At 47.4% G+C, this 72,089-nt stretch overlaps 2 protein-coding genes, 1 long non-coding RNA gene and 2 pseudogenes across 3 annotated transcripts; 2 read left to right on the top strand and 3 right to left on the bottom strand.

The window, feature by feature from the left end:
* The first annotated feature begins 21,035 nt into the window (after positions 1-21,035).
* LOC136479059 (L-galactono-1,4-lactone dehydrogenase 2, mitochondrial-like) lies at positions 21,036-21,811 on the top strand (annotated as a pseudogene).
* Positions 21,812-23,893: 2,082 nt separating this feature from the next.
* On the bottom strand, positions 23,894-26,959 carry LOC136483284 (uncharacterized). The gene has a single exon (XM_066480293.1). The coding sequence runs from the start codon at positions 26,639-26,641 to the stop codon at positions 23,894-23,896; it is 2,748 nt and encodes a 915-aa protein (XP_066336390.1). The 5' UTR covers positions 26,642-26,959.
* Positions 26,960-27,707: 748 nt separating this feature from the next.
* On the top strand, positions 27,708-30,762 carry LOC136483285 (uncharacterized). The gene is made up of 3 exons (XR_010765397.1): positions 27,708-28,268; positions 28,562-28,739; positions 30,395-30,762. It is a non-coding gene; the product is annotated as an uncharacterized lncRNA (long non-coding RNA).
* A 2,373-nt stretch (positions 30,763-33,135) lies between these two features.
* On the bottom strand, positions 33,136-34,933 carry LOC136479060 (uncharacterized; annotated as a pseudogene).
* Positions 34,934-53,344: 18,411 nt separating this feature from the next.
* On the bottom strand, positions 53,345-54,778 carry LOC136479061 (disease resistance protein RPM1-like). The gene is made up of 2 exons (XM_066477046.1): positions 54,221-54,778; positions 53,345-54,064 (listed from the first exon to the last, which is right to left on the bottom strand). Exons 1-2 carry the CDS (start codon positions 54,776-54,778, stop codon positions 53,345-53,347), a joined length of 1,278 nt encoding a protein of 425 aa, XP_066333143.1.
* Between the last annotated feature and the right edge of the window lie 17,311 nt (positions 54,779-72,089).

Consider the following 72,089-nt stretch of genomic DNA (forward strand, 5'->3'; position numbering starts at 1 on the left):
AATTCCCCTTTCCATGTTAGGTAACTAGATGTTATTACTTTTTGATTGGTACATCTTGAAATTAGATTTTCCTACAATTGATATCTTTAAGCATCTAGTTACTCTTCATGCCTAGGTTTGCATTTGCTTGCTTATATCTTTTATCATGCATACACTAGGTATATCTTATGGTAGGCTTGCTCGGTCTCATTTTTAACCCTTGGAGCAAACCTACATGGTTTAAATTTGCTTAGAAGCATGACACATAGCTTGTCTTACTATTGTTCATCTAATATGTGCCAAAGTCCAAATTGTAGATAATCTCTCCCGAATATCTATTTTGAAAATGATTCTCACATTCATGAGATGTCATCTTTCAAGTGGTATTTTTTATTCTAAAATCAATGTGCATGATTTCTACAAAGTATTCTACATTTGTGTGCACATATTTAGGGGGAGTAATTCTACGACTTGGATGCTTTGAGACTAACACTTTTTCAAATGGTATCAATTTTTCAAACCTATCACATGTGTAGTAGTCTCATTGTAAGGAAATTGGAGTCCCCGAAGTTAAGCATCATTCTTCAATTGGCATTATCATGTTGATTTCATTTCATATTTATATGCTTTCTCCATGAATTATATAGATTAAACTCTCTTGTGCAATAAATTGCTAATTATGCATATGCTTTGCTTTCTACCATATGTATGCATACATTTAGGGAGAGCTTAGTCTATATAATGTGAGAGTCAAATTTTGTGATCCATTTCACTCTATACACAAAGGATCACGGAATTTGACCCTCCCTTGTGCTACTAATGTCTTCCTTTTCGGTGTTTGATGCCAAAGGGGGAGAATTTGAAGGACCAAAGGCAAGCATCAAGTTGATGTCTACAAGTGGTAATGGTCTGAGAAAGGGATAAAAGTGGATTATGGATTAGTCTAAGTAATGGTAAAATTTGTAGGAATCCATAATGCCACATGGGGATTTCTGCAAGGGCAAGATAACCTTTCTTTTAGTTTTAATTGGTATCTTACAATTGATTTCAATTGGTATCCCTTAATATCATATATGATTTCAATTGGTATCTTTAAGTATCAAATAAACTTGCCCTTTGCATTGCATCCTAGCAAGTAGGTAGTTTTTAACTTCCAAATTCTTATTATTTGCTTGCTTTGGTCGTGTTGGCATCAATCACCAAAAAGGGGGGAGATTGTAAGGAAAATGGATCCTTGGCCCATTTACTTTGGATTTTGGTGTTTGATGACTAACACAACCAAATTGGACTAATGAATTTGCAAGTGTTTGTTTTGTAGTTCAATAGGGTGCAAAACGTAACTTGGACGAAGGCGACGTGATGATCCGATGATCAACACCTCAAGCAAGACCTTAGGAGCACAAGAGAAGACCCAAGAGATCAAGCAAAGTCCAAGCATGAAGATTGGAACCAAGCCGTACGCAAGATCGTGAAGAAACGAGCTCGCAGAGGCGACCGAACGCTGGACCGGACGCTGGTGGCTCGGCAGTCGAGACGACTGGACGCTGGACCGGTGCCTCGGCAATCGGGACAATCGGACGCTGGACCAGTGGCTTTGTAGTCAGGACGATCGGACACGGGCGGCGAAACCGACCGGACGCAGGGAAGCAGCGTCCGATCGAGTACAAAGAGGTTCCAGAGTGGCAAATCTGCGACTGGACGCATCCGGTGGCAGGCGACCGAACGCTGGCCTATGTCCGCTCAGTATATTGCTGGCTCAACGGTTAGGACGACCGGACACGTCCGATCAGGACGATTCAACGTCCAGTCAGTAGCAGTTTCGTGGGAATTCGACCCCAACGGCTACTTTCTCACTGGGGCTTATAAATACAACCCCCAACCGGCCATTTGATATGTGTGGAGCTGAGGAAACATACAAAGGGTGTTGATACACCATTTTAGTGATCTCCACTTGCATAGAGCTTAGTGATTCATTAGGTGATTAGCGTAGGTGCTTTGCGAAGTGCTTAGGTTGATTAGACCATCGCTCATGCGCTTGCTCTAGGTTTAGGCCTAGTGTTTAGTGAGGTTTGCATACCTCTTACCACTCGGTGCTTGCGAGCACCATTGTTGTACACCGGAGGGGCTTGAAGTCTTGCGAGATCACACCAACCGCATTTGTGGTGTGGCCCCCACCGTGTACCAGAGGGAACAAGGCCGCGGCGTTTCGGCCGGAAGCTTGATAGTGAAGACGGCGGGGAGCATCCGGGAGAGGCTTCCTGGAAGGCACGTCGGAGACCCACTTGCGCGTGGGGAAGGCCCGAGGCTATCCACGGAGTTACCCGACTGGGAGCTTGGCCCTTGTGTAGGATTCCTTGCGAGGGGCTCCAACGAGGACTAGGGGGAAGCTTGCGTGCTTCTCGATACCTCGGTAAAAATACCGGAGTCATCGACAGGAGTTTGCATATCTCTACCTTGCTCTTTAGCTTCTGCATTTACATTGTTTACATTACTTGTTTTGCGGTAGAGATAGCAACTCACTAGCAAAACCGTAGTTGCACATTTAGATAGTTCATCTATTGCATAGGTTTTGCTAGAGTTAGAAAAAGAGGCCATAGTTTTAGGAGTTAGAATTTTAAGTTGCCTAATTCACCCCCCCCCTCTTAGGCGTCACGGTCCCTTCAATTGGTAGCAGAGCCGGTTGGCTCATTTTGGACCTTTGGCTTAACCGCCGTTGAGCCGACACTATTTAGAGTGGTTGGGATGGATACCGCTAGGCCTCCGCACTTTGACGGCACTAACTTCTCATACTATAAAGCTAGAATGGCTTGCCACCTTGAGGCAGTTGATTTGGGTGTATGGAGAGTCACTCGTGACGGGATGAAACCCATCAAGAATCCCTAAAAACCCACAAAGAGTGATGAAAAAGAAATGCACTTCAATGCTAGAGCAAAAAATTGCTTGTTTGAATCACTTAGTATGGATGCTTTTAACCAAGTATTCACTTTAAATATGGCACATGAAATTTGGTTAAAACTCCAAGAGCTCCATGACGGCACAAGCAATGTCCATGAGCAAAAACATTGTCTAGCAAAGCAAAACTATGATTCCTTTACTATGAATGATGATGAGCTTGTTCATGATATGTATTCTTGTTTGAATCTAATTATCAATGAGCTCCATTCTATAGGATTATTAAAGCTAGATGATGCGGACATCGTGAGGAAGATCATCTCCGTGCTACCACAAAAGAAATGTGCAAGCATCATCACCATCCTTCACAACATGGAGGACTTGAGCAACATGACCCCAGGCATAGCCATTGGCAAGTTAGTGGCATTTGAAATGTCATGTAAGATGGGTCAAGAAGAAGCTTCTTCATCAAGCAAAGGCAAAGCTCTCACTTGTAGCGAGAAAAAGAAGATGAAGGGCAAGCAAGTTGAGACAAGCTCATGGTCAAGTTCCTCAAGTGAAGATGAGGACGATGATGATGATGATGAAGACTCAAGTGATGATCAATTTTCCTCCTCCACCTCTGATCTTGATGAAGAATCAATCAAAATAATCAACAAGGTGGAGAAGATGATCCAAAGGCTCAATGTCAAGGGTGTGCCCATCCAAATTCAAGATTTCATTTTCACAAATCAAAGAAATGAGCAAAGAAAGAGAGGATGCTATGGATGCGGCGAGTTGGGGCATTTTGTGGAAGTTTGTCCAAACAAGCCCACACCCAAGACAAAGAAGAAGGCATGCAAGAACCAAGCCCTCACATCAATAAGATCATGGGATGATTCTTCAAGTGAAGAAGAACCCCATCACAAGAGGCGAGGCCGCAAGCACTCATCATCAAGCTCTTCTCGTGTGTGCCTTATGGCATGAGGTAATGAAAGCTCTTCCTCTAGTGAGAGTGATAGTGATGATGATATGCCTTCTTATCATAAACTTGTGCAAGAAAATCTTAATTATGCTAAAGCTTGCACTAGTCAACAAAAGAAGCTCAAAAGTTTAAAAGAAAAGCTAGATAGTTCATAAAAAGCATACAAAACCTTGCTTGAACAATATGAGAACTTTGCTAATCTCAATGTTGAACTATCTACTAAAATTGATAAACTTGAGACTAGTGCAACAACAAATGCATGCACAATCAATGATGAGCAACTATTAAAGAAAAATGAAAAATTAAAAGAAAAGTTAGCTAGCTCACAAGAGCATCTAGGAGAGGCTTGCCAGAAGGCACGTCGGAGACCCACTTGTGCGTGGGGAAGGCCCGAGGCTATCCACGGAGTTACCCGACCGGGAGCTTGGCCCTTGTGAGGGATTCCTTGCGAGGGGCTCCAACGAGGACTAGGGGGAAGCTTGCGCGCTTCTCGATACCTCGGTAAAAATACTGGAGTCGTCGATGGGAGTTTGCATATCTCTACCTTGCTCTTTAGCTTCCACATTTACATTGTTTACATTACTTGTTTTGCGGTAGAGATAGCAACTCACTAGCAAAACCGTAGTTGCACATTTAGATAGTTCATCTATTGCATAGGTTTTGCTAGAGTTAGAAAAAGAGGCCATAGTTTTAGGAGTTAGAATTTTAAGTTGCCTAATTCACCCCCCTCTTAGGCGTCACGGTCCCTTCAGCCGCCAAGCCTTCTTCTTCGTCACCTCATCTTCTCCACCAGATCGATCCAATCTAGTAGCGCCGCCGCCCCTAGGCGACCACCCTAGCATCACCTCGTCATGCGCGCATGCTGTCACCGGCCCCACGCGCATGCGCGCTTCTTCTTCAGCCAGCCAGCGCACACCTCATGTCGTCCTCGTCCCCGACCCACCTCGCCCCCAAGTGGTTCAAGGTTCTTCGAGGTGTCTATCTCCTCCAATTCATCCCCTTCTTCATCCTCCTCTCCGTGCTATGTTTGAACTTTGAAGCCCTCGTTCTTGTGTTAGATCCGCGAGACGCAATCTTCTCCAAGATCCGCAGGAGGCCACAACATCTCTATTACGGCACGTCTTCTCTAGGTTTGGCCCGGTCTCCCTCTTCCTCTACACTCTCTTACTGCTGTATGGCCAACTCATTCAGTGCCATTGATCATTGAATGTATCGCTTCGATTTGGTGCTAGCTAGTATCCTTTGCAATTGGTGCATACTTCTGTTTATATGTTAGGCTCCTTGGTGCTAGAATGTGGTCGGGCGACTGAGGCCACGAATTCATACTGATATTTATGCTTGTGTCTGGCCCTATGTAATATGTATTTGCATGTGCGTGTCAATGATCAAATTAAATGGCAAAGATGTGTACCACTGTTATTACCAGTCAATCACCGGTCAAATTAAATGGCAAATTAAACAGATTATTACTATTTTTTAGTAAAGTCTAAGTCTCTAACATATTTTTTTGGCTACAGGAGCTGAACCTCGTGTTTGACACCTTAGATGTGAGCCACCGCCGCCACCATATATAATCCGTTTATGATGGATTAATTGCTCCAACCTTTTATAATCAGATGGATGCGTGTGCCGAGCCCTCGTGCCGGCAATCTTGTAATGCGATTTTGTGCTGAGCCATCGAGCTCAGTAGAGCACGGGCGTGGCCCGGTGTCTCGTCGTTTCCTCCTTTTTGCGCGGTAGCTTATGACGACATCGGCCCCCAGATCCGAGACGTTCGATGGCGTCCGTGACGTTGTAGTAGCAGGGCACGTAGTTCTCGTACTCGGGCGGGCATACCTCCGCCTCCTTGGCGCGGACTAGTTAGAAAATTGTAGAAAATCCGTACTAGTTGAACTTGTGGACCGTGTTCATCTCAGCTAGCATGTTCTCTACCAAGCGGTAACGAACATCAAGGAGGAGCTTTGATTCTATGAGGGAGAGCGGCAACGGTCATGGAAGACCGTGTTCCTTTCCTCGTAGAATCGGAGCTCTTCCGTGGCCAAGTACGGTGCCGTCCGGTGGAGAAATGCCTGCCGAGATGATCACGTAAGCAAGGTCAACTAGTACGGAAGCTTACGTGATCTTAGAAGATGTGTGAGGTCATGAGAGCGTGTGTTTTTTCTCAATTTTGTCGAGCAAGTCACTTAGAATTAATTTTTCCATGAAACGCCCGCGAGCTTGCCGATGTCGAGCAGGTCACTTAGAATTAATTTTTCCATGAAATGAAATACTTAGAAATCATGCCTTTTATTTTTTAGAATTAATTTTTCCATGAAATGAAAAACTTAGAAAATAGTTAGAAAATTGTAGAAAATCCGTACTAGTTGAACTTGCGGACCGTGTTTATCTCGGCTAGCATGTTCTCTGCCGAGCAGTAACGGACGTCAAGGAGGAGCTTTGATTCTATGAGGGAGAGCGGCAACGGTCGTGGAAGACCATGTTCCCTTCCTTGTAGAATTAGAGCTCTTCTGTGGCTAAGTATGATGCCATCCGGTGGAGAAATGCCCGCTGAGATGATTACGTAAGCAAGTTCAACTAGTATGGAAGCTTACGTGATCTTAGAAGACGTGTGAGGTCATGAGAGCGTGTGTTTTTTTCTCAATTATGTCGAGTAGGTCACTTAGAATTAATTTTTCCATGAAACGCCCGCGAGCTCGCCGATGTCGAGCAGGTCACTTAGAATTAATTTTTCCATGAAATGAAATACTTAGAAATCATGCCTTTTATTTTTTAGAATTAATTTTTCCATGAAATGAAAAACTTAGAAAATAGTTAGAAAATTATAGAAAATTCGTACTAGTTGAACTTGCAGACCGTGTTCATCTCGGCTAGCATGTTCTCTACCGAGCGGTAACGGACGTCAAGGAGGAGCTTTGGTTCTATGAGGGAGAGCGGCAACGGTCGTGGAAGACCGTGTTCCCTTCCTCGTAGAATCGGAGCTCTTCCGTGGCCAAGTACGGTACCGTCCGGTGGAGAAATGCTCGTTGAGATGATCACGTAAGCAAGGTCAACTAGTACGAATGGTTATTTATTTAAACATGTTTTTGAGCTAGAATTTGATGGATATTTGATAGATATAGTTTTTATTTTTTATAGATATATCTAGTGGTGTAAAAGCTAGATGGCTGCCCCGAGAGACAACATGGATGAAGAAATGATGGATATTATCAACACCGGCACTCAATTTGCCGATGGTGACCAGCAGAATGTAGATGACATGAGTCAATACCTGGCTCTTGAAGATAACCAAGAAAATATTGTGCAAGAAAATACTGGCGAGGTATATATATATTTGAATATTATATATATATATATATATATTTGAATATCTATCATCTATTATGTGTACACATGATATTTATTTATTCTTTTTTATACATAGCCCTCTGGATCGATGACCACAACGGCGAAAAACAAAAATATTCGAGGCCCGAAAAAACCATTGAAGGGGCGCTACATAATATCGGAATTCAATATCGAGATAGGCGAACCACTTGGTCCACATGCAAGGAAATTCATGCAACACTGTGGGTGCCTTGTAAGGGACATACTTCCGATCAGTGTCCATGAATGGAAGCAAAAGATCAACGAGCCTCATGTTAGTTTTGTCTCTGATCTTGATAAGAATTTAATTTGGAATGATATCCTTCAACATTTCACGTTGCAAGCGGATGATTATGATGCTATTAACGATGATGAATTGAAGGAACTAGTTCGAAAGTGGGCTATGAAGAAGATGGCCACACAATTTTAGACTTGGAAGAAATCCCTATACACGAAATACGTCAAGAAGAACCTAACGCCCAATTTCAATACTAGCGGCCCGCTCGCGAAGTTGAGGCCCTACTAGAATGATTTTGTACAGTACAAGACATCGGAAGAGGGTGAGGAACAGATGAGAAGGAACCAAGAGAATGCCCGACAAAGTGGGAATCTCAAAAGACCCGGCCAAAATCGAACTATGACCGCTCTCTCACCAAGTCATTTGAGGCGGTGCAGAAAAAGACTAGAGTAGGGAAAGGTGTTGCACAACTCGGACAACAATCGCAACAATCAGTCCCCCCTCTTGTCATTCGTAATGAATATGGTTCAAACTTAGACTTACCGGACATCGATTTTGAGGAACTGGTTTGGTTTTACGAGGATACTGGTTTGGACGTTGCCCAAGTGCTCGCTGAAGGACCATCTGCTCCGAAAGTGGATCCTTGAAAGAAATTTAAACATGGAAAGAGTCTATACAACCCTGAGGCCTTAGGTGAACTGGGTACGCAAATGTACCTGCTAAACAAGTGGTACATGGTGGCGTGTGAACGGAGAGAGAACTTTGTTTCTGTCAGAGTTAGAAACCAACATTACTTTCGTGGCGATGACATTATATATGTCGAGTTTTTAGAATTACACCAACTATGCCACCTGGACTCTCTCGACAAAAGTCTCATTAGCTGCTATTATCTGTAAGTGTGATTATTTTCTACTATTAAAGTGTATATATATAAAGCTACATGTATATATATAAATTATATATCCTCACACTATATTTTTATATATGCAGATATGAGATGACATAACTCAGAAAGAGAAATGATAATGATGTTGGTTTTGTTGATCCAAATGTCGTATTCAAACACCCTGATCCCCCGCCTCAATGGGAAGCTGAACTCGAGAAAAATCTCATGAGGTTCTTAGTGAACCAACAAAACAAGGACATACTCTTTCCCTACAACTTCAAGTGAGTGTTAAATAATTAATGTCGATCATATGGACATTTGTTCAATTAATTGCTTACTAGCTAAACTATCTCCCATATATATGTTGACTCTAGTTAATGTCGATCATATTTGTGTATAAAAATATATACAATAATCACTGGATATTGATGGTCATCGATATGGCCAATAGTTGGTTGAGCATCTTAGACTCGTTAAGAAAAGAGCAAACAGAGTACCAAGACATGATATATATTATCCAAGGGTAATTTGGTCTCTCTAGCAACTATATATACCCCAATCTCTTAACTGCAACAATTATTAAAGGCCAAATTAATTTTTTATTTTATTGGGCATAGTGTTTGGAAAAGTTTCATTGAGGAACACCACATGAAACATTGCAAAGCGCCACTAGATATAATCGCACACAAAGTAAGTACTAGCTACATTTATATATATATAATTCAATTAACACCGTGCATGCTTTCAATTCACCGGATCTTTTTTCTCGTAAAAGTGGGTTCTGAGGCAAGAACAGGGGAACAACTACTGCGGATACTATGTTTGCGAGTTCATCATGGCATACTAAAAAAGAACTCCTGAAGAGAACCTCAAAGTATGTTATATAAATATATTCATATATTCACAATTTCTTTTATTGCTCATATATATAAGTAATCACGTAACCAACATATATATATATATATATATTAATACTTTTCCTTTAATTTTTATTGAAGACTCTATGGTTGAAGGAAAAAGTCATACGACGTGACCAACTGAAAGCGATTCAATAGACCATAGTAGGATTTCTTAATGACTAGGTCCTAAACCCCGCCAGCGAGTTCTACAATGACGTGAACGAAACATGGAAACCAAACCAGATGGAGTGAATTTGTTATCCCAAGGATATGATAGAATATACAATGCAAACTTTATTTGTAATATATATATATATATATATTATATGTATATAAAATAACGTATAATATATGTATATGCATGTAATATATACGTTAGTTTCATACTTTAGTTTGTACAAAATGTTCGAACATTATAAACGTGTAGAATACGTACATTATTAGCAGCGTAGAATACGTATTCGAAAACCTATTTGAAAACCAAAACGAATCATCAATTGAAAATAGAAACAAAAAAAGAAAAAAAATAAAACCTTTAGTCCCGGGACTAAAGGGCCGGCCCACGTGGCTAGGCTGGGAGGCCTGGTGGACCTTTAGTCCCGGGCACGAAACTGGGAGTAAAGGAGGGGCCCTTTAGTCCCGGATTCGTGCTCCCGGTTTCAAAACCGGGACTGAAGGGGGTTGAGAACCGGGAGTACAGCTCATTTCTCTACTAGTGTGATCAATACGGAGTCCGATTAATCTAAAAAAATAGGGAGTCCGATTTCATGACGTATTCGGTCGCGTCCTTCGTACCTCTCATATGTGACCCGAACTCATATGACTCATGCCCATACGAGTTAGAATAACTTTCGTCTAACGACAATACAGAGTGTGATTCCTATGCATAGGTCTCGTTGCAACGCATGGGCACGTTTGCTAGTATATAATCAATTGCTAAAATAATCAATACTATCATCTTAAAAGGCACTTTGAACACAAAATTATTGATGCGAGTTTTATACCCTAAATATACATATAACTTGATTAATAGTTGTCAAAGTTTATAATATTTTATTTTTCCTCTGATCTAATAGGCCTATCATTACTGGAAACCGGCAATTTGCCAAGTGCTTGCGGCACTCGGCAAAGCCCGAAATACACTCGGTAAAGGCTTTGCCGACTGCTGCACTTGGCAAAAATCAGTCGGCAAAGAACCCGTCGGCAAATGTTTCTTTGCCAAGTGCCACATATCGGGTACTCGGTAAAGCCTTTGCCGAGTGTCACGTCAGCGCTCGGCAAAAAAAACGACGTCAACTCTGACGGCCTCTTTGCCGAGTGCCACCTCAGCGGCACTCAGCAAAGAATTTTTTTCTTTTTTTTGAAAATTCTTTGCCGAGTGCCATACTCTTGCACTCGGCAAAGAAAATTTTTCTTTTTTTTAAAAAAAATCTTTGCCGAGTGCCATGGCTCTAGCACTCGCCAAAGCTGGGAAATTGGGTCTTTGCTTCCCAGCTTTGCCGAGTGCCATGGTCACGGCACTCGGCAAAGCCCTCTTTGCCGAGTGTGGCACTCGGCAAAGAGGGGGAAAATGCTATTTTTTGTTTTTTGCTTTCCATCAGCGCAAACAAAGAAATCACATATATATCAACACACAGCACATGATATATCACATACACATCCATATTCCATCACATACACATCCATAACCCATCACATACACATCCACCATCCATAATACATCACATACAAATCCATTGTCCTTAATCCATCATACATTTGCATCATCCATGACAATATCCATCACAATATATATATGTCTCTAGTAGTAGTCCAACATAAGGCTAAGTCTAACACAAGTCCATGCAACATGAAAAGAAACAAATAAACGGTACCTATTGCCAGCCTCCCCACCCGGAGTGTGAACTACCACCTTGAGGAGGGCTAGTTGTCCACCCGACCTATGGAGAAGGGCCACCTTGAGGAGTCGGGTTTGAACCCACCGACTGTTGCTGCACAAAGGAGAAGCGAATTCATGAGTATCTACAGGAGGGCCGCACAAGCTAAAGGAATAAACAACCATATATACTCACTGGAGTCCCTACAGGAGGAGGAGGAGCCACAACTGGAGCGAGCAGCGACTGGGGCACGACCACACCTGGCAAGGTCTGAAGGCTCGCCATGAAGCTGAACATGTCCTGCAGCCTTTGCGTCTCGGCCGTCCTTTGGGCTTGCACAGCCTCCATCTCCAGCCGATGGGCCTCCGCCTGGGCCGCCTGCTGGGCCTCCAACCTCCGTAAGTCGGCCTGCAACATTCCACCCGCAATGTTTAAACAATGCAAAGGCAAGGTAGATGTGTAAAAGCAATGAACGATGAATAAAACAGTACTAACCTGGAGTTCCGCCATCTGCTGCTGTGAGCTCTGCTACCGAGAGCGTATGGGGAGGGAGGAGCTCTGCTGCCGAGAGCGTATGGGGAGCGAGGAAAACACAAAGATGATTACAAGTAATGAGAATTGAGCGTTAGAATAAATAAATAAAGATAAAAACACAAAGAAGATTACCCATGTCCGGGCGTACGCGCTGAGGCTCCGGTTGCCTTGGTGGTGCGGAGCCCCACCCATCTATAGGCGATAGTCCCGACGGATGTTGTGCTTCTCCACCCACTCCTCTGAGAGCCACCTATCCATAATGGCCTCCTAGCAGAGGCGGTGCCTGGCGCACCAATTAGGACATTGCTGCATGCCATCAAGTTATTGATATGTCAGAAGATGAAATGAAGCCTACCTATTCTTCATGGAAGGAGTCAGTATTAATGTTTTGTACTTACCAAGAGGTACTACTCCTTGGTGAGCATCCTGGTCCTGGCATCGGCCTTCCTCACCACCTGACCAAGGACATCGGCGTTGTAGTTGATGATGCACTGGAGCCGCGTCTCGTGGTACAGGTCCGAGAGTCGGGACCTATAGACCTTGTCCTGCACTCGCGCTGCCCGGTCCTCAAACCCTTCATCGCACCTGAAGAAGTCCTGCATACAGACATCATGTATCGTTTCATTATTTCAAGAACGACCAATGAATGCGTAGTATTGACCAATTTAGTGTGATGAAGACTCACCCAGAACTTGGCCTTGATCCGTGCCGCAACGGTGCCGAACTCGCTATCCTCGGTGGCGTAGAAGTGGTCCCACGTCCAGGGCGGCGAAGTCACCGAGGCGTAGGTGACCATGCTAGGGTAGTGCTGCCGAATCAGAAGGCCTAGGGTGCCATTGATGTGCCAGCCCGTTCCGGACACAACTTCCCAGTTGCTGCAAGAGTCATTAAGAAGAATTGTTAGTCTCCAGTTTGATTTTCAACATGTCAAATGAAATAGTAGTGAAATAATACTTACTTGTCGCCACTGGGTCGAATCACCGGGCGCCGATGAAGTGGGATCGACCGTGCCGGGAGCTGCGAGGGCCCGCACAAGTAGACTCCCGACGAGGTAGAGCCAGAGGCAGTGCTAGTGGAACCCCCTGGTGTCGCTATCGCCGCGTCCCCGTGGTCCGATGAGTCAGAGGAAGTGCCACCCCCTCCTATGTGCAGGCCCACCGCCTGGTCGTCCTCGTCCACCGACGGGGTGGCAATCGGCTGCACCCTCATCCTCGGATGGCCGCTCCTCGTCCTCCTCGTCGGTGGCTCCGGCAAGGGGTCCTCCTCAACGTGGGGTGGTGAGCGCTCCCTCATGTAGAGGGAGTTGACCCCCCGACGGGCCTGCCTTCCGCCCGTCATTTTGTCGAGTGCCTGCAATTTCAAAGAGTAAACCAATTAGCACAGTTAAATTACAAGTACTTATAAAGAGATGCAAAATGAATGAAACATAATTGCAATAATAATAATAATAATAATATAGTATTACATGAATTAGAAATATTCTTCACGATCGGCAGTGGCTGGATCATAGGAGTCGTCATCACTATCAATATTGTCGAGTAAATCAGGCTCATCTCCATCGTTGTCATCATTGTCATCGCCTAACTGTAATCGCTCAAGCATTTGTAAGTCCTTAGCATTTTACACCTCTTCTCCGTCGTCCTGATCAATGTCATTGTCTACTTCCATGCCCATCAGCGAAAACATGTCTATGTCAAACCTCCCTTCTAGCCCCTCTGGTTGATAGAACTCCCGTGTGTTTGGGTCAAAGTTGTAATCCTCATCGTTTGGGACAGGCAGTTTACCGTGCGGCGATACCAACTGCACAAGGTACCAACCCATAAGATTGGGGTCTTTTTGGCACGCCCATGGGAGATAATAAACTTGCGTGGCCCGTTGAGCCACAATATAGACATCCTCTCCTTGATAGACAGAATCCTGTCGAATTTCGACTTGTCCAATCTCAGGGGCTGTTCTCGTGACATTAGGATCGAACCAATGGCATTTGAATACGACTTGATTAGGAGCTTTGCGACACTCAAAATTGAGCTCGTATATTTCTTCTACTATGCCGTAGTAGTCGCGCTCATCGGTGCCGGGCGTACGAACTTCGGTATTCGTGGTTTTCCGATTGGGCCGACTACGCTCGTAGTTTCTTGTGTGAAAGCGATAGCCATTCACATCATAAACGGTGAATGACTTGACCTTGTAGGTGAAGCCTTTGGCGAGCCCTTTCAACTCAGCATCCATTTCCGCATCCTTGCGGGCTTGCAAGGTGAGGCCGGATAGATCGTTACATTACTCGCTCGTAGGAGCAAAGTGGGATGTCAAAGATTGAACGAGGTAAATTGGACGGTACCTTCGTATCAAACTAGGATATGAAATCGGGCACACCATCTTTGAGAAGACTATCTTCTTCTTGAGGGGAAGGAGCCCTATTCCCTCTCCAGTATTTTTTCAGAAATTCCCTAAAAAAACAAGATATAAGGGGGTTTGATAGATGAAGGATAGTGACAAGGGCGTATGTAACAAGCTCATTGAGAACTTACTGCACATAAGGCTTCACTTCGTCAAGGTTCAACAACACATACAACCTGATAGTGCGCCACTCATCATGCCGCAAGGTCTTGGTGCCCGATGCGCTTGCCTTTCCGAGTTGCCCTTTGAAAAGGCTGAGGTTCGATGAACTCTCATCCGCGTTGTAACGAGGGGGACGATTGTGCACGCTAGGAAGGCCATCCTTATAGTATGCTGTTGTGAAGTTTGACACCTCCTCCAGAATGAATGCCTCTGCCATAGAAGCCTCAATTTTGACTTTATTTCTACACTTTTTCTGAAGAATCTTTAGACATCTCTCAATTGTATAGCACCAACGGGCCTGCACGGGCCCCCCCATTCGTGCCTCGTACGGTAGGTGCAAAATCAGATGCTGCATCGCCAGGAAGAAGCCGGGTGGGAAGATATTCTCCAACTTGCAGAGCAACACAGGTGCCACTTTCTCCAAGTCGTCAATCACACCCCGAGATAACTCCTTGGCACAAAGCTAGTGGAAGAAATAGCTCAACTCTGCCAGCACGCGCCACACATGCTCAGGGACGTATCCTCGGGTCATCGCAGAAAGGAGCCGCTCAATCCATATGTGGTAGCCGTGACTCTTCATCCCTAAGACTCGCATAGTGGACAAGTTCACTCCCCTACTCAAATTCGCCGCATGCCCATCAGGGAACATTAACGTCTGGATCCACTGTAGTACTTCCTTCCTTTGGTCCTTTTTCAAGACAAAATCGGTAGGAGTCCTCCATTTCTTGCCGGGCGCGGGAGGCTTCATCACTTGCTTTGGCCTATCGCACATCGTTGCTAGGTCCAGTCTAGCCTTAACGTTGTCCTTTGACTTATCAGGAATGTCCATGAGTGTTGCAAAAAGCGCCTCGGCGATATTCTTTTCTGTGTGCATTACATCAATATTGTGTGGAACAAGAAGGTCATTGAAATAGGGGAGCCTAGTCAAGCCCGATTTATGAGTCCACTGGTGTTCCTCACCATATCCAATAAAACCACCTTTCTCTTTATCATCTTTGAGAGCCTCTATCTCAGCACAGACCTTGGCACCGGTCATCATCTGAGGTGCAGGGTCGGTGACTTGAACCCCTTTCCTGAAGTTCTTGACGTCTCGTCTGAATGGATGGTCAAGAGGGAGGAATTGACGATGTTGGTCAAACAAAGAAAACTTGCCACCCCTCTTCAGCCAAGTGAACCTCACAGCTGTCTTGCATATTGGGCATGGGAACTTCCCGTGAACACACCACGCGCAGAATATGCCATACGCCAGGAAGTCATGCAGGGAGTAGTGGTACCACACATGCATTGTGAAGTTCTTCTTTGTAGCTCGGTCGTATGTCAGTACCCCCTTTTCCCAAGCAAGGATCAATTCATCAATGAGAGGCTCCATGAACAAACCCATCTTGTTCCCCGAGTGTCCAGAAATTATCAGTGACAAGAATATGTTCTTGGGTTGAAACATGATGCCAGGGGGGGGGAGATTGAGGGGGATCACGAACATGGGCCAACAAGTGTACGGGGCCACCAGCAATCCATAGGGGTTGAACCCATCTGTTGCCAGCGCTACACGTACATTCTGAGCCTCCTCAGCTTTACCATGATGTATGCCATCGAAATGGGTCCATGCATCGCCATCCAATGGGTGTACCATCTTGTCAGCATTGTATCTTTTGCCATGTTTGTGCCATGTCATCTATTTCGCGGACTCCTCTATCATGTACATCCGTTGGATCCTCGGTATGACAGGAAGGTACCATAGGACCTTCGCAGGGATACCAAGCTGTTCCTTCTTGCCATCACTAGTGTCGACCTCCAGATACCTAGAGGATTTGCACTTTCGACAGTGCCTTGCTTTCTCATGATCTTTCCTAAATAGGATGCAACCATTCGGACAAGCATGGATGTGCTCATACGGCATCTTAAGGGCACGAAGAAGTTTCTGTGACTCGTACAAGTTCTTCGGCAGAATGTGACCCTCCGGAAGCAGGTATCCAACAACTACCAACATACCATCGAAGTTGTCTCGACTCATGCTACACTGCGACTTGAACGCCATTAGGCGTCCAATGGCATCCAGTTGCGAAACCATTGTCTTTTCGTGAAGGGGCTTCTGTGCCGAAGACAACATATCGTAGTACGCCTTTGCGAATTCCTCTGGCTCGTCCTCTAATCCTTCACCGAACCATGCCTCCTGAAAGTCATCCATCCAGTCTGCTACCCCCGCATCTCCATCAAAAGCCTCAAGGCGTGGTCTCGCCACCTCCTCTCTAATACGATCGGCTTCACCATGGTGGATCCAGCAGGTATAGTTTGGCGTGAATCCATACTTGCAAAGATCTTCCCCCACGTTCTTCCTATTCTTTCTTACACGGTTGTCACATTTGCTGCTGGGACATGGCATCTGACTCGACCCTCTAGCAGCCTCGCCAAATGAATGCTCCAAGAAAGCATTAGTCTTAGTCATCCATTCTGGGGTCATACTTGCGTGGCCCGTGTACATCCAATCACGGTTCTCCATCCTCTGGCATATACATATGTAAGCGAGTAATATAACCAGCAATTGCATCTGCACGGCGTTCCTACCATCTAATAGGTGAGGATAGGTCCTAATCCCACCCGTGGATGCGTAGATGAGGTCAGTTTCAATGCTCCGCTCCTATCCGAGATAGAATTTCGGCAGCACCTCCCCGCTGTTCTCCTGATACACGTCCTGCAAGGGAGAGTGTGTATCCGGAGAACAACAGGGAGGTGATGCCGAAAGTCTATCTCGGACCGGAGCGAACCATGGAAACTAACCTCATCTACGCATCCGCGGGCTGTCCAAAATACGTGGACAATCTGAAAGAGATATGGTTGCAGATATGCAAAGATTTGCATACCTCCGACTGTATCTCTTTCGAACGGGAGACGCCTAACTGGGCTACGTGACCATATAAAACATGCATGCAAAGGAGGAGGGGGTTATACCTAGGGTGGCGGTGGAGTCAGGCTAGCGGGGCAGTGGCGTGTCGGTGCAGTGGCAAGGCGATGCGGTGTAGGCAGACCAGCAGCGCCGACGAAGACGATCGGGGTCGCCGAGTCCCTCCCACGGGTCCTTCTCCTACATAAAAGGCAATAGGTTAGAATCTATTGAAAATTTTGGTAGCACCTCCCCTGCATGGGGAGGTTTCCAAAACCTGCAAGAAACGTAGGCGCGATGGCCAACAACCACATATATACCAAACATAGGCACGAAGGCCAACAAACATATATATACCAAGACGAGCCATGTACTTTAGTTCTCTTTCCATGCAGATGAAAGTATCGAAGTAGTACAACAACAAGTACTACTACCACTACAATTACTACCAACACTAACACTACTACTATCACTACTTACTACTAACAATACTACTAACACTACTAACTACTAACTACTACTACTTACTAACTACTACCAACACTACTAAGTACTACTACTAACTACTACAGGTGTAGGGCATACCTTCGCGACGAGAATGGCAGCGACGACGGCGGGGACGACCGCAGCGGCGTGAGGGTCGACGGGCCTAGGCCGACACCTTCCTTCTCCTCTCCTTCTCCTTCTCTTCCTCTCTTCTCCCCTCCTCCTCTCTTCTCCCCTTCTCTCTTCTCCCCTGCCTCCTCCTCCTCTCTTCTGCAGTGGCGCGGTGGCCAGGGCGGGGAGGCACGGTGGCCGGGGCGGAGGGTGCAGGGGCCCGCGCGGGGAGGCGCGGTGGCCGGGGCAGGGAGGCGCGGTGGCTGGGGCAGGGAGGCACGGTGGCCGGGACGGGCGCCGCGGTGCGGCTGCGACGGCTGAGGGAGAGAGAGGTGAGAGGGAGAGAGAAATGAGAGAGAGAGAGACAGAGAGCGCGCCGGCCACGTGCTTTGTGAGCATCGCACGTGACAACGTGCTCGAAACTTTTTCAATTTTTTCCACGGCATGCGCATACGATACGGCGACAACTCGACAAGTTTCATGATTTTTGGAATTCGTTCGCATTTTATACAATTAAAAAACCACTCCCACGCAAGTTGGCGGCGTTGCCCCGTGAGCACGTTGATCGAAATTTCGAGACAGTTCCTGGATTTAGCCTAAATTTACACTAAGAAACAAGGATAACATTTTTTGAACGAATGTAATCCATTATTCGATGCACCTGCAGTTCAAACTTACATTTTCTGGAAAAATTCAACAAAACAAAATAAACTATAGAAATATGCCAAAAGACAATGAAAATGTCCCAAATTTAAATATGTTGTTTATGGTAGTGTACTAAAGCTTCAAAAAAAATTGGTGGCAAAAAACAAAAAAAAATTTTATTTTGCCGAGTGCCAAGTTTTGGCACTCGGCAAAATAAATTCTTTGCCGAGTGCCAAACGGGGGACACTCGGCAAAGAGGACGCCGCTGGATGCCGTTAAGCCCTACCAATCTTTGCCGAGTGTCTGCCTTTGCCGAGTGCAGGTCTTTGCCGAGTGCCAGACACTCGGTAAACTCTTTGCCGAGTGTCATATTTTGCCGAGTGCGGCGCTCGGCAAAGCAGGTCTTTGCCGAGTGTCCGAAATTTGACACTCGATAAAGATTTTTGCACTCGGCAAATCACGTGTTTCCGTAGTGTACTAGCTAGCTTACACCATTTCAAATTGGCCGGTACTACTTTTTCCCCGCCGTAGATAATAACTAGCTAGTTGACACCGTTCTGCAGTGGATTCTATTTGGAATCTTTCAATTTTTCTAAAATACTTTTGTATTAAAATTACAAAAGGTATGCATTTGTATCCTTTCATTTTAAAAAATAATACCGTTTCATCTCCTGAACTTTCAAAATTCGTACACTCACAAGATGATTTTATCTTTGTAGAAGAAAACTAAGACTTTGTTAAGAGACATTTTGTAGATAAACGACTTTTAAAAGTCATCTGCCCCCTAATAAACAAAATTCCAACGCCACACATCTTTCTTGAGTTCTTTTTTCGAGAATTGAGGGACCTAGGGCATCTGAAAGTTTTACAGTTTTCCAAATAGATGTTAGAAGTCAAGAACGACTCACTTTGCTTGTATTTGTTACCATAACTGCTATTTTGAAATAAAAATTCTTTTGGAATGCTATATTTGAGTTTTCAAGAATTAACTTGAGCATGTATGCTAGAATATTATATAAGATAAAATACTACTTTAGGTAGCAGCGCGTGTGTTAGACGAAGATGGTATCAACTGATGATTACTGGTTGGCCTTTTGTTAAATTTAGGTCATGGTTATGGTGATGAAAAGGACAACATCTATCTTTCCCCTACCATGGCTGCCAGATTGCAAACTAGCAACCTGCAGTGATGGACCGATAGTGAATATCAGTTCGTAGTAGTTAGGTACTTTGTTATCTCTGGATATTTTATTACATATTCAGTTCTCTGACGTCCAATCTAGAACTCCATACGCAATATGTTATGTTTGTCTTTTGATTCCTGCTAAAGGGCCATTCTATCCATTTCCTCTGTTTTCCACTGCACAACCATCTTATGATATGAGTGACCTCACTCTTTTGCAGCTCCTGGCAACGCATAATGTTAAGAATTCAATGCTCTTTTGCAGCTCCTGGCAACGCATAATGTGAAGAATTCAATGTCATCATGTTGTCATTCAAATACAAATGTGTGCGGTTTGCTTGAAGGCAATATGTTGGTGAAGTATAGTTTGGATCTGGAATGTGGATCTAAGAACATCAATGCCATTCAAATACATATGTGAATAATTTAACATGTCAGCCTGTTGTGTCATATTCTTTCAAAAGCACTGGTGCCTTGTGATGAGTAAGCTTTGACATAAGTTAATTGGGAAGTTATAAATTAACAGAATAGTAGATAGATTTTACCATTTTGGGATAGAGATAGAGGGTGCATTGGAAAAAGAAAAAAAGGTGCATTGAAAGAAGATAAATGTGCATTGAGAAGTGAGAATAACAACTATTTTAGGACAACTGAATACTATAAGATCAAGCATTTTGGAATAGAGGGAGTATGTCGTTTTGACTTTTATAGATACATATTTTTTTTTTGCCATGTACCTAGATATATGCTATGTTTAGATACATAATAAAAATATGTATCTGAAAAAGCCAAAACAAACTATTATTTGAACGAAGGAGTACATCATAACATGCAGTGATTACTTTCTATGTTCATAGTATATGAATTCCTAACATTTGCAGGACAAGTCTATTACTTCTTCCAATATGCAAAAAAGGGTTGCCCTAGGTTGAAGATTAAGGGCCATTGAATTGGTTTCCAATGTGCAGAAAGAAGAAAAAGAAAAGCCCAAGCATGTATGTCATTTCAAATGCAAACATGCATGTCAAATACTCCCTCCTCTAAAGAACAAAAATGTCTTATAATTTAGAATGCATAGATTACGTACTTTCTATATTCATAGTATATGAATTCCTAACATTTTTAGGACAAGTCTATTACTTCTTCCGATATGCAAAAAAAGGTTGCCCTAGGTTGAAGATAGCCAGAAGTCTTACAATATATATATTTTATGGATTTTTGTAATCCGATTCTGGCTATAACCTCTTCCTAGGGCACGGTTCAACCACGACCGTATTGCGTGCGCTTGCACGTCCACGTCGTGGCCTGATTAGTCTTTGAGCTGGGCTATATTTCTCTTGCTCCCCGTACGGCACTAACTGAACCGGACAGCTCTGGAATCAGGAGCGACGGCCCGGCAAGTCACAAATCCTTTTCTAACTCGTGGGCCGGTCGATTGGAATCCAGCGGGCCGCATGTATATGTTGGAGTTTGTATGGGCCTGGGCCATGAGCCCAACAACTCACTCCCCCTCTCCTCGGGCCGCGGCGCCCAACGCCACGATGCGGCACCCCCTCCACTCTCGCCGCCGCCGCGGGCGGCGGCATCCCCACCGGCCACCACCACCACCACCTTCCCTTCCTTCGCCCCCTCCCGGGTCTCCTCCGACGCCGACCTCCGCAAGTACGCAGGCAGCGCGCTGCTGCTCCTCGACTGCGGCGCCGCGACCTACTACTCCTTTCCGTTCCCTGCCGACGCGCTGCACAAGAAGTCCCGTTCCGGTACGCGCCGCTGCCGGAGGACCTGCACGCCGTATCCAACTGGAGGCCTGGAGCGGCACCACGAGGTCTATGCCCGCGTCCATCCTCCAGTCATTTTCGCTCTCGGTACTCGAGGGCGCGCTCGCCGCCGCGAGCGAAGTAAAGCTCAGGCCGGCGTCGCGCTCATAGACAACGTGCTTGACGTTGATGCACAGAAGAAGACCGTCACGGTGTAGGCAGGGATACGTGTTGCGGAGCTCGTCGACGCGCTCAAGGAACACGGACTCAGGCTGCAGAACTTTGCGTCCATTCGGGAGCAGCAGGTCGGAGGATTCATTCATTCAGGTCTGTTGCAAAGAAATATCCACCTTTTAAATTTCTTATTCCAAGCTCCGAGGATATGTTTATCTTTGTGCCCTAAATTAAGAACGCTAACAAATTGAAACTAGAACAAGTAGGCGATTTCTCTGATGTTGGATTTACCACTCAGTGAAATGTGTGAAATTGTCTAGAGATAGCCTGTTGATGGGTTTGAAATGTGTGTTTCAGAATCTGATGGTCCTTTTACCAGTAGATAAGTAGTTTCATAGGGTCCTTCTGTACTGAGAAAGCTCTTCTCATCATCCTAATTCCTGAGAACTTCAATTGTAGCCGGTCCCAGTATTCCTTCACAAATTGTACAATTGTGACTTACTTACCGAGTTCAGGCCTATTCATGATTCAACACAGGTTGGTGCACATGGCACTGGTGCAAGCTTGCCTCCGGTTGATGAGCAAGTCATTAGCATGAAACTGGTTACCCCTGCCAAAGGGACAATAGAATTATCAAGGGAGAAGAATCCTGATTTGATCTATCTTGCTTGCTGCGGACTTGGTGGCCTAGGTGTCATCGCAGAAGTTACTCTTCAAAGTGTAGAAAGACAAAGACCTCAGCTTGTGGAACATACATTCATTTCAAATGCAGATGAGGTAAAAAAACCCACAAGTAATGTCTCGTGGTGTCAATCATTACGCAGCTATATTATTATTTTCCCTATGCAGTTGTAATATCCTCAGACTTCTTCCTTTCTCCCCTTATGCAGGAAGTGGCTCTCCGAAAACAAACATATTAAGTACTTGTGGATTCCATATATGGACACAGTTGTTGTTGTCCAATGCAATCCTCACTCAAAGTGGAGAACCCCAAAATTGACACCAAAATAAGGAAAGGATGAAGCTTTACAGCATGTTTGGGACCTTTATTGTGAGTCACTGGAAAAATATAGGTATGTACACTTGTTATGGTTTGATACCCCAAATTTGAATGCTTGTGGTGTTCTCTTTGTAAATGTTCGGGGCAATATTTGTCTGTTGAGTTTTGGCGAAAAACACTTCCTCAAAATATTAGCAAAAAAACTGGAAGCTTTTACTAAGAATTAATTTTACAAAACTACAGATATTCATGCCAAAGCTATTAAGGAGCCATAACACCCGAGACCAGTTTCAAAAACCTATAACATTCTCCATTCACCCGCATGTCAGGCACACAAAGCCATGTGTGGGTCCACACACATAACTTGTGTGGCTGTCTGGCTGACATGTGGGTCTAGTAAAATGTTGAACGTCTGTGAAATTGCTATCAGGTAGTTCCTTGATACTTGGGCACAAATAGTTGTTTTATTGAACTAACTCATTATAGCTTGAGCAGTAGCACACTAGCACATGTATATCAAGCCGATACTGCTCGTGTTCACTTGCTCGTAAACGATCGTAAATTTCCAGCCAGGAACAGTGTTTTTCTCTCACACCAAACCAGCTAGCAGTAAATAATCCACGATACGATACGGCCTCCCGAACAGGCTGACTATTGTGAGATTTTGATTTTGGTGAGCAGATGCTACTATAGTACTTCTTGAGTCACGAGTACCTCAGTTATGGCATGAAAACTATGAAGACCAAAGGCTTATGTACTATTAAGGATACTTAAGCACAAATATTTTTTTTCCCTTCATGATGCTAAATTTTTTTAGCAATGCACTATCAAGGATATCTTATATAACATACAACTTTCCTTAAAGCTAACACTAGTAGAATAGAAGGAGAATACCTAGAAGGTTATATTTGCAAGGAAGCTAATTTAAGCCAAACGAAACATCAATCCAGCATGGCTTTTTCCACAAACAAGCCAGACTTAGAGATAATACAAACCAACTACTCAAATTACAACAGTGCTTCAGAAAATATTATAATAAGTTATATCTGGAAGCCTATCCAAAATTCCAAAAAGTATGTACAGTTTGTGACTTACCGCCTGTGACCGGAAGGTCCCGGGTTCGAGGCGTGGTCTCCTCGCATTGCACAGGCGAGGGTAAGGCTTGCCACTAACACCCTTCCCCAGACCTCGCACAGTGCGGGAGCTCTCTGCACTGGGTACACCCTCTTGTTTGGCAGGGCTCCTCTTCGGCTCCGGCTCCGGCTCCTCCAGAGGAGCCCTGCCAAACGTTTTCTTGGAGGAGCCGTTTTTCAGTAAAAAACAGAGGAGCCGGAGCCGTTTTGGAGGAGCCACAATTTGTGGCTCCTCCAAAACGGCTCCGGCTCCTCCGGAGGAGCCCCTCGGGAGGAGCCGTGCCAAACAAGCCCTTAGTTTGTGACTTATCCTTTTATGCTCATGTCCACAGGTTTTACAAATCTTCTATAGAGAAGCACCAGATCACTCGTTCCACTAGCTCATCCATTACTCCTTTCAGCCATTTCGCGACACCTATGGACACTACGACAAGAACAACAATGTATACAGAAACTCCTATCACTAATGCCAGGATGTAAGCAGAGGTCCTCACTCTCCTGCAGCTTCCGGCAGCATACGCACCCATGAGGCCAAACAAGTTCAGTATCATGGCGGTGTGCAACGCCAAGATGGCCTGCTTTGCTCTGCATACTCGCTTGATTAGAAGTAAGACCATAATCACAAGAGACGCCATGAAGGAAGTTGCATTGCAGTAGAAGAAAGCCTTGTAACGATCTGGATGGCTGCTCCGAAGGACCGGGTCACCGGCTACGTGACCAGTTTGGCCATCATCCCAGAGGCCACCGGGTGGGTTCATGGCGGCTTCGTAGGTGACAGTCGCTGCAAGTGCTGCGAGGAGCAACAAGTATTTGGGCAGCTTTTCATACCAGAGATCTCGTGGCCCTCCATTGTTGGCAGCTCTATGCGGCAATATGAAGCCAACTTCTCCCTCCGTTATGTCGAAGAAGGTCAGGAGTCTCTGCAAGAGACCCTGAACTGACTCTGACACAACCAGAACAACTTGGAGCGTGATGCAGACTAGAACTGCAAAGACCAGGATGAGGACATATATGGATGTGGATACCTTCCTGGAGCTCCCAGCAGCGAATGCACCCATGAGCCCAACCAGGTCAAGGATCACGCACATGCTGAGCGCGTGTGACTGTATTCCTGTCGCCGAAAGCTTTCTGTTCACCAGCAACATGATGATGGCCAGAGATGAGACGAAGGCAGTTGCATTGCAGTAAAAGAAAGCCATGTAGCGACGTCGGTAGTTGTCATTCAACACTGGGTTGCCAACGACATGGCCTGTCTTATTCTCTTGCCAGAAGTCGCCAGGTGGATTCAAGCCTGCCTGGTAGGTGAGGCTGGCTGCAAGAATGGCAAGGAGCAGCAGAAGCTTGCGCCTCTTCTCCAGTTTCCACTTCACGTTCTCGTCTTCCTCTGCCGGCAGCTCAAACAACTTCTTGAGCCATCTGGGCACAGATTCCTCCAGCTTGTCCCTCACATTTTTCCTCCATGTCGCAATATTTGGGAAGACTTCTAACATGAACACCATAACATGGATGCCAACGTACATGAACACTGGAATGACAAGCACGGAGACATACACGGATTTGGACACTTGCCTGCAACTTCCGGCAGCATAGGCGCCAATCAGCCCAAGAAGGTCCATGATCATGGAGACCTGCAATGCACAGTACTTGATTCCTTGGGTGCTGAATATGTTGCTGAGGAGGAGGATAAGTATAACCAACGACGCGACAAAGGCTGTGGCATTGCAGTAGAAGAAAACCAGATATCTCCGTGGATACGTGTTGTGAAGCACTGGATCACCGGCTAGATAGTGATGCACACCATCAGCAGCCTTTGCTTGCCAGAAGCCACCTGGCGGGTTCAGCCCCGCTTGGTATGTGACGCTCGCAGCAAGGATTCCGAGCAGAAGCAGGTACATGCGGGACTTCTGGAGAAGCTGGTCAGCCTCGGCGGTTTCCTGTGGATCATGCACTGCACGAACCCGGGGATCCTGTGACTTGATCTGGTCCAGTTTCAGATACCTTTGCAGCGTGTCTTGGACGTTATGGACCCAGTTCTCCACAGGCTTGCAGAAGAACACCAGAACCTGAAGGCTGATGTACGACAGAACAGCAACCACCAGGGCAACGACATAGATGGATGTCTTGACGCTTCTGCTGCTCCCCACGGCGAACGCACCGGTGAGCCCTATCAAGGCCGCACCCGTGCACACCCAGAGGGCACATGAGCGGAACCCGTGATGAGTCACGGTCCGGCTCATGAGCAGCATGATGACCACCAGAGATGCCACGAACGCCGTGGTGTTGAAGTAGAAGAACCCCATGAAGCGGTCCGGGTGGTGACCGCGGAGCATGGGGTCCCCGGCGAGGTGGTCGTCGTCCTGGCTGTCCGACAGGAACCCGCCCGGCGTGCTCAGCCCGGCCTGGTACGTCACTGTCGCGACGAGGGTCGCGAAGATGAGGAGGTACTTGCGCGAACGCTCCACGGTCCCGCGCTCTTCGTCCGGCATCGCGTCGTCCACGCCGGTGCCACGCCTTCTCAGGGTGCACAGCGCGAAGAGCAGGATGTGGGCGCAGACGTAGGAGGAGACCAAGGCCACGAGGGCGACGACGTACACGGACATGGCCAGCTCCCTGCAACTGCCAGCGGCGTAAGCGCCCATGAGACCGAGCTGGTTGAGGATCATGGCGGCCTGGAGCGCGCGTAGCCACCCGCGGTGGCGGCTGAGGGATTGCATGAGGAGGAGGTTGATTGTGACGATGGAGGCCACGAAGGCGGTGGCGTTGAAGTAGAAGAAGGTCTCGTAGCGGCGGGCATAGGTGACCTGGAGCACCGGGTCGCCGGCAAGGCGTGTGCCAGTGCTGGAGCTGTCATTGTCGGACCAGACCCCGCCCGGCGGGCTCAGCCCCGCCGAGTAGGTGACGCTGGCCGCCAGCGTGGCCTGCAGCAGCACGTACTTGCGCAGCTCCCAGAGGAAGCAGGCGTCCCTCGCCGTGGTGACCATTCCGGGAGGAGGAGGAGCGGCCGGCGCCGGAGCAGCTGGCCGGTTGGGGTCAACGTCAACGAGCTCAGTCTCTCCGCGTCTGGAGCTCGGGGACTGCGGCATGTTTTCTTGGAAATTAAAGCTCCGATGAGCACGTCAGTGGAAAGCGGCGGTGATTTAAGCATTGAGCTGCACCGCGTGGAGGACCGGTGACCGCGTCGGGATCGCGTCGTCGCGTGGTAGATTCCAAGAAAAAGTAGTAGTTTGAGCTGAGGACGCTTACAAATTTCTTGGACATCCGCATCCCAGTGCTATGTTGTTTCTTTGTTCATCTATAAGATGTAACTATCTCGGATCTTTCGCTGCATTTGCATATTCTTTTGTCCAGATCGTATGTAAAATGAAAGCAATTCTGTTTCCTATTAGTGGGAGGAAACTTTCTTTTTCGGAGTTTCCATGGCCTCTGCCACTGGTGGTCCAAATAATATCCCTTTCGTTAGACTGAACGAAATGAACAGTGAATGCTACTACGTTACAAGTGCAGACGCTGGGTGTAGTGTAGCGCCCGTACCTGCGCGGTCGGGGTCAGCATCAACAGTGGCTATCCGGGAACTTGCCCGGCTACGTACGGGAGTACTTTTTCTTGGTAACTCGGAGCACTTTCGGTGACAAAAATGGTGGTGCTTTCATGGCGATACGCCGAGTGGAAAAATTGTACAGTCATTCCTGGAAAACAAAATTTTATGATTTTTCAAGCTAAAACAAAATTTCTATGAATTTTCTAAGAGTAAGCCAAAATTTATGATTTTTAATTGCATTATTTTTTCATGTAAAAATATTTGGATACTTTTTTGAATTTTTTACTAATTTTTTGGAATTTTTTTTAAAAATATACTTCTAGTCCGATTTACCTCCCTGAACTTTTAACTAGTCCGATTTACCTCTCTGAACTTTTAACCATTCCGATTTACCTTCCTCTGATGTGGCACCACGTCAGTAAAACCATCATCCAAAACCGGCTAGGGTGCAAAAACAAACGGTTTTGAAAAGAGTTAAACAACTGGTTTTATTGATCAGGGAGGTAAATCGGACCACCCCAAGAGTTGGTTGGGGTGGGGCGTGGGGGTGTGGGGCATCCTTTTCTAACTCATGGGCCTGTTGATAGGAATCCAGCGGGTCATATGGGCTATGAGCCCAACAACTCACCCCACCTTGCCGCCGCGCCAACGGCACGCACGATACATCCTCTCCCGCCGCCGCCGCCTCCCTAGCGGCGGTATACCCACCGTCCACCACCTCCACCTCCTCCGCTCCCTCCCCGGTATCCTCGGCTGCGGCGCGGCAACCTACTACTCCTTCCCGTTGCCCGGCGATGCGCTGCACAAGGAGACCGTCCTGTTTCGGTACGCGCCGCTGCCAGAGGACCTCCACGGCACCCACGAAGTCCACGCCTGCGTCCTGCTCCAGACGGACTCGCTCCCGCATCCCGGCCCTCGTCGGCGCGCTCGCCGCCGCGCAAGGAGCAGCGCAAGCTCAGGCCGCTCGGGTCCCCCAACGGGATCGCGCTCACTTGGCCGAGATGGTCGGCCTCCAGCTCATGGACAAGGTGGTCGACGTTGATGCTAAGAGGAAGACCGTCACCAGTGCAGGCAGCGATACGTGTCTCGAGCTCAAGGAACATAGCCTCACACTGCAGAACTTCGAGTCCATCCATTCAGGAGAAGCAGGAACATGGTATTTGTTCATTCAGGTCTGTTGCAAAAAAGTATCAACCTTGTTTTCTTATTTAAAGTTCCAAGGAACATTGTTTGCTGGATGGAATCGAGTTTTCAGGCGCCAGTAGTAAAGGAGTTGTGAAGAAATTCATTACAGCAATGGCCTCTAGAAGACAATAGGCTAGATTTGGATGCCTACCTAATGTTCAAAAGATATATTTGCGAAGATAATTACATACATGGCTACAACCTTCACACACCTGTGAGGCTGTGACTTCCCTATGCAGTTGTAACATCCTCAAATTTCTTCCTTTCTCCCCTTGTGCAGGAAGTGGATCTCTGAAAACAAACATATTAAGTACTTGTGGATTCCATATACTGCTGACACAGTGTCCAATTCAATCCTCCCTCAAAGTGGAGAACCCCTAAATTGACATCAAAATATGGAAATGGTGAAGCTTTACAGCATGTTCAGGACCTATATTGTGAGTCACTGAGAAATATAGGTAAGCATACTTTTTATGGTTTGATGATACCCCCAAATTTGAATGCTTACTATGGTCTTCTCTATGCAAATGTGTCTTTACTTTCTGTTCTCTTACTGGATAATCTCCGAAATTTCCTCTTGCTTAGAAATTGAACTGACATTATGAAAATAACTGTATTCTTGAAAGTGCTGTATCCATTTTGGATTAAGTTTGTCCCTACACCATTTCTGTCTGAGTCTGTCCTCTCCTTCCCTAGATGTTCTTCCATTTATTGAACCTAATGCTGAAATAAGAGGTGGTTTCAGTTGAGAGACTTGTATTTACCTCATGAGTGATACAATTAGTATTGTTATGCTTATGCTGATAGTAACATGTGCAGTAGCATCTGCTAGCCATTTTCAGCTGAAAAGATGGTAGTTTGTGGGTGCACCTGCTAGTTTGTTCTTCTCTTAGGACTTTACTTGCTTAATTACTCTCAGAGGAAGATTTTTATTTCTATGTAAGACATTTGATGGATGTTTTATGAGTTTCTGTGATTGAAATTAAGAAAGGATGTTTTCCTTGCCCTTTCACTAGACAAAACGGCGATGAAGTGTAAATTGGGGCTTTTGTGGCTGCTACTTAGGTGCTGTTTGGTTCGATCATTTATGGACGTGAACCGATCACAATGTGAAGTTGTGAACTGATGGCGATACTTTATGTTTGTTTCACCACCAACAGGATCCTATAGCAGGGTAATCAATCCCACGCTTCAGTATGTCGCTTACGTCCGAATCGATCGGCAAACCATTCCACTCCCACCCGACTTGTTACCATGGTCGAACCAAACAAAATACGTAATCAACAATTTCTTTCCCATTCCAGCGGCAGAAAGGTTCCATTTCCGTTGACATTACCTTTATGCAACCGAAAAGCACGTTAGTTAAATTAGTATACAAATATAGAACCTTCAAGCATTCAGTTCCTTTACTTTTACAGACCGTGCAGCCAGACGGACCTCAGCTACTTAGATCCCACAAATTCTCTGCAGCTATAAAATGTGTGATCAAATGCAGTCATAACCAAAAGGTGAGAGTCACTGAGTGCTGCAGCACATATGAAATGTTCTAAAGATGACTTCGTTGACAGGAAAACAATTAGAGAGTGAATTTTATTTTGCATGGATAATACAAAATAATATAACGATCTTATTTTAAAGAGCTTGTATAGTTGAAATCCAACATCAGCCAAACAAAATGTCTCTAGCAATCGAACATCAACCTAATTTGATGGGACCTATTTCATTCATCCTAATGTTTTAGTTAATTGGTTGGCTGGTGCGTGGCACCCCATTATCAATCCTGTGTGTTGTTGGGACTTGAAACCATTTTATGGTGATTTTTCTGTGTCCTCAAGGAATCATCAAGGCTGCTTTTGCAACTCCATATGTTTATCCTCCTTTGTATACCTTCTGCAGTGTCTCTGAATGGACTTCTTTATAATTTTTGTAAATTCCTTCAGTCACAACTTTGTATTGGGTACCTATTCAGAGTTTTCTGGTGGAGTTCTATGAATTTCAGTAACGTTGTTCTGAATGTTTCAGAAATTTGGCATGCTTTGAACTTGCTTGTGTCTCTTCTCTTCTTACTGCCAGTATTGTTTGAAAATGACTCACATTTTACATTTTAATCTAGAATCACATCCAGGCAAAGAATCTGAAGATGTATCATTTATTTGGGGAAAGCAGGATGCATTTGTCATCACAAAGAATCATTGTTATGGAAACATATATTGGAGGATGGACCACATTGGAATACTAAGATGTTCGTAAACACACTTTCATAATAACATTTTGCATCTAATCTGAAATATGGTAAGATTATTCAGGTCAGCATATTCAGAAGACTTTTGCAAAGACTTTTCAGTTGTATGAATGTTCAGAGCATTTAGAACTCTGGATAATCAGTGTGTATCAATATTCGGTGCTGTGTTTAAACTTGAAAGTGTTAGTTTCATAATGATTATTAAGTCCTTTGTAACAAAGGTCACTGTGCTGTGCTGTGTTGAACAAAGGTCGGATGAACAGAAAATCTCACTATTTGCATGAATGATGAAGTAAAAAAAGGATGGTCGCAATATAACTAAAGTGAGAATATATATTGTGAAATTGCATTAAATTATTTTCCAAAATACAAAAAAGGGGTTGCCCTAGTATGATGAAGTTGGCCAGAATTTTACAATATATATTCTTCATGAATCATGAATTTTGTAATTCAATTCTGACCGCTACTTCAATTTCATTTCTAGGGCAAAGTCCAAAGGCGACTGTGGCGTTTGCACGTCCACAGCATTGCCTGCTTACTGTTTAAACTGGGCCGTATTTCTCTTGATCCGCTGTGCGGCGTTAACCAAACCAAACAACGCAGGAATTACCAGCAACGGTCCGGCAAGCCACAAATCCTTTTCTAACTCATGGGCCTGTTGACTGGATCATATGGGCCATGAGCCCAATCACCCCACCTTGCCGCCGCGCCCAACGGCACGCACGATGCGGTACATCCTCTCCCGCCGCGGCCGCCTCCCTAGCGGCGGTATACCCACTGTCCACCACCTCAACATCCTCCGCCCCCTCCCCGGTGTCCTCGGCTTCAGCGCGGCGACCTACTACTCCTTCCCGTTGCCCGGCGATGCGCTGCACAAGGAGGCCGTCCTGTTCCGGTACGCGCCGCTGCCGGAGGACCTCCACGGCACCCACGAGGTCCACGCCTGCGTCCTGCTCCAGACGGACTCGCTCCCGCATCCCGGCCCTAGTCGCCGTGCACAAGGAGCGGTGCAATCTCAGGCCGCTCGGGTCCCACAACGGATCGCACTCACTTGGCCGAGATGGTCGGCCTCCAGCTCATGGACAAGGTGCTCGACGTTGATGCTAAGAGGAAGACCGTCACCAGTGCAGGCAGCGATACGTGTCTCGGAGCTCAAGGAACATGGCCTCACGCTGCAGAACTTCGAGTCCATCCATTCAGGAGAAGCAGGACATGGGGTTCGTTCATTCAGTCTGTTGCAAAGGAGTGTATCAACCTTCTTGTTTTCTTATTTAAAGTTCCAAGGAACATGGTTTGCTGGATGGAATCAAGTTTTCAGGCGCTAGTAGTAAAGGAGCTGTGAAGAAATGCCACAATCGATCAGTCAAATTATCTGTCTCTAAAAGATAATGGGCTAGATTTGGATGCCTACCTAATGTGTAGGAAGTGGATTTCCGAAAACAAACATATTAAGTACTTGTGGATTCCATATACTGACACAGTTGTTGTCCCATGCAATCCTCCCTCAAAGTGAAGAACCCCAAAATTGACATCAAAATATGGAAAGGGTGAAGCTTTACAGCATGTTTGGGACCTTTATTGTGAGTCTCTGAAAAATGTAGGTAGGCACACTTTTTATGCATGGTTCGATGATACCCCCAAATTCAAATGCTTACTATGTCTTCTCTATGCAAATCTGTCTTTACTTTCTGTTCTCTTACTGGATAATCTCTGAAATTTTCTCTTGCTTAGAAATTGAACTGTTATTACGAAAATAACTGTATTCTTGAAACTGCTATATCCATTTTGGATTAAGTTTGTCCCTGCACCAGTTCACTCTGAGTCTGTCCACTCCTTCCCTAGATGTTCTTCCATTTATAGAACCTAATGCAGAAATAAGAGGTGGTTCCAGTTGAGAGAGTTGTATTTATCTCATGAGTGATACAATTAGTATTGTTATGTGTATGCTGATAGTAACATGTGCCGTAGCATCTGCTAGCCATTATCAGCTGAAAAGATGGTAGTTTGTGGGTGCACCTGCTAGTTTGTTCTTCTCTTAGGACTTTACATGCTTAAATCTTAATTACTCTAAGAGGAAGATTTTTATTTCTATATAAGACTTTTGATGGTTGTTTTACGAGTTTCTGTTATTGAAATTAGGAAAGGATGTTTTCCTTGCCCTTTCACTAGACAAAACGGTAATGAAGTGTAAATTGGGGCTTTTGTGGCTGCTACTTAGGGCTTGTTCGGCTGGCTTGTTTGCTGGCTGGGGCTGGATTCCCCACTCACACGGACACTGTTTATATGAACAGTGCTTTTCAGCCAGAACATGATTTTTCTCTCATAACAATCCAGCCGGAACAGTATTTTGGCTTATTCAACCAGCCTGCCGAACAAGCCCTTAGTTAATTAGTATACAAATATAGAACCTTCAATCATTCAGTTCCTTTACTTTTACAGACATGCAGTCAGACCTCAGCAACTTAGATCCCACAAATTCTGTTATTGATCAAATGCTTTCGTTCATTCAGGTCAGTTGCAAAGAAGTGTCAACCTTCTTGTTTTCTTATTCAAAGTTCCAAGGAACATGGTCTGCTGGACGGAATCAAGTTTTCAGGCGCCACTAGTAAAGGAGTTGTGAAGAAATGCCGCAATGGATTAGTCAAATTACAGCAATGGCTCTAAAAGACAATATGCTAGATTTGGATGCCTACCTAATGTTCAAAAGATACATTTACAAAGATAGTAATTACAAGGCTACAACCTTCACACCTGTGACTTCCCCTTCTATGCTCTTGGCATCAGGTTCTACAAATCTTCTAGAGAGAAGCACCGGATCAGCCGTTCTCTCATTTCATACATGACTCTTTTCACCCATTTTGCAATACCTATGGACACGACAACAAGAACAACAATGTATGCGGATACCCCAACCACCAATGCCAAGATGTAAGCACTTGTCCTGACTCTCCTGCTGCTCCCGGCGGCATAGGCACCCATGAGACCAAACAAGTCCAGGATCATGGAAGCATGCAGTGCCAAGATCGCTGACTGTGCGCTGCTCACTCTTTTGATCAGGAGCAAAACCATAATCACCGGAGAAGCCATGAAGGAAGTCGCGTTGCAGTAGAAGAAGGCCTTGTACCGGCGTGGATAGGTGCTCCGAAGAACCGGATCACCAGCTATGTGGCCAACTTGGCCATTGCCCCAGACCCCACCGGGCGGGCTCATGGCGGCTTGATAAGTGACAGCCGCTGCAAGTGCAGCCAGCAGCAACAAGTATTTGGGCAACTTATCAAACCAGGGATCTCGTGCCTCTGCATCAGCAGCTGTATGCGGCAATATGTCCTCAGCTTCGTCCTCCGTTATGTCAAAGAAGGACAGGAGTCCCTGCAAGAGACCCTGAACCGACTCTGACACAACCAGAATAACTTGGAGCGTGATGCATACTAGAACTGCAAAGACCAGGACGAAGACATATATGGATGTGGATACCTTCCTGGAGCTCCCTGCAGCAAAGGCACCCATGAGCCCGACCAGGTCAAGGATCACGCACACCCTGAGTGCATAGGACTGTATCCCCTTTGTCGAAAGCTTTCTGTTAACCAGCAGCATGATGATGGCCAGAGATGCAACGAAGGCAGTTGCATTGCAGTAAAAGAAAGCCAGGTAACGACGTCGATAGTTGTCATTGAGCACTGGGTTGCCGACGACATGGCCAGTCTTGTTCTGTTGCCAGAAGCCGTCCGGGGGACTCATGCCGGCCTGGTATGTGAGGCCTGCTGCAAGAATGGCAAGGAGCAGCAGAAGCTTGCGGTTCTTCTCCAATTTCCATTTCATTTCCTCATCTTCCTCCTCGGTCTGCGGCTCAAACAACTTCTTGAGCCATAGCCATACGGGCACAGACTTCTCCAGCTTGTCCTTCACCATTTCCTTCCATGTGGCATGATTTGGGAAGACTTCAAGCATGAACACCAGAACATGGATGACGACATAGAGGAACACTGGAACCACAATCAATGAGATGTACACCGATTTGGACACTTGCCTGCAAATTCAAGCAGCATTGGCGCCAATTAGCCCAAGAAGGTGGGATCATGGCGACCTGCAGTGCGTAGTACTTGATTCCTTGGGTGCTGAATGTGCTGCTTAGGCGGATGATCAGGATAACCAGCGATGCGACGAAAGCTGTCGCGTTGCAGTAGAAGAAAGCCAGGTATCTCCGGGGATAGGTGATGTCACGGACCAGATCACGGGCAAGGTTGTGATGCAGACCATCAGTAGCATTGCTCTGTCGAAGCTGCCAGGTGGTTCAGTCCCACTTGGTCTCACCAATCACCATGCTCGCTTGAAAATTTCAAGGATGCGCCTGCGGGATTCATTCACCTACAGTTTGTTAAAAGATTCTAAGGATGCATACCACAAGGGCATCATGTATTATGTTTTGAGACTATTTCACTGGTTTACCCCTAGGAAAACAATGAGATTCCCAGGAAAAGTTAGATTTCCCTTCGGTTTTGAAACAACACTATTGGGAAATGAATTTTCCCTAGGATGACTAAATTTTTCTAGTGAAAGAATAACCGTATGGAAACACGTGGACAACACTATGTACGCGACATGCGCTGGCGATGACACACTCAATAGGCATCCACACGGAGAAGCAGCGGTTGCTTGTGCCGGCCACGGCGTGTCCCCACCCAGAGGAGCGGTTTCCATTCCCAGAATTACTTCTTTTTTCTTATGGATTACGCAGGAGAATTACTTCTTTTTGTTGCTTTGCAATAGTTAGTATATGCGGTTTGTATAAGAGCATCTCCAAGAGCCTTCCTAAAATCTACTCTATAAATCATCATTTGGAGAGTCATTTGAGTAAAAGTTGTTTTCTATATCTATATATTGTGCGCAGTCTATAGAGCTATCCTTGCTCTTCATTTTTGGCTAGCGAGAAATCCGGAATAGAGGATATCTATATTTGGATATCTAATTGAAGAGTCTGTTGGAGAGTATTTTTTCATCAAAATCTCTATTCCTGTAAACTAGGAAAGATATAAACAGTCTCTTGTAAATGCTCTAAGCCACTGCCTATGGAGATGTATTCAACCCTGTTTGTGCAAATCTGGCCTTGCACATTGGCAGTTATAGGAAGTGCCAATGGAAATAGCATTTTACGTATGTTTAATGGTTGTGGTTGGTTCTGTAGAAATAAATTTTGAGTATTTCGATCAATTCGTTTATGAATGAAATGAAACGTCACTAGAGATGATGGCCTTGGTCATATTGAATCGACACTTTTGTTTTACAATGATGCGATGTCTTGTTTGAATGATGAAAGGCGTTTGCTTTCAATTAAGTTTTTTTTTAGCAATGATGACAACTAATTTGCTGAGATTGCTTGGATGGTGTTGGTTAGTTGGTCACGATGAGTTGAGCGTGAGACTTATATTTTTGTTTTGTCATCAAGGCCCTGGTGATAATCGAGCGCACTTCATGTACAAGGGCAGCTTTGCTTTGGCATTCTGTCATGTACAATCACAGGGAGAGAAATACGGGGGAAAGTTTAATGTATTGCATATTGTAATGTTTACAAAGGATACCGCCTCGTTAAAAAACCTCATACCTTGGCACCCTGCTAAGGGTTTCCCCTATGAAGAAAAAGAAAGTTTAAACAAAATTACAACTCAAATTTGAAAAATATACATGTAATTCTGATTTTAGGCTCTTGGTCCATCCTCTAATGAAGAGCAATGTTTCATCAAATACACACAAGCAATGGTAAACTCACAGATCACTACGATGACAGTTTATTATTACGCTATTTAAATGCTAAAATGCCAGATAGTAAGGCCAGTTGATGTAAAAGACAAAAATATTGCAAAGCCCCTAAATCTTTTGGATCTCTCGAATATGAATGAGCCACCGAAACTCATTCCATCGGTCTTCAAAATCTGGGTGCAGAGTATCCATATCCATTACAAGCTTCTTGAGGGAACTAAGGAATTCAATACCTTCAGGGATGAACCCCAACTTTGGCATTGACATAAGATGCAATGCTTCAATGCAAGGAATGGCATCTTTTTCGATCTTCAATAAGACAACATCATGCATATCCTTTAAGCAAAGGGTCTTGAGGTGTTGGAAGCCTCCTGCACGAATGACAAATTTTTGCTCACTTTTTACTCTATTAAGGGCACGTACAACGGCGTCTCTTCCCCTGTCTCTTTGTTACCGTTTTTGCCAAATACACCCTCGTTCGGCTTGCAGACGGATGCCCCGTCGCCTCGCGAGGCGACGGCGAGGACCCGTGCTCCGAGGCCGAATCGCCTGGTGAAGCAGCGTTGTAGGAGTCGTCTTCTCGACTCGCCGAAGGATGCGGATCCCGCGCGGGCACACACTGAATCTGGTATTCGCGCGCGTGGGGGGATGTTGGGCGCCCTGGCCGTTGCGAGCAGCGCGGTCGAGCTCCGCCACGCCGTGGGCTGCGTGTGGCAACCTCCGCCGTGCCGCGAGCTGCGCGCGGCGACCTCCACCGCGGGCCGCGTTGCAAGATGCGTGCGCCGACCTCCGCCATGCCGCCGCGGGACGCGCGGGCTAGCTCCACGCACCGTGGGCTGCGAACGGGTGAGCTCCGTCCCGGCCACCGTGAGCCGCGCAGGCGACCTCCGCGGCTCCACCCTGGCCACCGGGAGCCACGCGGGTGAGCTCCGCCCTGAGCAGGTCAGTGCCAGTCCCTGGGATTGTTTGACAGAGATGCGCTATTTTGTTTGACAGTGCAATAGAAGCTCAAATATGTTTGACAGAGCCACGGCGCCATCGTCCATCGATGGATCCAGCGGAGGCGGCTTCCCCAACTTTGACAGAGATGCGTGCTGCTGCTTGTAGTACCTACTAGTGTTTGCTTCGATTGCTATATGCTATCAGTTTAAGATTTCTTTGATGTGCACCCCCTTTGTTTACAGTGATGCTTACGCCAGGGCTAGATGTTAGACCAGATATAGTTAAATCTGCACATAGTACTACAATGATCCTATCTTCAGTTGAGTGCCAATTTTCTGAGCCAGTTTTCTGAATCTTCAGTTAGAGCAAGCCTGTGAGCACTGTGATTTTTCTGAATGTGCTATTTTTCTGAATGTGTGCAGTGTGAAGCTGATGTAAAGTTACTGTGAAGACTGCTGCCGTGGAGATTGAAATTAAGCTTGCTGTGAACTGCTATGAACATCATCATCCTGTTAGCTTTATTGCAAAACCCTGGGCTATGAGGACTTGCAGCTATGAATGTTGTAGCAACTATTACCTACTGTCCAGGAACTTTATCTTATCTGAATGTGAACTCTATCCTATATGTGCTGCTATTTTCTAAATGTGCTGCTATTTTCTGAATGTGAACCGAGCTATCAGGATGCTAGCTGTTGTCTGATTATGGTGCACTACTATTTTTTTTAATGTGAATAGAGCTTTGCTACTATGATCCTTGAAGCAGTGGCAACTCGGGATCTTCCTATATGGCATGCTTTCTTTGGTATCATGTTGCTCTTATTTATCCTTGATACATTTTCTATCAAGTAGCCACAACAATAAAAGGGCGTACCCATTGTAGATCCTAGCTACATGCAAAGCATTAAAATAGCATAGAGACGGACCCTCTTTATGGGTTGTATGACCTATCTTTATATCTGTCTGTATGATAGATTCGAGGCGCTTAGAGACGAACTCCAATCTGTGGGTTGTACATGCCCTAAGGCACAAGTACGTTAGGTTATTTAGTGATGCCAGTGTCCACAGTTGATCTTCATCGAGCTGGCACCAGCTTATCTCGAGGTAGTTGAGATTTCCTCCATATTCCTGGAATATTGGACATTGAAGCATCCCGGTTTCCCAATTTCCCTTTACAATCAGCCTCTTGAGCTTGTTTGATGTTGGTCTGAGATCTTTGAAGGACAATTCTTCTGTTTCACTACACGCAGAAAGAGTCAGACTTGAAAGATGGTAGCTTTGACACAGCAGCAAAGAGTATTTTACATTGATGGTTGCTTATGTTATCAACGGACAAGCTTCCAAGTTTCATCAGTTTCTCCAGTTGGTCTGGCAAATCCTTGCTTGCTTCCATTGTCTCAAGAGTTTGCAGATCTTCGAAGATTGATAGTGCTCTGGATGCAGCTACTCCTCTAATAGATCTGAAATCCATCTCTTTTCATCAGAGTAGTCGGCGATTTTTTTTGGAAAGGACGGCAAAAGCTTTGCCACAAGTTTTATTAGACGATAGAAAAGGGGGGGGGGGGGGGGGGGGGGGGGGGGGGGGGATGGATCTTGGGGGGATCTTCGAAGATTGATAGTGCTCTGGATGCAGCTACTCCTCTAATAGATCTGAAATCCATCTCTTTTCATCAGAGTAGTCGGCGATTTTTTTTGGAAAGGACGGCAAAAGCTTTGCCGCAAGTTTTATTAGACGATAGAAAAGGAAGGGCGGGGGGGGGGGGGGGGGGGGGGATCTGTACAAGACTTTACAGAACGCAACCGAGAAGTAGCTGCTACCCAAGGCCAACCCCCCTGACACAGAACAGAAGAAACCAGCTACTGAAAACAGCTGGAACCACCTCCAACCGGGGGTTGGCCAAGGACCAGAAGACCAACAAGAAAACAAAAAAAATGATAGGAACTGCTGCACTACTGAGGTTGTGGTTCGTCATTCCTGGGGTGCCATTGCCATCTGATACTGCAAAATATCATCCTTGCAAAGGCCAGCAACCTGCATTGGGCTAAGAGAGCTGTTTCGAAAGATCCTTCTATTTCTCTCTTTCCAAATGTTCCACCAAAAGGTGATGAAAATCCCATCTACCTTCCTTCTTTGATTTCTGTCAATTTTCCGTCGGCATCTCCACCAATAAGTATGTAGGGAATGTTGGCCAGGAACCACGAGATGGATCTCAGATCTAGATCGGATCTGGAAAGCCAGAGGGCAGCTTGGCCTTGGCCGCTCGTTGGAATTGAAAATGCAATTGGATGTTCTTTACAATAGCACTGCCCCTGCTTTTATGAGCAAGGGGCAGAGGGCATCTGCAGAGAGCATCTTCTACTTTTCTACTTTACAGAAAAGTAAGATACAAGTGTCGACACTAGGCTTATCTATCATTCTCCCCCTAAGCCTTGTGCCGAGCACTGAAAGTGATCTGCTGTAGCCCAATCCTCTTCCTCATCTCTTGGAACTTGAGCTTTTCCAGCGACTTGGTGAGGATACCAGTCAGCTGATCAGTGGTGGCAATGTGGCTAGCCTTGATGCTCCCATCCTCCAAGTAATCCCTGATGAAATGGTACTTGATGCGAATGTGCTTGCTTCTTTCATGGAAGACAGGATTCTTGGCCAGAGCTAGAGCAGACTTGCTGTCCACCTTCAGCCCAACCACATCCACATTTCTGCCGAGGAGCTCTGCCAGCATCCTCGATAGCCAGAGAGCCCGAGTTGCTACAGTGGTGGTGGCGATGTACTCTGCTTCACACCTCTAGAGGGCCACCACCTGCTCGAGGGACTGCCAGCTGACCAAGCAACCACCGAGGAAGAACATGTTCCCGGTTGTGCTCTTGTTGGGGTCCACGTCGCCGGTGAGGTCACTATCGCAGTAGCTGACGAAGCACGCTATGTTGGGGGGCCTGCCGCAGTGAAGACCGTAGTTGAGGGTGGCCGCCACGTAGTGAAGGACGCGCTTGATGGCCTGCAGATGCTCCATCGTGGGCCGCTCCATGAACCAGCTTACGTACCTGACGGCGAACGCAAGGTCCGGCCGGGTATGGACCAGGTAGCGCAAGCTTCCGATCAGCCTCTAGTAGTGTGTGGAGTCGACCTCCTCCGCCGTGCTGTCCCGACTTAGCTTAAGCCGCTCCTCCATCACAGTTTGGGCCTGTCATGCCGCCGAGCTCGAGGATGCGCTTAGCGTAGTGGGTTTGGCACAGGGCGATGCCGCTGGCGTCTTGGTGCACTTCGACGCCGAGGTAGAAGCAGAGGAGGCCAAGGTCGCTCGTGTTGAATTCCTTCTTCATTTGTGCCTTGAACGCCTCCACTCTGTCTCCTTCAGCGCCGGTGATGATGAGGTCATCGACATAGACACCGATGAGTAGGACAGAGCGCCCACTGCCCCGCCGGTACACCGCCGCCTCATGCGCGCTCTGCTGGAAGCTCATCTTCTTGAGCATGGCGTCAAGCTTTGTGTTCCAGGCTCACGGGGCTTGCCACAGGCCGTAGAGAGCCTTGCACAGGCGGTACACCTTGCCCTCTTCTTCGGCAACGATGAAGCCCGGTGGCTGGTGCACGTACACTTCCTCCTTCAAGTCGTTGTTGAGGAAGACGGACTTGACGTCCATGTGGTGCACCCGCCACCCCTCCTGAGCCACCAGCATGAGGAGGACATGGACTGACTCCATGCACGCCAAAGGGGCGAAGGCGTCGTCGTAGTTGATCCCCTCTTGCTGGACGAAGCCACGCAGCACAAGCCGCGCCTTGTGCTTGATCACCACGCCCTGCTCATCCTTCTTGATCTTGAACACCCATTTGAGGGTGATGGGGCGGTGGCCGCTGGGCAGTGGCACCAACTCCCAAGTGCGGTTCTGCTTGACGGACTTGAGCTCCTGCTCCATCGCCGCCCGCCACGCCGGATCACCCTACGCTTCAGCATAAGTGGTTGGCTCACCGGCTTGCGTCAGATGAAGCTGGGTGAAGAGCCGCTCTGCCTGTCCTAAGGAAGACTGGTCACCGAGGATGTTCGCCATCGTGCGGTACAACAGAGGCTCATTATCGTAGTAGGCGTCTAGGCGGTCTTCATCATCCTCCAGCGAAGTCGCAAACTCGATCTCAGACTGCCGACCAGTAGTCAAGGTAGGAGATATCGCACTCAGGGGACGAAGATGGTGTGGTCGGATCGGCTGCTGGTGAAGTTCCTACGACTGCTGACCAGTCTTCGGTGGTCGGAGTGGGTGCTGGAGTGGTCCACTGTAGTGCTGATGCGGTCTGCTATGAAACCTATGTGGTCGGCTAGGTTGCCGACAAGCTGCCGAGCACTGTCGATGAGCTTTGGACCACAACCGAGGAGTTGCTGAGCTCCCCCGGATTTGGTGATGGTGAGCGTGGCAGAGCTGGCGAAGTGGTCGACGAAGCTGGTGAAGTGGTCGGCAGGGCTGGTGCAGTGGTTGGCGAGGTGGATGCAGTGGTCGACGTGACTCTGCCCAGGCATACTTGATGGTGAAGTCGCGCAGAGCTGTTGCCGATCCATCATCAGCCATCTTGTCCCACGCCCAGCCATGACCTTTGTCAAACACCACATTGCGCGCCACTCGCACACACTGCGTCACCAGGTCAAACACGTGATAGGCCTTAGCCCCTTCAGCGTTGCCGATGAAGACCCCCAGTGAGCTACGATCGTCGAGCTTGCTGACATGGCCAAGCTCCTTGATGAATGCCAGGCAGCCAAACACGCACAAATAGCTGACCGCCGGCTTGCGCCCATGCCAGGCCTCATATGGCATCTTGCCATCGAGTGCCTTGGTCGATGAGTGGTTGAGCAGGTGCACAACGGTCATCATGGCCTCTCCCCAGTAGATCCCCGGCATGCCCTGCTGCTTGAGAAGGGTGCGGGTGGTGGTGACTACTGTCCGGTTTTGGCGCTTGACGACGCCATTCTGCCGCGGATTGTATGGCACGGAGTAGTGATGCTGAACCCCCTCATCAGCGCAGCACACCACGAACTCAGCCACCGTGAACTCACCGTTGTTGTCCGTACGCAACACCCGGAGCTTGTGGCAGCACTCCTTCTCGGCAGCTGCTTGGTGGTGCTTGATGGCGTCCGCTGCTGCCGCCTTGGTGTCAAGCAGGACCGCCCACATGTAGCAGGACATGTCGTCGACAAGAAGGAGGAAGTAGCATCGTCCTCCAGGTGTGGCCGGAGTCACTGGTCCATAGAGGTCAGCCTGCACGAGCTCCAGCTTCTGCTTGGCATGGAAATTCGCCTGGCAGGGAAAGGGGAGCCGCCGCTGCTTGGTGAGGATGCAGGTGTCATAGAACTACTCCACATGGTCGATGCGTGGCATGCCCCACACCATCTCCTTGTTACCGAGTAGCTTTAGGGCCTCGAAGTTGAGGTGCCCGAAGCGCTCGTTCCACCACCATGCGTCGTCATCGCGACGGGCTGCAAGGCACACGGGTTGCGCCACCTGCACATGGAGAACATAAACACGATTTGTGCCTCTATTCACCTTGGCGAGATGTCAGCGATGGTGATCCTAGATGTGCAATACCCCATGCTCGATCTCCATGCACGAGTCATTCTCATCTAGCTGTCCCAAGCTAATGATGGAGTTCCTCGGCGCTGGGATGTAGTAAACACCGGTGAGCATCCGGTGCTCGCCGGTCTTGGTGGCGAAGACGATGAAGTCGATGCCCTTTATCTCTACGGTGGAGGCGTCCCCGAACTTGATGGAGCCTCGCATGCCGAAGTCCAAGTTGGAGAAGAACTCAGGACGACCAGTCATATGGTGGGTGGCGCCGATGTTGAGGTACCAGCCATCGTTCTTGTCGTCACCAGGGCCGGTGCCGAGGAAAGCGTGGGTGTGCGGCTCATCAAGGTGGAGCAGGGCGGAGCTGGCCGATGAGGGAAGGGGAAGGCTTGAATTTTTCTCCTTGTCCCCTATTTCTTGCCACAGCTCAACGCACCCGTGCACCAAGAAAAGGGCATGATCCTGCCCTTCTGCTTGCACGACGTGGGCTTCCCACCACGGCGTGGAGGCAGGCGGTAGTCCTTGGTCCAATGGCTAGTCCTACCATAGTTGAGGTAGGTATCATCTCGGGTCGCCTTGCGCTAGGCGGTGGCGCCACCATCAGCACTAGCCTGCCCCCGGGGTCCCTTGTCCTCCTTATTGCCACACGTGGTCGGCGATGACGCTCCCTGGGTGGACCAGAGCCGGAAGCCTCGTCCTTCTTCTTCTTGTCGAAGGCCCGCCACTGCTCAGCTATGTAGAGCAGCTTGCCTCCGGCGGTGCCTGGCTCAGTGTGAGGCGCCTCCTCGCGATCTTGCACCGCCTTGATCCTCCCAGTGACCTCCTCGATGGAGAGCACCTCAAAGTTGAGGAGCGTCTGGATCATTAGCATGATCTAGGAGTACTTGATGGTGAGGAGTTGCTGAGCTCCCCCAGATTTGGTGATGGTGAGCGTGGCGGAGCTGGCGAAGTGGTCGACGAAGCTGGTGAAGTGGTCGGCAGGGCTGGTGCAGTGGTTGGCGAGGTGGATGCAGTGGTCGACGTGACTCTGCCTAGGCATACTTGATGGTGAAGTCGCGCAGAGCTGTTGCCGATCCATCATCAGCCATCTTGTCCCACGCCCAGCCATGACCTTCGTCAAACACCACATTGCGCGCCACTCGCACACACTGCGTCACCGGGTCAAACACGTGATAGGCCTTAGCCCCTTCAGCGTTGCCGATGAAGACCCCCAGTGAGCTGCGATCGTCGAGCTTGCCGACATGGCCAAGCTCCTTGACGAATGCCAGGCAGCCAAACACGCGCAAATAGCTGACCGCCGGCTTGCGCCCATGCCAGGCCTCATATGGCATCTTGCCATCGAGTGCCTTGGTCGATGAGTGGTTGAGCAGGTGCACAACGGTCATCATGGCCTCTCCCCAGTAGATCCCCAGCATGCCCCGCTGCTTGAGAAGGGTGCGGGTGGTGGTGACTACTGTCCGGTTTTGGCGCTTGACGACGTCGTTCTGCCACGGATTGTATGTCATGGAGTAGTGACGCTGAACCCCCTCATCAGCGTAGCACACCACGAACTCAGCCACCGTGAACTCGCCGTTGTTGTCCGTACGCAGCACCCGAAGCTTGTGGCAGCACTCCTTCTCGGCAGCTGCTTGGTGGTGCTTGATGGCGTCCGCTACTGCCGCCTTGGTGTCAAGCAGGACCGCCCACATGTAGCGGGACACGTCGTCGACAAGAAGGAGGAAGTAGCATCGTCCTCCAGGTGTGGCCGGAGTCACTGGTCCATAGAGGTCAGCCTGCACGAGCTCCAGCTTCTGCTTGGCATGGAAATTCGCCTGGCAGGGAAAGGGGAGCCGCCGCTGCTTGGTGAGGATGCAGGTGTCATAGAACTACTCCACATGGTCGATGCGTGGCATGCCCCGCACCATCTCCTTGTTACCGAGTAGCTTTAGGGCCTCGAAGTTGAGGTGCCCGAAGCGCTCGTTCCACCACCATGCGTCGTCATCACGACGGGCTGCAAGGCACACGGGTTGCGCCACCTGCACATGGAGAACATAAACACGATTTGTGCCTCTATTCACCTTGGCGAGATGTCAGCGATGGTGATCCCAGATGTGCAATACCCCATGCTCGATCTCCATGCACGAGTCATTCTCATCTAGCTGTCCCAAGCTGATGATGGAGTTCCTCGGCGCTGGGATGTAGTAAACACCGGTGAGCATCCGGTGCTCGCCGGTCTTGGTGGTGAAGACGACAAAGTCGATGCCCTTTAACTCTATGGTGGAGGCGTCCCCAAACTTGATGGAGCCTCGCATGCCGGAGTCCAAGTTGGAGAAGAACTCAGGACGACCAGTCATATGGTGGGTGGCGCCGATGTTGAGGTACCAGCCATCGATCTTGTCGTCACCAGGGCCGGTGCCGAGGAAAGCGTGGGTGTGCGGCTCATCAAGGTGGAGCAGGGCGGAGCTGGCCGATGAGGGAAGGGGAAGGCTTGAATTTTTCTCCTTCTCCCCTATTTCTTGCCACAGCTCAACGCACCCATGCACCAAGAAAAGGGCATGATCCTGCCCTTCTGCTTGCACGACCTGGGCTTCCCACCACGGCGTGGAGGCAGGCGGTAGTCCTTGGTCCAATGGCCAGTCCTACCATAGTTGAGGTAGGTATCATCTCGGGTCGCCTTGCACTTGGCGGTGGCGCCACCATCAGCACTAGCCTGCCCCCGGGGTCCCTTGTCCTCCTTATTGCCACACGTGGTCGGCGATGACGCTCCCTGGGTGGACCAGAGCCGGAAGCCTCGTCCTTCTTCTTCTTGTCGAAGGCCCGCCACTGCTCAGCTATGTAGAGCAGCTTGCCTCCGGCGGTGCCCGGCTCAGTGTGAGGCGCCTCCTCGCGATCTTGCACCGCCTTGATCCTCCCAGTGACCTCCTCGATGGAGAGCACCTCAAAGTTGAGGAGCGTCTCGATCATTAGCATGATCTAGGAGTACTTCTTCAAAATGCAGCGTAGGAGCTTCTCCACCGCGCAAGCGTCGGTGATGTCGGTGTCACCATTTTGCGCTATCTGCTCCTTCAGGCTAGAAAGGTGAAAGGCAAAAGGCAAAGTCCTCGACTTGCTCACTGAGGTTAAAGGCGAGGCCTTCCCACTCCTATCAGAGCCGCTGCAGTGTCGCTCGATAGATGCGGTGGTCGCCGAGACGTGCGGTGGCGATGGAGTCCCAGGCCTCCTTTGCCATCGCCTTGTTGGTGAGGGAGGTGGCACGATGCTGATCTCCGGTGGCATGGCAGCGCACAACGCCTCCAGCGCCCGTCGGTCGTCATGGAACTCAACATCTCCGAACTCGACCGTGTCCCATATCTGTCGGGCCTACATCTTTACCTTCATCAATTGGCTCCACTCGTGGTAGTTTGTCCTCATAAGCATCGGCCATGGCATCCCCACTCTAGAGTCACGGTACATGGTCTACACCACCAGCCATGCCGCTCTGGTGACGATGATAGAGGACGATGCCCTACTGGGCTTCACGACCCGCCAACCGGCTCCCGCTCCATCTCAACGCGCAACGCTACAGCCGCGGCCGCCGTGGCTTGAGCCGTAGCCACCACCTGCCTGGCTGTCTCGACTGCTGCCATAGCTGTTGCCTCTGTGATAGCAAGGCACATCGTGCGGTTGTTGGCTCCTACTATTGCTGCACCACCAGGGTTCCTCACCGCATCGGCAACAGCAGCAGTGGCACGCGCTCTTGAGATCTGGTTAGCGGTAGACATGGCTGCTCACCAGAATCTCAAGAACCTAGGTTCTAATACCTGTTGTTGGCCAGGAACCACGAGATGGATCTCAGATCTAGATTAGATCTGAAAACCCAGAGGGCAGCTTGGCCTTGGCCGCTTGTTGGAATTGAAAATGCAATTGGATGTCCTTTACAATAGCACTGCCCCTGCTTTTATGGGCGAGGGGCAGAGGGCATCTGTAGAGAGCATCTTCTACTTTCCTACTTTACAAAAAGTATGATACAAGTGTCAACACTAGGCTTATCTATCAGGGAACCTATTGTACTAACTCAATCTAGCACTAAGAAGTTGAACCATTGTTTTATATAGCTCCAAACCTCCTTGGTAAAAGAACAGTCCTTTCAAAGGTGCACCGGAGTTTCCTGATCATTTATGCAGAGCTTGCAATATGTGTCATTAGTCCATCCTCACTTGAAAAGATTGTTTGCTGTAAGAATCTTCTTATGCATAAGGTCCATGCGAAGAATTGACATTTCTGTTCAGCTTTAGTCTTCCATATTGGTGTCAACTTGATCCTGCTAAAAACGCCGACAAACTGAACCTGATAAGCACTGCTTGTGGAGTTGTGATGTATTCACCATCTGCCGTCCATCTCCAAGTAATAGCATCCTCAACTGTTTCATTTAGAGCGACTCAACATACTGCCTCCCAAAGCCTGACAAATTGTGTTACTTCCTCGTGCATTGTAGGTGGATAAATATGATCGATCCATTTTTCATTTGTTAGTGCTTGATGGATAGTTATCTTTTTTTCTTCTTGTCTTTGCATATAGTAGTGGCGCTAGTGACTTTGCATTGGTCCCATTGATCCAACTTGACGTCCAGAAGGGGGCCATCTTTGTTGGCCCACACGATCACCGACTCAGGTGAGTTGACCACTCACCAGTCTTGCCGAGCACTCACTAGCGTTGCCGAGCACACACTAGCTCTGCCAACCATGAACAAGGGTTGTTTGACCACACACTATGGCTAGAGGTAGAAGAAGAGAAGGAGAACAGAGCATACACACACAGTAGAGGTACCAGCGTTGGCCGGAGCTCTGTATAGGAGATGGCAAGTCTAAACTCTCTTTACTGAGTTGTAGTGGCAAACTATATATACAACTCTATCCATCTAGTCCTAGTACAGCTGTCATGCTGCAACAGTGACTAGATAACACAACAGGACTGACTCTGGCGCTTGCCCCTGCATGTGGCTATAGTGTGGTAGGTGAGCCGTTTGGTGCCTGCCTCTACAGTGGCTACAGTACCACAGCAGGGCGCTGCCTTCCCCTGTCGTGCGTTACAAGGAAGAAGTAGATTATCTAATAATTCTTCCCCTAATCTTACTGCTATCCTTGAGCCCCCTCCATGCCAATCATCTCCTTTAGCTCCGTGAGTTGAAGACGTCCGAGCGGCTTGGTGAGGACGTCCACGAGTTGCCGACCAGTTTTGACAAACTCGATGATGATCTGTCCTCCATCGACACACTCCCTGAGGAACTGAAACTTTACGTCGATGTGTTTGCTTCGATCATGCAGAACCAGATTCTTCCCGAGGGCGATGGTGGGCTGGATGTCCACCATTAGTGCTGGTGAGTGAGCTTCCACACCAGTCAGCTCGCCTAGCAGCTGGCGTAGCCACACAACTTGGCACGCCGCTTTGGACGCCACTACGTACTCTGCCTCGCACGTAGATAGCGCCACCACCTTATGTTTCAGCGACAGCCATGAAATTGGAGCCGACCTGAGGAAGACGAGCACGCCAGAGGTGCTCCGTCGTCCGTCGATGTCCCCCGCCATGTCTGCATCGCTAAACACAGTGAGCTACGGCCTACTCCCACCGGTCTTGGGGAAGACGATTCCTTGATCCACCGTCCCCTTGATGTAGCATAGTAGCCGCTTCACCGCAGCCCAGTGATCCTCTCTGGGATCCTCTGTGAAGCGACTGAGCCTCAGTCTTGGAGTGGTCGGCACCACTGCAAGACCTCTTGGCTTCACTATGGGAGTGCTCAGCACCCATCCTAGAGTGGTTGCCACCACTGCAGAATCTCCCGGCACCACTCCTGGCGTGCTCGGCATCCTTCCAGGAGTGCTTGGCACTCCTCTCGGAGTGCTTGGCATCCCTCCCGAAGTGCTCAGCACTGCCCTAGGAGTGCTCGGCTCTATTGCTGGAGTGCTCGGCACCCCTCCCGAAGTGCTTGGCACCTGTTCCCCACCATCTCCACCACCGTGGATGACCAAGTACTCAACGACGAAGGTGCTGGTGAAGCCGCCAGCTTCCCCCATGCTCGGACTGTTCTAGTCCCAAGCCACCTTCTCCTCGAACATGATGTTGTGTGAGACAAGCACCTTGTCCCCACGTGGGTCATAGAGCCGGTACGCCTTGGTACCCTCCGCATAGCCTAGGAACACCATTGGTGTGCTCCTATCCTCCAGCTTGGTGAGGATCGGCTTCGTCTTCCTGACGTGGCCGATGCAGCCAAAAGTCCAGAGGAAGGACATGCTTAGCTTGTGCCCATGCCAAGCCTCGAACGGCGTCTTGCCCGTCAGGGCCTTAGTGGGTGCGAGGTTGAGGATGAACACCACCGTGCTCATCGCCTCACCCCAGAACCTAGCTGGCATTCCCTTGGCCTTCATCATGGATCGAGCCATGCCGACCACCGTCTAGTTCCGTCGCTTCACCATGCCATTCTATTGTGGCGAGTATGGCATGGTGTGGTGTCACACCACACCCTGATCCACACAGTATGCAGTGAACTCCACTGAAGTGAATTCACCACCCCGATCAGTCCTCAGCACGTGGAGCTTCTTGCCGCTCTTGTCCTCTGCGCTCATCTTGAACTTCTTGATCACTGCCGCCGCTTCGTCCTTGCTCGTCAGGAGTTGCAGCCACATATAGCGACTGCAATCATCCACGAGCAGGAGGAAGTACCGCCGACCACCGTTTGTGCCTAGCGTGATCGGCCCACAGAGATCACCGTGGACGAGCTGGAGAACATCCTTCGCGCGATACTTGGCCGCCTTTGGGAATGGCAGCCTCCTCTGCTTCTCGGCCAGGCAGTTGTCACATAGCTTGCCTCCATGCTTGATGTGGGGTAGCCCTCGGACCATCTTTTCTAGCCGACCAAGTGCGTCAAAGCTGAGATGTCCAAACCGGGCATGCCACAGCCACGGCTCCTTGGTGTGCCTTGTCACCAGGCACACTAGCTGCTCTACCTTTAGGTCGAGTAGGTACAACCGGTTTTGGGACCTCTTCACCTTGGTGAGAAGTCTCTGCTCCCGATCCCTGATTCTAAGGACTCCATCCTTGATCAGTACCTCGCTACCGCATTCATCCAGCTGGCCAATGCTGATGATGCTTGAACATAGCTATGGGATGTAATATACATCCGTTAGCGCGCGGTGCTCCTCGTTCTGGCACCTAAAGATGATGGTGCCACGCCCTTGGATTTCCACCGTTGAGCCGCCACCAAACTTCACCGTACCGGTAACATCATCATCAAGCTCGGAGAAGGCTGCCTTGGAGCCCGTCATGTGGTTTCTGGTGCTAGAGTCTAGGTACCACCGCTGCTCCTGCTCGCCGCCCACACGTCCGAGGTGGACTTGGGCGCATGGTTCATCAAGGTTGACAGCCTTCAGAGCCTTCCCAGGCCCCTCCACCACCATCACCTCTACCTTCTCCTCGGCCTCGATGTCGTGCAGTGCATAAAACGTGCCATTAGGATAGTGGCCTAATCCTCATCGTCAGCTTATGCTAGATGAGCCTCAACCTTCTTCTCCTGCTTGCGATTTGGGCACTCCCGTGCCCAATGGCCTATCTTCCCACAGCGCCAGCAGGCGTTGGGGTTGACCTGCTTCTTCTTCTCCGAAGAAGCCTTGTTGTGGCGCTTGCCATCACCACCATGGCTAGAGGAAGCTACCCTGGAGTTCCTCCGAGCAGCCCACTCCTCCTCTGTCAGCAGTAGTTTGCCACTGTCCTTTGTTGCTGTTGCCTGCTCTAGGCGCTTGTCCACCACCCATAGATGGCCTATCACATCCTCAATGGTGAGGGTGGACAAGTCCAGCATCGTCTCTATGGAGAGAGCGATCTGGATGTACTTTGCCGGCATGGAGTGGAGGTACTTGAAGACCGCCTCCTCTTTGTCGATGGTGACGCCGTCACTCTTCAGCTTGCTGATGAGCATCTACAGGCAGAGGGAGAAATCCTCCACCGATTCACCATCCTTGAACTTGAGGTTGGCGTACTCCTGCTTTAGAAGCTGGGCTGTTGTCTTCTTTGTGTGGTCGGCACTGACACGTATCGCTGCAATAGCCTCCCACGCCTCCTTAGCAGAGCTCTTCGCCCTCAACGGCTCCCTGTAATCCATTGGTATAGCAGCGAGGATCGCCTCCAACGCTGACATGTTATCTTCTTCACAGTCGATGCCCTTATCAACTGTATTCTAGAGCCGTCGTGCTCTAAGCTTGACCTTCATGGTCACCGACCACTCCCCATAGTTGGTGTGAGTCAGCGTCGGCCAACTGGTGCCACTGACCTCCCTCACCGTGTGAACAACGACCTCCTGTCATGGCTAGGCAGCCACAGCAGGGTCGCTGCTGTCACCCATCTCCGAACCATTCGTCATCACCAGCGGTTCATCCAGCGACGGCGGTTGTACGGCTTCGATACCACTTGTTGGCCCACATGATCACCGGCTTAGGTGAGTCGACCACTCACCAGTCTTACCGAGCACTCACTAGTGTTGCCGAGCACACACTAGCTCTGTCGACCATGAACAAGGGTTGTCCGACCACACACTATGGATAGAGGTAGAAGAAGACAGGGAGAACAGAGCATACACACACAGTAGAGGTACCAGCATTGGCCGGAGCTCTGTATAGGAGATGGCAAGTCTGAACTCTCTTTACTGAGTTGCAGTGGCAAACTATATATACAACTCTATCCATCTAGTCCTAGTATAACTGTCATGCTGCAATAGTGACTAGATAACACAGCAGGGCTAACTCTAGCGCCAGCCCCTGCATGTGGCTACAGTGCGGTAGGTGAGCCGTTCGGCGCCTGCCTCTATAGTTGCTATAGTACCACAGCAGGGGCCTTTTCAGTGCCGCCTTCCCCTGCCATGCGTTACAAGGAAATAGTAGATTATCTGATAGTCTTTCTGTTCCCAACAGACACTATAGTTGATGCATAGAAGAGGTCTCGGTCCGCTTTGTCGCAGGGAATTTCCAAGTCAATCCACGCTCTATTTTTCTGCTTCCATTGGAACCACAGCCATCGAAGCCTAAGGGCTCTAGTAAATCTGTCCAGGTCCAAGATCCCCAAGCCGCCCTTGATCTTGGGTAAACAAGTCGTGGGCTAGTTGATTAACGAATGCCCCCCGCTAACTTTGTCTAGAGTTTCCCCCCGCCACAGAAAACTTCTTCTAATGCGATCGATTTTCTTTAGAAGCCACTTCTGTGCTAGGAAAATAGTTAAGTGATAGATTGGCAAACTTGACAACACTGTGTTTAACCAATGTTTCTCTTCCGGCTGATGAAAGAAATTTCCCCTTCCATCCAGGAAGCCTCACTCCGGTCTTGTCTATCAATGGCTGCACTTCTATTTTCCTTAATTTTCTCGTGTGGAGAGGCAGTCCCAGATATTTCCCAGGGAACTTGCTTATCTTGCCTGGGAAGTTTTATACAATATTGTTCACCATGCCGGGTTGCGTCCGTATTGGGAAAATCTCAGTCTTGTTCATATTCATCTTCAATCTTGAGCACTCACCGAATAACATCAAAAAAATTTGAAGCCTGGATAATTCTAGCGGTGAGGGGTGTGCAAATAGGGCTGCATCGTCTGCATAAAGGGAGCATCATAGCTTCGCCTTGCTTGGTAGCACAGGTTGCAAGAGACCCCGCCTAGCTGCTTGATCAATTAATCTTTGCAACGGGTCAATTGCAATGATAAATAGCATTGGCGATAATGGGTCTCCCTATCTCAAGCCCTTGGCATGTTTGATGTTTTGAGTTGGTCTTCCATTGATGAGGATTCTCGAAGATGATGATCCTAGAATTGAGGAGATCCAATTGCGCCATTTAGTACTAAATCCCAAAGCAGTTAGCACTTCCAGCAAATATTGCCAGCTTACACAATCAAAAGTCTTTGAGATGTCCAATTTGATAAAAAGAGCTGGCTGTTTTTTTTTCTTATGAAGCAGTTGGATCACTCTTGAACGTATAGGAAATTATCATGGATACACCTTTTTTTGATGAACGCATTTTGTGCTTGGGAGACTAACTCATTCATATGTGGTGCCAGCCTTGTTGCAAGGAGTTTTGTAATGATTTTGGTAAGACTGTTAATTAGACTAATCGGTCTATAGTCTGTCATTGCCGCTGGGTCTTGTTTTTTGGGGAGGAGCACAATGTTTGCTTCGTTGAACAGGTGCATTTTAGAGGTCTTGTGATTGTAAAATCCCATAACCGCTTCAAAAAGATCATTCTTGATTACGTCCCAACAATTTTTGTAGAAAACGCCAATGAAACCATCTGGCCCGGGAGCTTTCTCTGAAGGTAGCGACTTTACTATTCTAAATAATTCTTGTACTGTAAACGACATATCCAATTCTTCCAGATCGAAAGGTGTATATCGCAATGCTTCCCAGTTGAACTGGTGTGATCTGGACGTGTTTGTTCCAATCGCTTTACTAAAAAAATTCTTCAGCCACTCTCATCTTATCTTGCTGTACCGTTGCTACTCCTTGCTCACTATGTAGCGCACTTACGAATGTCTTTTTTCTTCTTGCATTTGCATAGATATGGAAAAGACAGGTATTGGCGTCCCCTTCCCGAATCCACTTCAGCCTAGAATGTTGTTTGGCCCTTGCCTTCTGCACCGCCGCCATCCCCACAGCTTTTGCCTTGAGATACTTCTTAAATTCCTGCTCTTCCGGAATAGGTGCCTCAGTTTCTTGACATTTACGATCCCCTGTGGCAATCTTTCTATGATAGTTGATTTGACATCAAGAGTTTGCAAATTGGATAGCTTCTTCATAGTATTTGGAAGAAACTTATTTTTTGTTCCCCTTAAGCCAAGGTATCTTAAATTGAACAATTTCCCTATATATCGTGGGACAAGAGTGATATTTGAATCTTGAAGCTCGAGAACAGCAAGGTACCTCGATTCAAATAGAATTGACCATAACGTGTCCGGTGATGATGTTGATGTAGTGTTTCCATGTGCTATTAGGGTCCGCAGATGAGGTAGTCGCATCTGCTTGTCTATATTTGCTCCTGCCGTTGCTGATAGGCGACGAACTATTCCAGCATCCACCATTGTCATTGATTCATGGTCATTTGTGGTACCAAACCACACCTTCTTAGCAATAGACATAGCCAAGTCCGGCACTATGTCGTGCATCTTACATCTGCTCACCCTGCCAAGCTCATCCTTCTCCACAAGTTGTAGCATATTTCTGTGGATCCACCCCATCAGATAGACCTCAGCTACCTCTACTGCTGTGCTATCTTCAGTTTTCACTGCAAATCCCTCTGCAACCCATAACAGAACAAGGCTAGTCTGTGAAAGAGAGTAATTTTGCGGAAAAATGCTGCAGTAAAGAAAACAGTTGCGGAGCTCCCCATGTAAGTCATGGTAGCTCAGTTTTATGATTCCCTGCACATCATCGTCCTTGGCTAGCTAATAACGGAGCTGATTATATATTTGGTCCCAGACAGATGGAATCTGCTGCCTTGATGACAGAAGAATGCCAATTGAGACAATTGCTAGTGGCAAGCCATGACACCTTTGCACAATATCCTTGGCAAGCTTCTTAAGATCTTGAGGACACTTATGATTTTCATTGTTGGCAAAGGCCCTTTTGTAGAAAAGATCATATGCATCCTTTTCGTCAAGGGGTTTGAGTTCAAGTCGGTGAGTTGGTTGTGCAAGAAAAGCCACATCTTCTAATCTTGTCGTGATGATAACATGACTTTCCCCAACATCTTTGAATGCATCTTGTATATCCAAAAATGTCCGTTTTTCCCACACATCATCCAAAACCACAATAGTTTTATGGTTCTTCAGCTTGCTGTTTAGTATTGTCCTCAATTCTTGGATATTCTTGTCCTTTCTCATTTGCTCTTGCTTGTCACCAATATTTCTTATCAGTCTTTCCAGTAGGGATATTGCAGTGTATTCCTTGGACATGGCTATCCAGACGTGAGATTGGAAGTTGACCTTGGCCCTTTCAGAAACATTTGCAACCAGTGTAGTTTTCCCCAATCCTCCCATTCCTGACACGGTTATCACCATGCTATTTTGTTATGTGTTTTTTGTTAGAATAATCTACTACTTCCTTATAACGCACGGCAGGAGAAGGTGGCACCAAAAAGGCCCCCTGCTGTGGTACTGTAGCCGCTGTAGAGGCAGGCACCGAAAGACTCACTTGCCGCACTATAGCCACATGCAAGGGCAGGCGCTAGAGTCAGCCCTGCTGTGTTATCTAGTCACTGTTGAGCAGGTCAGCTGTACTAGGACTAGATGGATAGAGTTGTATATATAGTTTGCCACTGTAACTCAGTAAAGAAGAAGAGTTCAGACTTACCATCTCCCATATAGAGCTCCGGCCAACGTTGGTACCTCTGTTGTATGTGTATGCTCTGTTCTCCCTCTCTTCTTCTACCTCTAGCCATAGTGTGTGGTTGGACAACCCTTGTTCATGGTCGGCACGGCTAGTGGGTGCTCGGCAACACTAGCCGGTGCTCGGCAAGACTGGTGAGTGGTCGACTCACCTGAGCCGGTGATCCTGTGGGCCAACAAGTGGTATCAGAGCCATACAATCGCCGTCGCTGGACTAACCGCTGGTGATGACAAACGGTTCGGAGATGGGCGATAGTAGTGGCACTGCTGTGGCTGCCTAGCCACAACATGAGGTTGTTGTTCGCATGGTGTGGGAGGTCAGCGGCACCAGTTGGCTGATGCTGACTCGCACCAACTATGGGGAGTGGTCGGTGACCATGAAGGTCAAGCTCAGAGCCCGACGGCTCTGGAATGCTGTTGACAAGGGCACCGATTATGAACATGAAGACATATCAGCATTGGAGGCTATCCTTGCTGCTGTACCGGTGGAGTATAGGGAGCCATTGGGGGCAAAAAGCTCTGCTAAGGAGGCATGGGAGGCTATTGCGGCGATGCGCGTCGGTTCCAACCGCGCAAAGAAGGCGACGGCCTAGCTTCTGAAGTAGGAGTATGCCAAGCTCAAGTTCAAGGATGGTGAATCGATGGAGGATTTCTCCCTCTGCTTGCAGACGCTCATCAGCAAGCTGAAGAGCCACAATGTCACCATCGACGAAGAGGAGGCGGTCTCTAAGTACCTCCACTCCGTGCCGGCAAAGTACATCCAGATCACTCTCTCCATAGAGACGATGTTGGACTTGTCCACCCTCACCATTGAGGATGTGATAGGCCATCTGTTGGTAGTGGACGAGCGCCTAGAATAGGCGACAGCAACGAAGGTCAACGACAAACTGCTACTGACAGAGGAGGAGTGGGCTGCTCAGAGGAACTCTGGGGTAGCTTCCTCCAGCCGCGGTGGCGAGAGCAAGCGTCGCGGCAAGGCTTCTTTCAGAGTGGAAGAAGCAGGTCAATCCCAATGTCTGCTGACGCTGTACAAAGATAGGCCACTGGGCACGGGAGTGCCCAAATCGCAAGCAGGAGAAGAAGGCTCAGGCTCATCTAGCGCAAGCTGACGATGAGGATGAGGCCACTATCCTAATGGCGACGTTCTATGCACTGCACGATGTCGAGGCCAAGGAGAAGGTAGAGGTGACAGTGGTGGAAGGGCCTAGGAAGGTCCTAAAGGCTGTTGACCTCGATGAACCGTGTGCCCAAGTCCACCTTGGACATGTGGGCGGCGGGCAGGAGCAGCGGTGGTATCTGGACTATGGCGCTAGCAACCACATGACGGGCTCGAAGGCAGCTTTCTCCGAGCTCGACGATGATGTTACTAGTATGGTGAAGTTTGGTGACGGCTCAAGGGTGGCTATCCGAGGGCATGGCACCATCATCTTTAGGTGCTAGAATGGGGAGCACCATGCACTAACGGATGTATATTACATCCCATAGCTGCGTTCCAGCATCATCATCATTGGCCAGCTAGATGAGCACGGTAGCGAGGTACTGATCAAGGATGGAGTCCTTAGAATTAGGGACCAGGAGCAGAGACTTCTCGCCAAGGTGAAGAGGTCCCAGAACCGGTTGTACCTGCTCGACCTAAAGGTAGAGCAGCTGGTGTGCCTAGCGGCAAAGCACACCGAGGAGCCATGGCTATGGCATGCCCGGTTCAGACATCTCAGCTTCGACACGCTTGGTTGGCTGGGCAAGATGGTCTAAGGGCTACCCCACATCAAGCATGGAGGCAAGCTGTGTGACAGCTGTCTGGCTAGAAAGCAGAGGAGGCTGCCATTTCCAAAGGTGGCCAAGTATCACACGTCGAACGCTCTCAAGCTCGTCCACGACGATCTCTACGGGCCGATCACGCCAGCAACATGCGGTGGTCGGTGGTACTTCCTCATGCTCATGGATGATTGCAGTCGCTATATGTGGCTGCAACTCTTGATGAGCAAGGACAAAGCGGCGGCGGTGATCAAGAAGTTCAAGACGTGCGCGGAGGCCGAGAGCGGCAAGAAGCTCTGCATGCTGAGGACTAATTGGGGCAGCAAATTCACTTCGATGGAGTTCACTACGTACTGCGTGGATTAGGGTGTGGTGCGACACCACATCGCGCCGTACTCGCCACAACAGAATGGCGTGGTGGAGCAATGGAACTAGACAGTGGTCAGCATTTCTCGATCCATGCTGAAGGCCAAGGGAATGCCGGCTAGGTTCTAGGGTGAGGCGGTGAGCACGATGGTATTCATCCTCAACCGAGCACCCACCAAGACCCTGATGGGCAAGACGCCATTCAAGGCTTGGTATGGGCGGAAGCCGAGCGTGTCCTTCCTCTGGACATTCGGCTACATCGGCCACATCAGGAAGACAAAGTTGATCCTCACCAAGCTAGAGGATAGGAGCACACCGATGGTGTTCCTGGGCTACACGGAGGGTACCAAGGCGTACCGGTTCTACGACCCATGTGGAGACAAGGTTCTTGTCTCGTGCGATGTCATGTTCGATGAGAAGGCAGCTTGGGACTGGAACAGTCTGAGCAGGGAGGAAGCTGGCGGCTTCATCAACACCTTCATCGTCGAGCACTTAGTCATCCATGGGAGTGGAGACGCTAGGGAAGAGGTGCCGAGCACTCCGGAAGGGGTGCCGAGCACTCCGGGAGGGGTGTCGAGCACCCCAGCAATAGAGCCGAGCACTCCTGGGGCAGTGCTGAGCACTTCGGGAGGGATGCCGAGCACTCCTGGAGGGATGCCGAGCACGCCAAGAGTGGTGCTGGGAGGTTCTGCAATGGTGGTGACCACTTGAAAGGTCCTAATATGGCTAGAGGGGGGGTGAATAGCCTATTTAAAAATCTACAAATCAACTAGAGAAATTTGATTAGTATGACAAATAGCGAAATGCAAACTTACTCTAGCTCTACAAGGGTTGCAAGCCACCTATCCAACAATTCTAGTTGCAATGATTACTAGGCACACAACTTGCAATGTTACTACTCACTAAGAGCTCTCAAAAAATGCAACTCTAAAGAGCTCCACTAGATGAACTTAAACTAACAAAGCAAGCTCTCAATTCTAACTACACTTAAGATCTTGTCACAACTAGTTTGCAAGAGTATAAATGAGTGAGTAGGGTGATTATACCATCATGTAGAGGAGTGAACCAATCACAATATGAATACTAAATCAATCATCAGGAGAATTCCAAAGGGCAAGAGACAACCTATTTTTCTCCCGAGGTTCACGTGCTTGCCGGCACGCTAGTCCCCGTTGTGTCGACCAACACTTGGTGGTTCGGCGGCTAAGAGGTGTTGCATGAACCTCGTCCGCACAATAGGACACCGCAAGAACCTACCCACAAGTGAGGTAACTCAATGACACGAGCAATCCACTAGAGTTACCTTTCGGCGCTCCGCCAGAGAAGGCACAAGACCCCTCACAATCACCACGATCGGAGCCAGAGACAATCACCAACCTCCGCTCAATGATCCTCGCTGCTCCAAGCCATCTAGGTGGTGGCAACCACCAAGAGTAACAAGTGAATCCCGCAGTGAAACACGAATGCCAAGTGCCACTAGATGTAATCACTCAAGCAATGCACTTGGATTCTCTCCCAATCTCACAATGATGATGGATCAATGATGGAGATGAGTGGGAGGACTTTGGCTAAGCTCACAAGGTTGCTATGTCAATGCAAATGGCCAAGAGAGTGAGCTTGAGCCGGCCATGGGGCTTAAATAGAAGCCCCCACGAAATAGAGCCATTGGGCTCCTCACTGCACTGAACACGGGCTGACCAGACGTTCCGGTCATATTGACCGGACGCTAGACCTCAGCGTCCGGTCGTGCGATGTGTGCCATGTGTCATCGGCTTCAAATGCCGATCGCCCGATTTCAATGGTCAAGTGATGACCGGACACGTTAGTTAGAAAGTGACCGGACACTGGATCTCGGAGTCCGGTCATTTCCAGTAAGGTTCCAAACGGCCGGACGCGTCTGGTCATGTTCGACCGGACACACCCTGCGTCCGGTCACTCAACGTTTCCTCTATGTGCCTCACGTCAGCGTACGTCAGCACTGACCAGACTTAGACCATGAGCGTCCGGTCAATTTACACTCTAGCGTCCGGTCACAAGACCGAGACAGTATGCTTTCTGCTGTCACTGACCGGACTCTGAACCCAGCGTCCGATCACTGCACCACCAGCGTCCGGTCACTCTGTGAACCCTTGTCTTTTCTGTCTAGGGCGCCGGTGGCACCGTTGGACTGTCCGCACTCTACGAGCGAACACTCCGCCGGTGAAGTTTCCTACCCTTGCTCAAATGTGCTAACCACCAAGTGTATCACCTTGTGCACATGTGTTATCATATTTTCACAAACATTTTCAAGGGTGTTAGCACTCCACTAGATCCTAAATGCATATGCAATGAGTTAGAGCATCTAGTGGCACTTTGATAACCGCATTTCAATATGAGTTTCACCCCTCTTAATAGTACGGCTATCGATCCTAAATGTGATCACACTCGCTAAGTGTCTCGATCACTAAAACAAAATGGCTCCTACAATTTTCACCTTTGCCTTGAGCCTTTTGCTTTTCTCTTTCTTCTTTTCCAAGTTTAAGCATTTGATCATCACCATGCCATCACCATCATCATGATCTTCGCCATTGCTTCATCACTTGGAGTCGTGCTACCTATCTCATAATCACTTTGACAAACTAGGTTAGCACTTAGGGTTTCATCAATTAGCCAAAACCAAACTAGAGCTTTCAATCTCCCCCTTTTTGGTAATTGATGACAACCCTTACACAAAGATATGAATTGAGATTTAATTGAATCCACGTTGCTTGCCCAAGCATATTTACCATGTGTAAAAGAATATGGACAAGTTTCATGAACTCCAAATGGTAGTAATTGCTCCCCCTACATATGTGCTAAGAGTTTGGATTGTAGCTTGCACATATGCTTAGATAGGAAATATAGGAGTCAATTTTTACCAAATGATGCTAAGGTATAAGAGATGGACCTTTGAAGCATGATACCAATCGGAGTGCACCAATATACCATCCTTAGCACCATTAGTAACTAGACATACACAAAAAAAACTAGAATACCCCATGAGATCAATATTACAAGCAAGGGTCTAGTTTCCATAGAATGAACATAGGTCTAGTTACTTTAGCTTGATACCACTTGGAAATAAAATCACTAGATTACCTATGCATGCTAGTTTTTCATTTCATCATTCAAGCATATAACTAGCATATACCACACAAGCATGGATATTGAAATTTAAAACTTGTGCCATACAAGCAAATATATGAAATGCACATTCAAATGCAACATGCAAGTTTATGAGCTTGCTCCCCCTACTTGTGTGCATTTTTGATTTGATCCCCATACAATGACATTTCATTTGTTTGCTCCCCCTATCTTACTATCTTTGTGAATTTCTCTCCCCCTTTGTCAACAATTAGCACAAAAGGTGAGCTCAAATTATAGATAGGTTGGGGTGAAACCATGTGAAGTGAGGATCATTTTCCCAAATTGGTTCAATCTAGATTACTTGCAAAAGTTATTTAACTTGGTTTGATCCAAGGACAAGCTTCTTCACACCTCCAAATAAGGGTTATCTTGTACCATGTTGAGTTAAACACTTATAGCTCATTTTATAGATCCAACACTAGGTTTACAAGCCCACAAACATGTCATATGCTACTACTAGATCATTTCAAACATACAAGCAATAGTGGTACCATACAAACATCAAATTCATTTGATTTTCATGAATGAGCCTATTCAAATGTGAAATATGTCTAGATGCACTAATCTTGTCCTTAGCAAGGATGTATGCCATGCCAATCAACTTTTACCTTGGATTGCTCGAAGGAGAGGCATGTCATATAATGGGGGTGCATCAACACATATTTGAGAAGTCAAGTATGTTCAATTCATTCCTTAGCTTGCAAAACCTCTTCTCATCAAGTGGCTTGGTGAAGATATCGGCAAGTTGATCTTCGGTGCCCACACTCTCAATGCAAATGTTCCCTTTTTGTTGGTGATCTCTTATGAAATGATGGCGGACATCAATATGCTTTGTTCTTGAATGTTGAACCGGGTTGTTGGTGAGCTTTACGGCACTTTCATTGTCACATAGCAATGGCACTTGCTTGAATTTGATTCCAAAATCACTCAACGTAGCCTTCATCCAAAGTAATTGAGCACAACAACTACCGGCCGAAATGTACTTCGCTTTGGCGGTTGAAAGTGCCACACTATTTTGCTTCTTTGATGACCAAGACACAAGTGATCTTCCTAATAGTTGACATGTACCCGATGTGCTCTTTCTCTCAACTTTGCATCCCGCATAATTGGAGTCTGAATATCCAATCAACTCAAATCTTGCTCCTTTGGGATACCACAATCCAATATTTTGTGTATGCTTCAAGTACCTCAATATTCTCTTTGTTGCCTTCAAATGACTTTTCTCTTGGTGATGCTTGAAATCTAGCACACATGCATACACTAAACATCACATCCGGCCTTGATGCGGTCACATAGAGTAGGCTTCCAATCATAGACCGATACATCTTTTGATCCACTATGTTGCCACTAGCATCACTATCCAAGCTTCCACTTGTCCCCATTGGTGTACTAATAGCTTTATTATCATCCATTCCAAACTTCTTGAGCATGTCCTTGATATACTTGCCTTGACTCACAAATGTGCCATTCTTCATTTGCTTGATTTGAAGACCAAGGAAGTAGCTAAGCTCTCCAATCATGGACATCTCAAACTCACTTGCCATCATATTGCCAAACTCCTCACAAAAATCTTGATTTGTTGACCCAAATATGATATCATCAATATAGATTTGCAATACAAACAAGTCATTTCCAAGCTTCTTGATGAAGAGAGTGGTGTCAACCTTTCCCATCTTGAATCCCTTAGAGAGTAGGAAGTCCCTCAATCTCTCATACCATGCTCTAGGTGCTTGTTTTAATCCATACAAAGCCTTTCTCAACTTGTAAACATGGTTGGGTTTCTTTTCATCTTCAAAACCGGGAGGTTGCTCAACATACACAAGCTCATTGATGTACCCATTGAGAAATGCACTCTTTACATCCATTTGGTACAACTTGATGTTGTGGGCACAAGCATAGGCTAACAAGATCCTAATTGCTTCTAATCTTGCAACCGGGGCATATGTTTCTCCAAAGTCAAGACCTTCAACTTAAGTGTAACCTTGAGCCACTAATCTTGCTTTGTTCCTTATTACTATCCCATCTTGATCTTGTTTGTTCCGAAAGACCCACTTGGTTCCAATTACATTATGATCCTTAGGCCTCTCAACTAACTCCCATACTTGGTTTCTTGTGAAGTTGTTTAGCTCTTCATGCATAGCATTGATCCAATCAACATCCTTCAAAGCTTCATCTATCTTCTTAGGTTCAATGGATGACACAAATGAGAAATGCTCACAAAATGAAGCCAATCTTGATCTTGTTTGCACACCTCTTGAAATATCACCAATGATAGTGTCCAATGGATGATCTCTTGCAACATTGGTTGGTTGAAGCACTTGCACTTGATTGCTTGCATTTGATTTATCACTTGGTTGAGATGATGAACTAGCCACTTGTTGTTGATCTTGCACTTTGTCATGACTAGTACTTGCTTGAACTTGATCATGAGAACCACTAGCTTGTACTTTTGAGTTAGAGAGCACTTGATTCTTGTCATCTTCAACATCAATCACCTCTCTAGGCCTTATATCACCAATGTCCATGTTCTTCATTGCATTGACCAATTGAGTGCCTTTTACATCATCTAGATTCTCATCTTCCTCTTGAGAACCATTTGTTTCATCAAACTCCACATCATGAACCTCCTCAAGAGTACCACTAGCCAAATTCCAAACTCTATAAGCCTTGCTAGTAGTGGAGTAACCAAGCAAGAAACCTTCATCACATTTCTTTTCAAACTTGTTCAATCTAGTGCCTTTCTTCAATATGTAGCATTTACAACCAAAAAACCCAAAAGTATGCTATGTTGGGCTTTCTTCCATTCAATAGCTCATAAGGTGTCTTCTCCATCATAGGGTGACAATAGAGTTGGTTGCTATAATAGCAAGCCGTGTTGATTGCTTCGGCCCAAAATGAATGACTTATATTGTACTCACTCAACATTGATCTTGCCATGTCAATCAAAGTTCTATTCTTCCTTTCCACTAAGCCATTTGATTGAGGAGTGTACTTGGCCGAGAATTGATGTCTAATTCCAAATTCATCACACAACTCATCAATTCTAGTGTTCTTGAATTCACTACCATTGTCACTTCTAACTTTCTTGATGGTTGTTTCAAACTCATTGTGAATGCCCTTGACAAGTGATTTGAATGTTGCAAACACATCACTCTTGTCGACAAGAAAGAATACCCATGTGTATCTAGTGAAATCATCCACAATCACAAATCCATATTTGTTTCCACCAATGCTAGTGTATGTGGTTGGTCCAAACAAGTCCATGTGTATCAACTCAAATGCCTTAGATGTGCTCATCATGCTTTTCTTAGGATGTGTGTTCCCAACTTGTTTTCTGGCTTGACATGCACTACATAGTTTATCCTTTTCAAATGTGACATCTTTCAAGCCTCTAACTAAATCATGTTTGATCAACTTGTTCAATTGTTTCATTCCAACATGACCAAGCCTTCTATGCCATAACCAATCCATGCTAGACTTAGTGATCAAACATGTTGTCAATTGAGCTTCTCTAGCATTGAAATCAACTAAGTATAGATTCTCATATCTGAATCCTTTGAATATCAAGTTAGAGCCATCTACACTTATAATCTCCACATCATCCACACCAAATATGCACTTGAAACCAAGATCACACAATTGAGGTACCGATAATAGGTTGAAGTTCAAGCTCTCTACTAGTAGCACATTGGAAATGCTCAAGTCATTGGATATTGCAATCTTACCAAGCCCTTTGACCTTGCCTTTGCCATTGTCACCAAATGTGATGCTATCAATCCCATTGCTCTTGTTTTCATTGATTGAATTGAACATTCTTGGATCACCGGTCATGTGTTGTGTGCACCCACTATCAAGCACCCAATGCCTTCCTCCGGCTTTATAATTGACCTACAAAAGAAGATCAATTCTTTTTAGGTACCCAAACTTGCTTGGGTCCTTGTAGGTTAGTTACCAAGGTCTTTGGTACCCAAATGGCCTTCTTCTTTGGGCCCACAATTGGTGTACCAATGAACTTAGCCTTCACACCATTGGCACCCTTAAAAAGCATGTAACAAGAATCAAATTTAATTAAGGATACATTAGGTAGCTTGTTCTTGTTAATCTTGTAATATTGCTCTATATGCCCAACTTGCTTGCATCTATTGCAAAACCGACCATTGCCCTTCACAAAGCTAACTTTGGGAGTGACAAAGGCCGCCTTGCCTTTCTTGGGGGTATAGCCTAATCCCTCTTTGTTGAGAGAAAACCTTTGGCTACCCAAGCACTTTAGCAAGCGGGCATCTCTACCATAGGCATTGCCTAAGGCATGAGTGAGCTCATTCACCTCCTTCTTGAGGGTCTCATTTTCCACCATTAGTGAGGTATCACAAGAGAGACCCTCACTCAAAGGTGAAGTGGAAGTGGTAGTGCTATAAGAAGAGTTAGTGGGAGCAACTACAATGGGCGCTTATAAAAAGATTCATCAATAAGATCACAAGTTAGTCCCACATCACATGATACGATCACTTGCTCCTTCTTGGCTTCCTCTACTTTGACTTGCTCAATGAGAGAGGAGTGAGCCTTTTCAAGCTTAGAGTGAGCTTTGCCAAGCTTCTCATGGGCTTCCATTAGCCTCTCATGAGTGGCATTGAGCTCATCAAAGGATTGCTCAAGAAATTTTACCTTCTTGCATAATTCTTTGCACTCCTTTCTCTTCATCTCATTGCAAGTGTGCACTTGCTCACACATGTACAAGAGTTCTTCCTTGGTGTACTCCTCATCCTCATCCTCATCATTATCATCATTCCTACAAGTATCACTTTCACATTCATCATCATCACTCACATCATATTTTACCTTGGTAGGCTTTGCCATGAGGCATGTCGATGGAGTGTCAAAGATGGAGAGCTTGTCATTGATGGCGATGCTTGCTAGTGCTCTCTTGATAGATTTCTTGTCATCATCACTAGAGCTATCACTATTCGAAGAGCCATCACTATCCCATGTGACCACATAGCCTCCACCTTTCTTCTTCTTTTGGAAGGTCATTCTCTTCTCCTTCTCCTTCTTTTCTTTCTTATCCTTTTTGAGCTTCTTCTCATCCTCATCATTGTCACTATTGTAGGGACAATTTGCTACAACATGATCGGGGCTCTTGCAATTGTAGCATCTTCTCACATATTCTTTGCTTTTGGTGTGATCTCTTCTCTTTCTTGCACCATAGCCTTTCTTTTTCATGAATTTTCCCATCTTGCGGACAAAGAGGGCCATAGCTTCATCATCAATATCACTAAGATCATCATCATCACTTGATTCTTTCTTGGACTTGCCCTTGTTCTTGGATGACGATGAGCTAGCCTTGAATGCTATACTCTTCTTCTTCTTGTCTTCTTCTTCCTTCTTGTCATCCTTGTCACCCCCTCTCTTTCCACATGGTATGTCTCTTGGGTCATGACAGCACCTAGTACTTGGTTGGGGGTAATCGCCTTCAACCCTCCTCTTATGATGAGCAATCTCAACATCTCAAATCTTGGAGGTAGGCACATCAAGAACCGATGAGAGACATCATCATCCTTGATCTTCTCACCCAATGCCTTCAAATCATTGACAATCACTTGCAAACGATGGAACATCTCTGGAATGCTTTCATCTTCCTTCATCTTGAAGCTTGTCAATTTATCCTTGAGGATATACAACTTGGCACTCTTCACCGCCGGTGTGCCCTCATATGTTTCCTCCAATCTCTTCCACACCTCATTTGCTCTTTCACAATCCTTGATTTGCTCAAACACCTTAGAATCAATGGCATTGTATATGGTGTTGAGAGCCATTGTATTGCATTGCTTATTGATCTTATCTTGGTTGGTGGGATCATCGGGATCAATGATAGCATAGTCATTCTCGGTCACTTCCCATACTTGATCATTGATTGAACCAAGATACATCCTCATCTTTCTCTTCCAATAATCATAGCATGTGCCATCAAAGAATGGTGGTTTACCCCCCACATGGTTGAACACAACTTGAGCCATAATTTGACACTAAGGTTGTTAAGCCTTTAATCAAACGGTGACCACGGCTCTGATACCACTTGAAAGGTCCTAATATGGCTAGAGGGGGGGGGGGTGAATAGCCTATTTAAAAATCTACAAATCAACTAGAGCAATTTGATTAGTATGACAAATAGTGAAATGCAAACTTGCTCTAGCTATACAAGGGTTGCAAGCCACCTATCCAACAATTCTAGTTGCAATGATTACTAGGCACACAACTTGCAATGTTACTACTCACTAAGAGCTCTCAAAAAATGCTACTCTAAAGAGCTCCACTAGATGAACTTAAACTAACAAAGCAAGCTCTCAGTTCTAACTACACTAAAGAGCTTGTCATAACTAGTTTGCAAGAGTATAAATGAGTGAGTAGGGTGATTTACCGTCGTGTAGAGGAGTGAACCAATCACAATATGAATACTAAATCAATCACCGGGAGAATTCCAAAGGGCAAGAGACAACCTATTTTTCTCCTGAGGTTCACGTGCTTGCCGGCATGCTAGTCCCCATTGTGTCGACCAACACTTGGTGGTTCGGTGGCTAAGAGGTGTTGCACGAACCTCGTCCACACAATAGGACACCGCAAGAACCTACCCACAAGTGAGGTAACTCAATGACACGAGCAATCCACTAGAGGTACCTTTCGGCGCTCTGCCGGGGAAGGCACAAGACCCCTCACAATCACCACAATCGGAGCCGGAGACAATCACCAACCTTTGCTCAACGATCCTCGCTGCTCCAAGCCGTCTAGGTGGCGGCAACCACCAAGAGTAACAAGTGAATCCCGCAGCGAAACACGAATGCCAAGTGCCACTAGATGCAATCACTCAAGCAATGCACTTGGATTCTCTCCCAATCTCACAATGATGATGGATCAATGATGGAGATGAGTGGGAGGACTTTGGCTAAGCTCACAAGGTTGCTATGTCAATGCAAATGGCCAAGAGAGTGAGCTTGAGCCAGCCATGAGGCTTAAATAGAAGCCCCCATGAAATAGAGCCATTGGGCTCCTCACTGCACTGAACACGGGCTGATCGGACGCTCCGGTCATATTGACCGGACGCTAGACCTCAGTGTCCGGTCGGCCGATTTCAACGGTCAAGTGATGACCGGACGCGTTAGTTAGAAAGTGACCGGACACTAGATCTCGGCGTTCGTTCGTTTCCAGTAAGGTTCCAAACGCGACATTTCACGGCCGGACGCGTCCGGTCATGTTAGACCGGACACACCCTGTGTCCGGTCACTCAACGTTTCCTCTATATGCCTCACGTCAGCGTACGTCAGCACTGACCGGACTCAGACCATGAGCGTCCGGTCAATTTACACTATCATCCGGTCACAAGACCGAGACAGTATGCTTTCTGCTGTCACTAACCGGACTCTGAACCCAGCGTCCGGTCACTGCACCACCAGCGTCCGGTCACTCTGTGAACCCCTATCTTTTCTGTCTAGGGCGCCGGTGGCACCGTTGGACTGTTCGCACTCTACGGGCGAACACTCCGTCAGTGAAGTTTCCTACCCTTGCTCAAATGTGCTGACCACCAAGTGTATCACCTTGTGCACATGTGTTAGCATATTTTTACAAACATTTTCAAGGGTGTTAGCACTCCACAAGATCCTAAATGCATATGCAATGAGTTAGAGCATCTAGTGGCACTTTGATAACCGCATTTAAATACGAGTTTCACCCCTCTTAATAGTATGGCTATTGATCCTAAATGTGATCACACTCGCTAAGTGTCTCGATCACTGAAAACAAAATGGCTCCTATAATTTTCACCTTTGCCTTGAGCCTTTTGTTTTTCTCTTTCTTCTTTTCTAAGTTTAAGCATTTGATCATCACCATGCCATCACCATCGTCATGATCTTCGCCATTGCTTCATGACTTGGAGTAGTGCTACCTATCTCATAATCACTTTGACAAACTAGGTTAGCACTTAGGGTTTCATCAATTAGCCAAAACCAAACTAGAGCTTTCACCACTTTAGAAAAGGTGCCGAGCACTCACGTAGCGAAGCCAAGACGTCTTGCAGTGGTGCCGACCACTCCAAGACTAAGGCTGAGCACTCCTGCAGTAGTGCTGAGCACTGCAGGAGTTGTGACAAGCTGTCCAGGAGTAGTGCTGAGCACTGCATCCAGTGTGCCGAGCACTCTAGGTGCTCTGCCGAGCACTCTGGTGGAACAGGGAACTCCATCAATGCCGATCGAGTTCGCAGCTCAATGACCCAGAGCTACTGCTCATCAATGCTGAGGAACCACCCAAGTTTGCGCTAGCTGAGCGTGATGGAAACTGGCGACGGGCGATGCTGGAGGAGATGAAGGCGATCGAGAAAAATGAGACTTGGCAGCTCATCGATCCACCTCCAGGATGCCGTCCGATCAGCCTAAAGTGGGTGTACAAGGTCAAGCGGGACGAGCATGGCACCATTGTCAAGCACAAGGCACACCTCATGGCCTGAGGTTTTGTACAGCGCGACGGCATCGACTTCGAGGAAGTCTTTGTGCCGGTAGCGCGCATGGAGTCTGTCCGTTTGCTACTGGCTTTGGCAGCCACAAAGGACTGGTGCGTCCATCACTTGGACGTTAAATCAGCCTTCCTCAATGGTGAACTGGCAGAGACGGTCTTCGTCAGGCAATCTCCAGGCTTTGCCGTTAAGGGAGAGGAGCACAGGGTGCTCCGACTGTGTAAGGCGCTCTACGGGCTGTGGCAGGCTCTACGAGCATGGAACGCCAAGCTTGATGCCACGCTGGGCGAGCTTGGGTTCATGAGGTGCGCAATTGAGCACGTGCTCTACACGCAGTGATGGGGGAAGGAGGAGCTCATCGTCGGCATGTATGTGGACGACTTGATCATCACCGGCGCGTGCACGGAGGACATCAATAGCTTCAAGCGTGAGATGGTGGCTCATTTTTGAATGAGCGATCTCGGGGCGCTCACCTACTACCTCAGCATCGAGGTGAGACAGGGGAGGGAGGAACTCATGCTCGGTCAGAGCGCGTACGCCTCGAAGCTGTTGGAGAGGAGTGGCATGGCTGAGTGCAAGCCATGCATGACTCCAATGGAGGAGCGGCTGAAGCTGACGAAGGCCAGCACCGCGTTGAAGGTGGATGCAACACTCTACCGGAGCATCGTTGGCGGTCTGCGCTACCTAGTCCACATGAGGCCGGATATTGCGTTCGCCATGGGCTACGTCAGTCGCTTCATGGAGGATCCTAGAGAGGATCACTGGGCTGCAGTGAAGCGGCTACTGCGCTATATCAAGGGGACGGTGGATCAGGGGATCGTCTTCCCCAAGGCCGGTGGGAGTAGGCTGTAGCTCACTGTGTTCAGAGATGCAGACATGGCGGGGGACATCGATGGACGATGGAGCACCTCTGGCATGCTCGTCTTCCTTGGGTCGGCCCCAATTTCATGGCTGTCGCTGAAACAGAAGGTGGTGGCGCTATCTACGTGCGAGGCAGAGTACATAGCGGCGCCACAGCGGCGTGCCAAGTTGTGTGGCTGCGCCAGCTGCTGGGCGAGCTGACCGGTGTGGAAGCTCACCCACCAGCACTGATGGTGGACAACCAGCCCGCCATCGCCCTCGCGAAGAATCTGGTTCTGCACGACCAGAGCAAACACATCGACGTGAAGTTCCACTTCTTCAGGGACTGTGTCGATGGAGGGCAGATCGTCATCGAGTTCGTCGAAACTGGTCGGCAACTCGCGAACGTCCTCACCAAGCCGCTCGGACGTCTTCGGCTCACGAAGCTGAAGGAGATGATCGGCATGGAGAGGGTATAAGGGATAGCAGTAGGATTAGGGGAAGAATTGTTAGAATAATATACTGCTTCCTTGTAACGCACGCCAGGGGAAGGCGGTGCCGAAAAGGCCCCCTGCTGTGGTACTGTAGCTGCTGTAGAGGCAGGCACCGAAAGGCTCACCTGCCGCACTATAACCACATGTAGGGGCAGGCGCCAGAGTCAGCCCTGCTGTGTTATCTAGTCACTGTTGCAGCGGGTCAGCTGTATTAGGACTAGATGGATAGAGTTGTATATATAGTTTGCCACTGCAACTCGGTAAAGAAGAAGAGTTCAGACTTGCCATCTCCCATACAGAGCTCCGGCCAACGCTGGTACCTCTACTGTGTGTGTATGCTCTATTCTCCCTCTCTTCTTCGACCTCTGGCCATAGTGTGTGGTTGGACAACCCTTGTTCATGGTTGGCACGGCTAGTGGGTGCTCGGAAACACTAGCGGGTGCTCGGTAAGACTGGTGAGTGGTCGACTCACCTGAGCTGGTGATCTTATGGGCCAACAAGCCGCTGTCCTTCGTTGCGCGCGCCGGTGATGATCAAGTCGTCCACATACACGCCGACGACGAGCTCCTCCTTCCCCCGTCGCTGCGTGTAGAGCGCATGCTCGGTTGCGCACCTCGTGAACCCAAGCTCGCCCAGCGTGGCGTATTGTTATGTGGTTTTCAACTACTGAGTCAGTGAATCCTTGTGGATTCTATACCAACAAGATCCTCATCATTTACAAACTGTGGAAATCCAACTTCAGGTATAAATGCTTCAGCAGCCGCCTGCTGCTGGTTATTATGGCCAAATTGTATGTATCGGTCTCTCAGGCTCAGAACATGTTGGATGTCCTCCTCTATCTGGGTAATGTCAGAAGCAATGTCTCTGAAAACCTTACCGTAGAAAAGTTTCTTAGTCTGTCTTACAACGAAGGATTCTTCCTCAAGCTGAAGAGCATGATAAGTGAAGTTATCCATGATGTCTTCGATGCGGTAGGCCAGCTTGCACACTTCCACTATCCATTCTCTGAGGAGGTCGTTACAATGAATTGTGTCAGTCTGCCGTATGCTAAAATTCATCAGCCGCAGTTCCCTTTCGATTTTTCTAACCTTACTTGGAAGCTCCCTCAAATTTTGAATTTCTTGTGACAACTCGGTACCGACATGTTCAGCCAAACAGTAACTGACTTTTGCAAGAGCGAGAAGTATTGATTCTGCCATATTTTGCTCGTGCTTCCTAAAGGATGTTCTTGCGTCCTGTAGACACAAAAGGCATTTTGGTTTTGGTTTTCACGCACAACGATATTGAAGATTAGTTTATTACTAATGATTATTTAAATAACTTTTTTCCTAGCCTATCTTTGCATTCTAGGATTCAGCTCTTCGTGCAATATCTAGGTGGCCTCTACATGTTTGATAATAAGCTAATCAGTAATGGAATTGATGCGGAAATGGTTTTCCAGGTACCCCTCATCCACTACCGGGCCAGAAGTAGTCATCCCATATATTAAGCTGAATGCTACTTCCTCCATTTCTTATTTTTCTTTAAAGATGTGTGGAATGTGAATGCCTAGAAGTTTATATATTTTTAGTTGTAGAACAAGAACAGTATAGCTAAAAGAGTATGTGTTTGCAGATTGTAGGAATTCTAGTTGGAGAAGAGCAAAGGCATGATTTGTATGACACTACCGCTACTGGTGATAACTGGGATTGATGACAGAAGATACTGGCAACACATGCCAACTTCATAATCAAGGTGAATATGGCTTTGATGTCACATTTACTCATATTTGTTTCTTCAGTTTATGGTAGTTTTCTGGAAACAAAGATGATTTGGTCGCATGAATTGCTATGGAATGGACTGAAAATAT

The sequence above is a fragment of the Miscanthus floridulus genome, chromosome 9 (assembly GCF_019320115.1).
Source record: "Miscanthus floridulus cultivar M001 chromosome 9, ASM1932011v1, whole genome shotgun sequence".
NCBI lineage: Eukaryota > Viridiplantae > Streptophyta > Magnoliopsida > Poales > Poaceae > Miscanthus > Miscanthus floridulus.

What these genes read in the sequence shown, in the direction of transcription:
- LOC136479061 (XM_066477046.1), bottom strand. Translation starts at nt 54,778, where the DNA reads ATGGGAGGATTGGGGAAAACTACACTGGTTGCAAATGTTTCTGAAAGG. An exon ending in CAAGGCAGCAGATTCCATCT is followed by an intron (nt 54,065 to 54,220) that starts GTCTGGGACCAA and finishes TCTCTTTCACAG; the next exon opens with ACTAGCCTTGTTCTGTTATG.
- LOC136483284 (XM_066480293.1), bottom strand. Translation starts at nt 26,641, where the DNA reads ATGCCGCAGTCCCCGAGCTCCAGACGCGGAGAGACTGAGCTCGTTGAC.